The sequence below is a fragment of the Perognathus longimembris genome, chromosome 28 (genome assembly GCF_023159225.1).
Source record: "Perognathus longimembris pacificus isolate PPM17 chromosome 28, ASM2315922v1, whole genome shotgun sequence".
NCBI lineage: Eukaryota > Metazoa > Chordata > Mammalia > Rodentia > Heteromyidae > Perognathus > Perognathus longimembris.
The window spans coordinates 63,436,153-63,507,860 of NC_063188.1; the positions used below are offsets into that span (position 1 = coordinate 63,436,153).

The window sequence follows — 71,708 nt, forward strand, 5'->3', positions numbered from 1 at the left end:
TGTGTGTGTGTGTGTGTGTGTGTGTGTGTGTGCGCGCATGTGCACACACACGTGCACTTGTCCTGGGGCTTGAACTCAGGGCCTGGGCACTATCCCTGGGATGTTTTTGCACAATGCTAGTGCTCTACCATTTGAGCCATTGCTGTGCTTCTGGCTTTTGGATTGTTCATTGGAGATAAGAGTCTCATGGACTTTCCTGCCCCAGAATGGCTTCAAACCAGGATCCTCAAATTTCAGTCTGATTTGAGTAGATAAGATTACAGGTATAAGCCTCCTGTGTCTGGCTTGTTTGTCTTTCTTTAGGGATACTATTAAGGATGGCCAAGGTTGTGCTTATAGGAAGCTGCTCAATCCAGTACTATAGCCAGGTCATCATGGGATGGGGCTTGTAACTTCTGCTCTTGTCTTGACTTGCCTGTCTCTACTCCAATCACCTTGCAGCCACCCACGATAAGAGCTGAGGCCCTCCCAATTTCTCCCATGATGTCACTCCAAGTCATGATAGCACTAAGCTGGGACACAGGAGAGGGCAAAGTAAATGCTCACAACCTCTGTCCCCAGGCTCTAACCCACTGTCTGAGCAAAAAGATAGCCACAGTCAGAGTATATCTCCAGTAAGTCTTTATTGTTCTGCAGAGGGAGCCTGCTGTACCTTGTCCTCTACCACTCTTACTCTTCACAAAAGTGCCCTGGCTTGTGGCCTTCCAGACCCTGCTCCCATCCAGAGATTAACAAACACTCAGTAGAGAATATATGTGCACATGCATATATACGTGTGTATGTATATATGTGTCTATATGTACACTACAGATACACATACATATTTTGACTGTACAATATATATATATATAAATATATACGTACAAAGAACACAAGCTTAAAATTACAGTGTTGGCTGAGATCCCTCCCACCAGCTTATGCAGTGAACAGAAAAAAAATGTCTAAGTTAGCCATTGACTGGCAATGGCATTACAATCTGAACAAAGATGGCCAGTGAGTGAGCATGATGGATTAAATTTGGATCAAGGCCCAGGGGATTAATGTGGGCTCTTCCCTGTGGCTGGCCCAGAGGCCAGGTGTCTGCTCCAGGAAGAGGCTTTTATAGTAGCCCACTACCCTAGGCAAAAGGAATATACTTGTTTCCCTATACTACGTGCTGTGGTTTGGCCTGTGTGGTACAAGTCAGCTCAATTACCTGTAGGTGTAACAGTGAATAGATAAAGGCTATTGGTAACCACAGAGAGTGACAGTGGATGGCCTAAGCCAGAGGAAACTTGTTCATTGGTCTCCTGAGACTTGAGAGGAAGTTTCCCCATCCTCATGTCCCAGGCTGACCCAAATTGTCAAGACACCTACCAGGGCCCCCTAGGGTCTCTCTAAATCAGCCTCATAAAGAAAAGAAACTGGCATCATATTTACAGAAAGTAAACCACTCATGGTAGTTTGTGAATGCTCTATCCTTCGCTCCTGTACTATTTACTCCAGTCCCACTTTTGGCAAAACTAGTGCAGGACCAATGTTGGCCTCCAAAGGCAGAACCAGAGCCTCCTGCTCAGGCCCCAAAGGCCATAACCAGAAAACAGGATATTGACATCTTGCTGTGGCAGACAACTGGGACCATCCTGTTCTCTACCCCACTCCTCCTACAGGTGGGGGCCGTTGGTGCTGCAGGTGAGTTCCTCCAGCCTCCTGGCAGGGACAGGCAGCAGAGTTTTCACTACTACCAGGTTTCTTTTTTCGGAAAAGTAATATGCAGTTGGGAAGAAGATGACATGGAGGCAGGACACCTAACCTCCCTTCCCCTCTCCTGGATTTGCAGATAGTCTTAGAAAGTATAGGGACAGGTGGGTGGAGCCCCCTGGCCATGTCTCTGCCCCTGGGGGGGGGGGGGGCTACTCTGTCCTTGTTCCACTCGCTCCCTTGGTGCTAGGAGGCCAGGGCCATGGCAGCCTGCAGCTCACAGCTTTGTTTCAGGACCAGCTGCCTGCAGTGTGGGGAAGGAGTCCCGGATCTTTGCCACTTCCATGGCACACAGGTGCCCGAAGACTTTATTGTACCAGTCAGGAGAACGGCCCCTGTGGGTAGCAAAAGACAGGGCTGAGAAGGGGGCTTTTCCCTGTGGCCTTCACTGGGGGAAGGAAAAGGAGGTGATGAGGGAAAGGGGAAAAGAAAAACAAGAACAGGGCAGGGGAGGGACCAGGGCCAAGAAGGCTGGCCTCATCCAAGTCTGGTACCTGAGGTCTGCACGGCAGACATGTGTGAGGCGGGAGCGGCCCAGGCCACAAGGCTCCATGAGGTACTGGGAGGTGAGCATGAGGGCCCGCACTCCAGACTCTGGCACAGGCTGCTCAGGGTCCAGGGACTGGGAGACAAGCAGGCAGCCCCCTCGGGGCAGGTCAGAGCGCCACATCCTGTGTAAACAGAACACACAATGGCCCAAGTTCCTACTGCTGGTTCCCTCCCTACCTCTCCCATCCTCAGGCACACCAGAGTGGCAAGTGGGATACCTCACCTCAGCACCACAAAGTCGCGGCAGGGATGCGGTGCCATGCTGTCAGTGACATAGTGATACAGTTCTACCCCTGGCATCAGGGCCTCTAACACCTGGGCTCGTAGCAGATCTTCATCCCAAAGGGCACGCTCCCGGAGGACCCGATGGAGCACCACTGCTGGAGGAGCTGACACCTCTGTGGATGCTTTCCATATGCGTAGAGGGTGCCCATCGGGTGCCTGGAAGCCATTGGGCAAGGTGGGCACAGCTGTCAGAGCTAGAGAGTTCCAATTCCACCCCCTGCCCAGGCCTAAGCTTGTGGGGCCTGGGGTCCCCCTGGTCCATCAGAGGATGGGATAGGGCACCTGGCTCTCTGCTCACACTGGCAGACCCAAGCAGGGCCTACTCTGTGTCCCTGCCTTCCTTCCCAGATTCCTGCTCCTTGGCTTGTTCCAGAGAATCAAGAGGCATGGAACTCATTCCCAGCAGTCTATGGGGCCTGTGCTGACATGGGCACCGTGCATGCATTTTCTAGAAGCAATCAGGAAGAGAAGGCAGATTTGCCATCTAGCAGGAAGTGACACCTGCCACACAGCAAAAAAAATGATGACTATGGGACCTTTGGAAATGCCAGGCTCTGGACAAGGTCCCCTCTATTACAAGGAAGCTTTTGTTGTGACCATTTTACACGTGGAAACTTCAAGTTTGCAATCTTACTCAGAATGAGCATCTGGGAAACAGAGAGACACCCCTCCCCCCTGGAAGGCTCTGACACAGGGAAAACCCTGAATAGAGAAAGGACCTAGGACAGGCAGGCAGGTAAGGTGGCCTACAAAATGTCCAACTTGAGGACAGGCCAATCCTTAACTGTGGAAATATGAGGCATTCAGCCTGACTAGGTTACAAGGAGACATGTCCACTGGGAATGGAGCTTTAGGGAAAAGATTCTGGAAGGTGGCCAGTGCCAGAAATCATTGTTCTCATTTGGTCCTTGCTCAGCTAGATAACACCCTCTGAATATCAGGCCCAAACCCCTCCAGGCTGACTAGCAGCTCTGAATCCTGCCTTCTCCTAGCCATAGGGCAAATTTGAGGAGCATGGTACCCACCTTCCTGCAGGCCAGCTCTGTACGTTGGGGCCCTGGCACACTGGTCCAGCCCTTGAAGCGTTCAGCAGCATCCCGCAGCAGCTCCTGTACACTCTCCTCCATGAAGAGGCTCAGGCTCAGGCCAGCTGCCCGAGCTCGCCGGAGTTCAGTCAGGGCTGGACCTGGAGGGCTGAGCTCAGCAGCGCTGTATGAGCCACACAGTTGCACCACCATGTCCTGGGGCACCTGAAGACAAATACACACATAGCGAGAAGGGAGATATGGGGAGCAGAGAGGCCTTCAGGGTCTGGCTAGTCTGTGTGAAGGGTAGCAGAGAGGCCACTGCAATGAGTGGGTAAGAAACTCATGGAGGCAGATCTGGAAACAGAAACTTGAGCAGGACATGTCAAGTTTCTTAACTTGGGGTGCAACAGTCAGCCCTCACAGTTCTGATGGGTGATAAGTAGGAACTATAGCCTCAGCTGACTCACCTGAAAAAGTTTCTTGCAATCACTGATCATGTGTGATAGGCCCTGCGTGGCGGCCATGTTGTCACTCAGGTCTCTAGGACCTGGCCGGCCAACCAGACTACGTTTGCTCTTGATCCTGGAGGGAGAGGGTAAAAGTACAGGATGGTATTGGGGCACAAGACAAGATGGCTGCTGGACCATCTGCCAGCTCCCAGGAAGCCAGTTGACCAATGCTGCTCCTCAAACCACCTGTGTCCCTCTGGAAAAAGGCTTTGCTCCACGGTGGTCAAGCAGTGCCAGGCCCCTGAGTCCCTGAGGAGTCAGATAAGGACAGAAACAGCAGTGGTAGCCTCTAAAGGCTAAAATTTAGTGTGGCTGAAGCCTTCTAGCCTGGCTCTGACATGCTCGGCCTTTTTTACCTGGGTGAGGGGCTATCCTTCTTGGAGATGTTGAGGTGGAAGATGGAAGGTGCCAGGCACACTGCCAGGTTGCCAGCTGTCATCTGGTTTTCATCAGCAGAGGCAATGTCACTTAGGAAGTAGAGTAGGGTCTGTAGCACTTCCCGGTTCTCATCGGGGAGTAGCAAGGTGGCAGCTTGTGCTGCTGCCAACCATTGCTCCTTGGGGAGAACTGCAGGGAAGAAAAGACCACAGAGATTTCCTTACTTTCCCAGAGACAAGGCAGTGAGCCCCTGGCTTCTAAAAATGCACAAGTCCCGGAAGTCCTCAGAGGAGCCGCCAAGAGGGAAGACACAGGTAGGCTCTAGGAGATGTCTGCATGCTAAATCTAGCTCTGCTCCTAATGTGCAGTACAGCCTTATGTAAATCATTCCCTACCTTTCCTTGGGGCTTCAATCTACCCTTCAACAAAATGGGTTGGGGTAGTATCTTTCCAATGCACAGAGTATATATGAGGCAAGCGCTCTTGCCACTAGGCCATATCCCCAGCCCCACATTTCTTTTTTTTTTTTTTTTTGCCAGTCCTGGGCCTTAAACTCAGGGCCTGAGCATTGTCCCTGACTTCTTTTTGCTCAAGGCTAGCGCTCTACCACTTGAGACGCGGCGCCACCTCTGGCCGTTTTCTATATATGTGGTGCTGGGGAATAGAACCTAGGGCTTCCTGTATACGAGACGAGCTCTCTTACCACTGGGCCATATCCCCAGCCCTGCACAGAGTATATAGTCTCATGAATTCAAGGGGCTGGCCACCAGCTTTCTCTTCCTCAAGTCCCCAGAATCTGATAGGCTGAGAATGGGGCAGGTCAATGGAGAGAGGTGCAGGTGACTCACGCTGGTAGATCTGCAGGAAAGTAGTAGTGAGCTTGCTGGTGAAGATGGGCTCAGGGAGGTCCCGAAAATACTGCTTTAGCAGGTCAGCAACATCGTAGGCCGACTGGCCATCATAGCAGACATTGTCAGGAGAGGTCTCGTTCATTTGGCGCAGGCTCTGAATCCTGGACTTGACCCCAGACTTCCGGAAGATTCCCACCTAGCTCATTCAGAAGAGGGATTAGGTATCAGGAACATTGACTATCCTAAACACTGTGAACCCTGGCAGGCTTCCTGCAGGGCTGGGTAGGAGATAAATGGCAGACCAAAAAGTAAGGTGCTGTCATGAAAATAAGGAGAAAAAGGTGAACTTAGGCTAGGGTAGAGTCCTAGGCCACTGGGGACTTGAGAACCTCAGCCACAAAGAAGCTGCCATTTAGATGGGCAGAAGGTTCCTGCCATAAAGGGGTGGGGGAGCTTTGGCTCCATTCTAGCTGGGCCTTTCACATCTAGGAAATGTCTCTGTTGGACAGCTAAACCCAAGGGGAAGACAGAGCCATTCCCTCACTAGCCTTGGGCCTCCTTAACTCCCCACTTTCCCCAGAGTACTTTCTCTGCAGATATCCTGGGGAGAGCTCACCTGGTCCAGGCACTGACTGCGCAGGTAACGCATGGCTTGCTGAATGCTCTGTGGCAGTGGCTGGCCTGTGCGCTGCACATGGATAAGAAATGGCACCCCAAATACATGCTGTCCTCGGTAGTCTGGGGTTTTGTTCCTTTTCATGAACTTGGGCATTGACCTGTTTTTAGAGGTAATAAACAATCACGGAGAGGGAGAAGCATTTGGAGACAATCAGGACAGTGAAAAGTGGTGAGGGGATTAAGGAACAATCCATATCTGCAGAGTCAACATCCAGTAAGCACCTGCTTTGAGCCCAACCTGAGGGAGCCAGCGGGAGACACAGGGAGCTCTTGGTCAACTCAAGGATATAACTGCATCAACAGGATAGGCCAAGAACTTCTGGGAAGAGCCAGGAGGGAGAAGTGTGATTGGCAGGTCAGGGAAGGCTTCACAGAGCAAATGGGGGCTCTGCATGCTCTTGAAAGGACAGGAGGGCAATGTCCCAGAGGAGAAAGGGGGCAAAGGCATTCCAGGCATAGAGCACAGCATGAACACAACAGCAATGAGGTAGGAAAGAAGGCCTGCTGCATCTGAGGAAGGGCAACTAGTCTTATTAACTTTAAGAGATGGCGTTCTTTGAGAGTGGCACGCTAAAGAAGCTGGCTCAGAATAAGAAAATCATGACAGGAAGGAATCCAGACAATGGGAAAGCGTACAGCTATTTAACCACAGCAGGACAACCAAAGCTGCACTTCAGAAGGTTTCCATTCAAGGGCTGGTGATATGGCCTAGTGGCAAGAGTGCTTGCCTCATATACATGAGGCCCTGGGTTCAATTCCCCAGCACCACATATACAGAAAATGGCCAGAAGTGGCGCTGTGGCTCAAGTGGCAGAGTGCTATAGCCTTGAGCAAAAAGAAGCCAGGGACAGTGCTCAGGCCCTGAGTCCAAGCCCCAGGACTGGTTTAAAAAAAAAAAAAAGAAGGTTTCCATTCAGAGCAGCATGGAGGCAGGAATGGAGAAGGCCAGCTAGAAGACCTAGGACACCCCCCCCCCCATCTTCATATGGTCCCTGCAGCCTCCTGGCATAGCAATCACTTCATTAGCTTGTGGGCTCAGCCTGCCTCATCCCACCTCTGGGCTATGTTTACAAGGACCTTAGACTTGAGTTGGCAGCTCCCTCCTGCCCACCACAGCACAGAGCCACTCACCAGCTCCAACTCTGTTTGTGGGGCACAGTGTACTTTTCCATGAAAGCGGTGAGCCGCAGTAGTGAACCCTTGTGCAGAAGGTTGATCTGGCCTGCAAACTGCCGGTTGATCTCCAGTGACTCTGAGTTGAGGCTGGGCCGGTGGGAGTTCTGGAAGCTGTGCCAACGGAGCTTCCTGGTGGGGAAGGCCAGAAAAATAGGTTTGGTTTAACTATGGAAAAAGGCTATGTCCTGCCGGTCTCTTTTATCTCCCCAAAAGAAAGTAAATATGTGCCAGTGGCTTATGCCTGTAATCCCAGCTACTCACAAGGCCAGCCTAGACAGGAAAGTCAGTAAGACTAAAATCTCAATTAACTTGTAGCAAAAATGCTACAAGTGGAGGTATGGCTCAAGTGGTATACCACCAGCCTTGAGTGAAAAGGCTAAGTACCAACACTAGAAAAAGAAAAGAAACAGCTTAGGCACTGGTGGTTTATGCTTTTAATGATAGCTACTCAGGAGACTGAGATCTGAGGATTCTTGTTTGAACCCAGCCTGGGTAGCCAAGTCCATGAGGCTTGTATCTCTAATTAACCACCAAAAAGCCAGAACCAGGACTGTGGCTCAAGTAGTAGAGTGCTAGACTTGAGATGAAATGGTCAGGGACAGTGCCCAGGCCCTGAGTTCAAGCCCCAGGATAGGCATTAAGAAAAGGAAAGAAGGGAGGTGGCAACACTGCTGCAGGGATCCAAGGGTCAAAAATGCTTAGTCTCAGTTCCCAGGGGCCAAGAAGTCCTCAGGGAGGGTAGTGTTGAGCTCCAGTCCATTTAGTACCAAAAAGGCAATGCCAGTCATCTATCCACTTTAAGATTACTGCAAAAGAGCAAAGCTGAGGAACAAAGACCCTCTCTATCCAACCTCAATGCAAGCAAAAGGTCCAAAGAGAAGTGTCTAGTTTCTCAAGGCCACACAAAGTACGCTCAGTGCTACTGGACCTAACAATTAGTGCCAGTAATGAGACTTGAATTCAGAGCCTAGGCATAGTCCCTTAGCTCTTTCATTTAAGGCTGACTTTCTACTGCTTGAATCATAGCTCCATTTCCAGATTTTTGCTAGTTAATTGGAAATAAGAGTCTTACAGTCTTTCCTGCCTGGACTGGCTTTAAACTGTGATCCTCAGATCTCAGCCTCCTAAGTACTTACAATTACAGGCATGAGCTACTAGCACCCAGCTTAGCAATCTTAAGACCTAAGCCTTGGACTCTCTACTTCTCTCCTGTGATTAGTTGGCTGAAGTAGGCACTCAGTTCCCCCAAACCTGCCTCTAGGCCTGGTAAAGAAGAAATGGGAGTAGGGAGGAGGGAGAGAGTAAATGAGCAGGAGCCCTCTCCCCACTGCTCCCCAAACTCTCACCTGCATGGTCTGGTAAGTGAGGCTCCAACACCTGAATCCCGGCGTTCACGAGTCACTGGTGCCTGGAGTCCCACTGAGGCCCCTGCACCCTCGACTTCATTCATGGAGTTCCCACTACTGTCCAGTTCACTGGAGGAGGCAACAGTATCAGAAATGGAGTGTCCTTCCACAGACAGGCTGGAGGCAGAGGTGGGTTCCTCTGCTGAGCTGGCATCTTGCTTGCTGTCCTGGGCCTGGACTGGGACCTCAGCCTGTGCCTGTGCTAATGGTTCAACTTCACCTGGGGCCTGAACCAGGACTACTGGCTGGACTTCAGCCTGGACCTGGGTGGGAGGTTCTGCCTGGGGCACAGCCTCAGTTTGACCTTCCATCTCAGCTGTGACTATTTTTACTGAGGAAGTAGCCTCCTCTTCCTCCTCCTCTTCCTCTTCCTTATCTACAGGTCCCAGGTCTGGGTACATGGCCTGAGACCAGAGCTCTACCCGTTGCTGCAGTCCCCACACATGCTGGAGGATGTCGTCTAGGTGAGCATAACTCTCCCCATCCTCATCCTCTTCTTCAGCTTCAGCCCCAGCCAGCATAGGCTCAGTTGGGTACAGCTCTGGCAAGTTGTCATAGGTGCTTGCATGGCTGCCTGTGGAGCCGCAGGAGCCCCGTCGCCCTTCATAGCCCCAGCGCCTACCTGGCTGCCAGTCTGCCAGGCGATGTCCATCCTGGGGACACAGGCTCTCAATAGACAGAGAGCGAGGAAATGTGCCTGGTTTATGGTCCCCAGGCACATGCACCAAGTAGTTACCCCGATGAACCTGCTGAGGATGCCGGAACATTGCCACAGGCCAAGCCTCCCAACCCCTCCGAGTCTCACCATCTCTGCCCCTAGCTGGGGTGGTTGCCAGGGTCTTAGCCCTTGAAAATCCAGCTGAGAGTAAACCACGGCAGTTGCGGAAAGATGAACCTTTGGTGGTCTTCTCTGGGGTGCCTGGCCTGGGCTCAGGATCAGTTTGCTGACTGTCACCCTTTTCCTTCCGTCTCAGAGACTCAAGGTGCTTGAGGAAGCTACGGGAATGGTGCTTTTTGGCCTTGTCCTGGGGACCTTCCTGGCCCTGAATGGGACTGAGGAGGGTCTGGTCACTCGGGCTAGAGATATGGCCTAGCAAGGGCAAGTCTTCTGGCTCAGAGGAAAGGCTCACAGTGATGGCTGGCATGGAGGTGGCACTAAGCTCAGTGAGGACACTCTCACAGCTTGAGGTCCCCAACAGGCTGGGGCTTAGTGGAGCCAGCAGGGAACAGGAGCCCATGGGAGATCTATGCTGACTTTCTCTCTGGAAGGCCCAGTGGCTGCTGATGTTACAGTGCTCTTCATCTTCAGAATCTTCATTCTGGGGAGGTACCACAGAGTTGGTTCAGAGAAGCCCCATCTGCAGTCCTGGCTAGCTAGTACCCCCACTCTGCCATCAAATTGAAAGGCCTAGCTTTTTTGGCTTAGGAGTGATGGTTATCTTTGGGAGGGCTAGAGGAAGCCAAGGGTGTCAGATTAAGCTCAGAAGTATTTATGGTAACAGTCATCTAATTAATCTTCTTACTTATTCTCCACATAGGAAAAGTGATACTTACAAATGAGAAGCTACTTGCCCAAGGCTATACAATGACTTGCAGTTAGTGACAGTGTTTAGGCTATTGTCTTAGAATTACTGGGCAGAATAACTAGAGAGGAATCTAATTTTTTTTTTATTTTTCACCTACTTGGCAAGGTAAGGAAACTGGGGCCCAGATAAGAGAACAGGCTTGTCCCTCAGCCATCAGTGGCAGAGTTGGAATAATCCTGTGTCTCCTAATTGAAAGGCCAGCACTCTGGCAACACAGCTGTCCCACCTGACTGCAAGCCTCTTGTGGGGAAAGCCCCTAGAGAAAGGCAATATAACTTGTCTCCAGGAAACAATGGGGTCATGAGGTTTGCTTTCAAGACTATGTACAAATCAAGAGTCCTCATAGCTTCTCCCAGGAATGGCAGTCTCAAAAAGGCCTTTGGACACTACTCATCCAGCTCCCAGTTCATTGTAGGATGGGAAAAACAAGGCCCTGGGTGAGTGAAAGTAAGGAGAGTAGGGGAAGACATACTTACCAAGAACGAGGCTATTTAGATCCTTTCTGAGGTCATAAAGGCTACAATCTTCCTACCACATTTTTCTTTCTCTGCCCCATATTCAAGGAATTTTACCCAACTCTAAACTAAATAGTAGCCTCGAGGAAGACTATCACTATGTCAAATTATTGGTAAACTTAGAAAAAGGAGAGGAGGTGAAGTGAGTATAGGCAGTGTGAGGCAGGGGACAGGCTACTTGCTCTCACTCTCTCATGTCAATGAGGATTACCAACCCCCTAGAAGCCTCAAAGAGTCTGTTATATAAGGGTCTTCTACATCCCTAACTCTAGGCTAGAGTGAGGGACCACTCTTCACACTCAAGACTCGTAGAGCACTAGAGATTGATCCCAAGTGTTTTAGGCACTTGGTAGGCCATGTCCCTAGCCCCATTTTCCCTAAGACCTTACACCCTACCATTTGCCAAGATTCACCTGCTTGCATTGAAAATGAACCTCCAGCTTCATCGAGGCACAATTATTCAAGGTCATCAGCCTCCTGCAACAAAAAGAAATCATTCACCCATGTATCCCAGCCCCTAAAATCCTGGCATAGACTACCCAGACATTCTTCAAGATGCTATCCAGCACTTTACATAGCCAAGTCATTGAAGCTTCTCCCAAGTCCTACTGTCTGTGAAGGCTAAAGCACCAGAGTATGTCTTCTGCCTTTCACGAGGTTATAGACATGGAAATAATCAAAACAGAAATGGGATACATTCAAAGTAGGCAGAAGCACAGCAGACCCATGGAGAGGGGGATAAGGAGAACTTCCATAAACAGATGGGCCACAATCAGCACGAGCTTCCTGGAGGACAGAAGGGAGCATTAGAGGGTGACAGGAACAGAGACTCCTATCATATCCCAGCTTCTACAGGAGTCTGTGACAAGGTAGAGAAGATAGGGTCAGTAAATAAACCAGTACAAGAGAATAGGATCAAGGACTATGATTTCAACTCAAGTCCTGCACACTATCCCTAAGCTTTCTCGAAAGCTAAGCTGGCATTCTACCACTTGAACTACAACTCCATTTCCAGTTTTTTGGTTATTTTGTGGTGGTGGTTAATTAGAAATTAGAATCTTGTAGACTTTTCCTGTATGAGCTAGCTTTGAACCCAGATCCTCAGATCTCAGCTTTCTAAATAGCTAGGATTACAGCTATGAGACACTGGTGTGAAGCTAAGAGGTTACTTTAGATCCAACGAGAAAGCATGATTGGCCTCAGAGAAGAGAAGAACTGGTATGTGTGAAGAAAAACTGCATGCAGGGCATGTTTGGAACTGTTCTTTTCATATAGAGACCAGATGTGGGCTTTCTAGCTAGAGTGCTGGAGTAAGTGAGGGTATCACAGACACTGAAAACAGACAAATGAAACAGACTGAAGAAGATGAGCCTTATTAACAGTGTTCCTCTCCTCTGTCAGTTTGTAAGAGGAGTTGTTTGGTTATGCAAGAGAGTCCCAAACTGGGCTCTTGGCTACTCCCTAACCCTTACCTGCACAGGGCCTCCAGAGAGTCCTCCTCCAGAAAACTGTGGTCCTTCTTTACAGAGCTGATATCCAAAGGAAATGTACCTTCTGTGTAGCAGAGAAAAGTAAAGGTAAATTTTCTGGCAGGAAATCAGAAACTCAGCCCCAAACTGAGCACCAATGGCTTATTCTTGTAATCTTAGCTACTAAGGAGGCTATCTGAGGAACATGATTTGAAGCCAGCCCAGGCAGGAAAGACTGTGAGACTCTTATCTCCAATTAACTTGTAAAAAGCTGGAATGACACTGATGAAAGTGAACTATACAAGTCAGTGGAGATAGGAGAGACAGACTAGAGAGTGAGGGAAGGGAAGATATTGTATGAAAGGAAATGTACTCATTACCTGACTCTTGTAATGTAATCCTTCTGTACATCACCTTTATAATAACAATAAAGTAAATAATATTTTTTTAAGCCAGAAATGAGATGTGGTTCATGTGGAAGAGTGCCAGCCTTAAGCAAAAGGTTAAGGGACAGTGCCCAAGCCACAAGTTCAAGTCCCTGTACTGGTAGGAAAAAGAAGAAGAAACTCAGCCTCAAACTGGGCTGAGCTGATGTTTGTAGGGGAGCTATAGTAGAAGGGAAAAAATCCAGGAGTAAAGGAGGAATGTTAAGAGTTTGGACTTCAAGTGACTCCTCTACAAAGGTTTGGCACATAGCTGAGAGTACTGTTAGGTGTGTCCAGTGAAAGAAAGTTGGGGTACTGCACGCATGCCCTTGTAGAAACCAGGATGTAACTAACTTCCCGCTACCCTGTACTTCCGTCATGAAGCTCTGCCTCACTACAGACCCAAAGCCAAGATGTTGATCTCAGGTATTTTGCCTCAGTGGTGGAAAGCTGTCAAATACAAGGGGGACTTAGGAAGCTACAGTCTGGGAGTTGGGGGGAAAGCAGAGAGAAGCTAAGAGGGTTGAGCTGGACTGAAAACATCAGGCAGTAAAGACAAGTCCATGAGATATAGCCGGCCTGAGACCCTGGCTGCCTGCTAACTTAGGTTCTTTTCTGTCATTTGAATCTTGGATGTTTAGAAAGGGAGCTTCCACCCCAGCCCAAGGTGCAGTGGGGAGTAGAGAGGTAACAAGAGTTGAAAGGACAGCGTGTAACCAAACAGTATCTCCCTTCCCCCTGCTGTCCAGAGCAGTAAGGTCCTCTCCCTGGAACTTAGGGGAGAGAGAAAAGAAAGAGTAGGAAGAAAGAAAGTGAGAACCTGAAAAGTCCCATAAATCTTTGTCTTATTGGTAAAACAAGCCCATTCATTCATATACTCATTCAACTAATAGTCATATACTTCCTGCCAGACAGACAGTAGTGAACAAAAACGGTCCCTAACTTCAAGGAATTTATACTCTCATAGGAAACAAATAGTAAACCATGCAGGAAACCAGGATCAAAATCCTGGCAGGCTGCTTAGAGAAAGGTGGTCACTCAGCATAGGCCTTTCTGAAGAGGTGACTTCTGAGTCCTGAACTCTGATATGCTGGCCAAGCTTAGAAATGAGTGAGAGAGAGAATGAGAGAAAGAGGAGGAAGAAGAGCAGAGGATCCTGAGAAGAGAAGGAGTTAGAGGAGGAGAGAGACAAAATTGGCAGCAGAAGTAATACTAGTATCAAGGCTCCAAGGAAGGGAGGACTAGAGAAGAGGAAGAAAGAAGTCTGCAGCACAGTGAGCAAGGGTAAGCAGACATAAGTGGAAAGCAGATGGATCTGCAGTTTCATCAGGCAGGGTTCAGCACATGTGCTTGTTTCACTTAGAGGAGCGGAGGGCCCACATAGTCAAACCCCTCTTGCTGTGGTGGATAGATCAAAGTACACAAGAACAAAACCAAAAATCCAAGTGCCAGGGAGAAGGCTGGTACACTAGTCCAGGGAGTGGTCATGTTGGGTGACAATAGATGTGGCAATTGAAGTGGTAAGTGGAGCCAGCGAGGCATGGTTGCTCATCCTTGTAATCCTAGCTACTCAGGAGGCAGAAACATCAAGATCTAGGTTCAATGCCTGCCAAGGTAGGAATGTCTATGAGACTATTATCTCTAAGCATAAAAAAGCCAAAAGTGAAGCTATGGCTCAAGTGGCAGAGCATAAGCCTTGAGCAAAAAAGCTCAAGGACAGTGCCCAGGCCCTGAGTTCAAGCCCCAGAACTGAAAAAGAATTGGATTCATTCACCAATGAAGCTTGTTAAGATTGGTTGGGGGGGGGGGCTGGGAATATGGCCTAGTGGCAAGAGTGCTTGCCTCCTACACATGAAGCTCTAGGTTCGATTCCCCAGCACCACATATATGGAAACGGCCAGAAGGGGCACTGTGGCTCAGGTGGCAGAGTGCTAGCCTTGAGCAAAAAGAAGCCAGGGACGGTGCTCAGGCCCTGAGTCCAAGGCCCAGGACTGGCCAAAAAAAAAAAAAAGATTGGTTTGGGAAGAGGGGGGAGAGGTGATAACGGAGAGTGATAGAGGGAAGGAGGTGAGTCTGATTAAAGTACATTGTACATATGGATGTGTCAAAATGAAACTCTCATGTATAGCTAGCTATACCATGCTAATAAAATATGTTAAAAAAGAATTGAATGCATTCAAGACATTCTCTGTGCTTGGAGGAATGGCTCAAATAGTTGAATACATGCCTGGCAACTGGAAGGTCTTGGGTTCAATCTGCAGTCCTGTCCCCACTCCCCAAAATGACATTGTTGAGGAAGAAAAGGAGAAAGGACGGACAGAGAGTTAGGTATGGGGGCCAAAGGGAGAAAAGTATTAAGGACAACTTCTGAATGTAGATCTTGAGCAAGTGGGTACATGGTAGTGTTCTGAAAATAATTGGTGGTGCCAATGGATCTGTTTTAGACCTGTTAAATCTCACCTACATCTGCCAGATATCTGAACAGATAATGAATTGAAGAGATGACTGAGAGCTTGGGAATTTAGACTGGACTATCACATTTGAGAGTCATCAGTGTACAGATGAACTTGGATAAGAATCTCATGGGAAAGAAATGTTGAGAGAGTAGAAGGCCTACAGAGGAAGATGAGTCAGCTAAGGAGACAGAGTAGCAGCCAGAGAGGCAGCCTGCAGAGGGAGGGTTACACAAGCCCAAGGAAGGAGGGGGCTTGCACTGAATGCAACTGTCAAGTGAAATAAGATGATAACAGGAAACCAGACACCAGTGGCTCACATTTGTAATCCTAGCTACTCAGAAGGCTGAGATCTGAGAATCACAGTTTTACAACAGCCTGAGCAGGAAAGTTCATGAAACTCTCATCTCCAAGTAACCACCAAAAAGCCAGAAAGGAAGCTGTGGATCAAGTTGTACAGCATCAGCTTTGAGTGAAAAATTAATGAATAGTGACTAGGCTTGGGGTTCAAGCCCCAATACTGGGCATGTAAGCATGCACACACGCATACAAACACACACAGGACCGAGATGAACACGGAATTTGACTCCATGGAAGTCACTAAAGAGCGTGTTCATGTGAAGGAGAGGTGAAGCCCAGGGTCCAAGGGGTTGTATGAAGAAGAGAGGAATAGGAAATAGCAAATACAAAGAACTCTAACAAGAACAAAAGAACAAAGAGACAAGAGGCATAAAGGAAAACAGAAATGAGACCATCATTATGCTCAGAGAGGTGCCCTATCCCAGAGGTATCATTTCACATTGTAGCTCAGAAGTGGCACAGAGCAATGGCCCAGGCAAAACAAGGTCTTTTCTTTTCTCTTTCTTTCCTTCCTTCTTTCTTTCTTTCTTTCTTTCTTTCTTTCTTTCTTTTTCTTTTTCTTTCCTTTCCTTTATTTCTTCCTTCCTGGCTGCCTTTCTTTTCCTTCCTTCATCTCTTTCTCTCTTTCTTCTTTCTTTCTTTCTTCTTGTCAGATACCAGGACTTGAACTGGGTACCTGATGCTTTCGCTCATTGGCTAGCACTCTTATCAGCTGAGCCATGCCTCTACCCCCTAGCAAGGTCCTTTAAAGCATGGCCATCATCAAAGATTATAGAAACTGATGAGAGTAACCCAGCCATGATGATGATGTAGGAGAGAGGAATTTTTAAGTTCAGGAGTAAAGGCCCTGAGTAAATTTGAGCATGGTCAGGACACATAGCAGCTTCTCCCATGGCTGGAGAGGGAATGTGATTTGTTCACTTTACAGACAAAAAGATGCAAGAAGTTTTGGAATAAGAGAATGTATTCAACAGAGAGGCTGTACCTTCAAAAAGCTGAGCATACTGAGGAAATCCTATTGCTCGAAGCCAGTCACATGCTTTCTTGGCCTCTGCTTCTAAAACAGAATGAGAGAGAAAAACAGGGTTAGTAGAGCACTGGGTGGATGGATACTTCCTCACCTCCAGAAGGCAGCATGCCTAGTTCTGGTGATCCAGAGATGGCAAGACAGGATCTGGCACATTTAGGCCAGCTAGGACCCATTCTACTCCCGGAACCTTACTCTTTGTCCTGACCACAGTTTTTTCTTGAGCCTCATTCCCTATCCCAAACCATTCCTCCTGCTCCTTGCCCCAGGATAGAACCTAACACCAGCAACAACTTCCAGAATCATCTAGGATCAAGGAGGATCACTGCCATAAGAAGACACAACTGGGCTGGGATGTGGCTTAGTGGTGGAGTGCTTGTCTAGCATGCATGAAGCACTGAGTTCGATTCCTCAGTACCACATAAACAAAAAGCTAGAAGTGGCATTGTGGCTCAAAGTGGTAGTAGCAGTGAGCAAAAAGCAGCTCAGGGACTGTGCCTGGGCCCTGAGTTCAAGCCCCAGGACTGGCAAATAAAGAAGAAGATACAACTGCGGCCTCTACTCCCAGCCTTACTCAGGGAGTCACCTCTTCCCTAGCTCTGGGCAGAATATCAGGAGACATGAAATGTTCATCAGTATCCATTATTCTTTTTCTCATGATCATACTTTATAGCCTCCAGCCTAATCTTATTTAACATGCACACAATGGCCTACAAAGAATTATTCCCTTTCTCCATTGTAACAGCTATACAAACAGGCTCAGAAAGAAATTGACTCAAGCTAGGTGTGGTGGTACACACCTGTAATCCCAACACTCAGGGGACTGAAGTAAGAGGATTGGGAATTCAAGGCCAGCCCACAGTGAGACCCTATTGAAAGAGAAGGAAACAAAAGAGTGAAAGAACTCCCTGTTCATATGACAGCAGTTTCCCAAGTGCTATTCTTCCCAACCACTCAAATTCCAGTCCTCCTTCCACAGGGGCTTCCCAGGACAACCTCAGCTCTCCTCAGTTGCTCATTCTACTTGTGGTACAATCCAATGCTGAACACTGTACCAACACAGTCACTGGCCTATGGGAGTCTTGCAGGATAAGAGCTGGGTCAGCCTCCTTAGTCTGCTATGAGAGTGCCTGACACAGAACTGTGGCTATGGCCAGCCACAGTGGAAATGTGCAGCCAGACTGAAGCTAGAGAGGCCCTCCTGACCAACATAGTGGGCTGAATCCCAGCAGTGAAGCTGCCCAGGAAGCTATTGCTCCTATGTGGGTGGTGCTAAGGACTTCTGGGGCTGAACCCACAGATCCTGGCTTTGCCAGGCTGGCAGGGGAATGCTGCTGACTTCAGCAAAGCTTCTCTGGCCATGGAGTCCTGCTCACAACACTCTCTCCATTTCCTTAATTAGATGCAGCCCTACTAACCAGAACTCCAAGGAGACTGGTGTATGGGAGCAAAATGAGAATAGTTCTCTCTTTTCAGTGCTTGCACACAAGGAAATCTAGGAGATCCTGGTAGCCAGTACCAGTATCCCCAGAGGGGGTACTGGTGGTTCAGGCCTATAATCTTAGTTACTCACAAGGCTGAGATAGGAGGATCAAGGTTCAAAGCCAGCTCATACAGACAAATCCATGAGACTCTTATCTCCAATTAAGCAGCAGAAAGTGAGAGGTGAGCTGTGGCTCAAGTGGCAGAGTGCCTTTGTTGAGGGAAAAAAGCCAAGTGAGAGCATGAGGCCCTGAGCTCAAGCACAAGTACAGGTGTGCGCACGCGCGCGCGCACACACACACACACATACACACACACTGGATCTAAATATGCTGAGCAAGTAGACAACAGAGGGAAGGGGCAGTCAAAAATAGTAATCAGCTCCTCCAGAGTCACACATGGATGAAGACTAGAGGGAGGAAAAGAAAAGGTTCTGGCAATGCCTGGAGCTCTGACAGGGTTTGGAGACAAACATGGGTAGTACAGAGATGAACATCAGGGGCTGGGAATATGGCCTAGTGGTAAAGTCCTCGTCTCATACACATGAAGCCCTGGGTTCCATTCCTCAGCATCACATATGTAGAAAAAGCCAGAAGTGGCGCTGTGGCTCAAGTTGCCGAGTGCTAGCCTTGAGCAAAAAGAAGCCAGGGACATGGGGCTGGGGATATAGCCTAGCGGCAAGAGTGCCTGCCTCGGATACACGAGGCCCTAGGTTCGATTCCCCAGCACCACATATACAGAAAACGGCCAGAAGCGGCGCTGTGGCAGAGTGCTAGCCTTGAGCGGGAAGAAGCTCAGGCCCTGAGTCCAAGGCCCAGGACTGGCAAAAAAAAAAAAAAAAAAAGCCAGGGACAGTGCTCAGGCCCTGAGTTCAAGCCCTAGGACTGGCAACAAAAACAAAACAAAAAAAAAAGAGATGAACATCAGTACATTTCCATGAATGTAAGCGTCAGGATGAGTTTGATCATGACCATGACCTATGGGGGTGGTGTGGGATCATGCATATATATATATATATACATATATATATACATATATATATACATATATATATATATATATATGTCGGTGTCTGTATATGCCTCTCTCCCTCCTGCCCTCCTTTCTCCGTGGGCCTATGGCAAGGGAGGATTCATGTTTCCCCTAACAGCAGGACCTCTGGCAGAGCCATGTTAGCAGTACCTCAGCTTGTCTGGCAGGGGGCAATGCAGGCCTGGAAAAGGATCAATCCCCTTCTCCAGGCCATTTGGGAAACTTGAAACCAATAGGAAGGGGAAGGGACTGTAGGGCACTCTAGCAGAGGATTTGAAACATGTGGTGTTGCCACTAGGACAGCTGAGTTGGCTGCCACAAGCACTTCCCTGTACTGTATTGCTGCCACAGCACCAGAAGACACATCCTGGATCTCAGTGCTCCTCCTAACAGCTGGCTATGCTTTCTTGTCATTCAGATAAAAGGAAGCTGCTGAATGATGAACCAGATCAGAATTTCCAGAGGTGGGTTCAGAAGCAAATGGAGACTCCAAAAGGGTCACAAGTTTAGAAGCACAGGGAAATCTCAGTGTAGTCTTCAGTTCCTGGAGTCTGAATCGAGGCAGGGAAGCATTCCCAGCCTTCCTCCCTTCCTCAGCATGACAAAGGAGATCCCAATAATTAAATCCTAAAGCTCCCACATCTGCACCATAGCCTCAAGCCACAGAACCAAAGGAAAGTGACAACCTACTTGCTTGCTCTACTACTGCTAGGTAGTGGCTCTGACTGGTATTAGCTGGAAGGAGAACAGCTGAGTTTGTTCATTCATTATCTAGAGCCCTCTAGTACCTTGTTACTCAAAGTATGCTGTCAGACTAGCAGTGTCAGTATCACCTGGGCACTTGTTACAAATGAAGAATCCAGCCAGGTACCATGCTCATGCTTGTAATCCTAGCTCCTCAGAGGCTGAGATCTGAGGATCACAGTTCAAAGATAGTCCACAGAGGAAAGTCTATGAGACTCTTATTTCCAGTTAACCAGAAAAAATAGCCCTAAGTGGAGCTATGGCTCAAGTGATAAAGTTATGTTTGAGTAAAAAAAGCTCAGGGACAGCGGCCAGCACTTGAGTTCAAGCCCCAGGACACAGACACACACAGACACATAGACACAGACACATAGACACACACACACACACACACACACACACACACACACACACACACACACACACACTGCAAAATCCGGGACCTTTTACACCCTATACCTACTGATTCAATGTACACTTAACAGGACTTTTTTTCTTTTTTGCTGTTTCTGTTTTTTTTTCCTTTTTGTTCTTTTTGTTCATTTATCTGTCTTTGGGAGTATGGGGGGGTACAGAAATAAAGAGACAAAGAGTAAACAAATGCAGCAGTGGTACTCACTGGATGTTATGTTGAAAATGAACTATACAACTTGTGGGTGGGACTTGGAGGGAAAAACTGGGAGAGAGCAAGGGAAGGGGTGATATTGTATAAAAGAAATGTACTCTTTACCTGTCTTACATAATTGTAACCCCTCTGGACATCACATTTAAAATAACATTTTTTTTAAGTTTAAGACATGCTCATCTAAATCACATAGCTCCTAGATGCACATTAGATTCTAGCTCCTAGATGCACATTAAAACCAGCTAGATTTATTATTTTTTTAATGCCAATGCTCAAGATCTCCTTCCCAGATGGTCTGTGACAGGGATCTCCAATCTGTGTTTTCCAAAGCTATAGTATGAGGCATACTGAGGTCCAAGGGACTTTCCCAAGGTCATTCAGAGTTAAGTGTCATGAGGGAGACTACAAACCTGACTTTTTAATTCCATGCTCAGTATACAATTCCACTTCATTATGCTATGTGCTCTCTAGTCAAGCAAGGGGCTCAGACTTAAAAGAACCAACTCAACACTTTAAATTGATTTTTCTGCTCCTTCTGGAGCAGTGGAATTACAAGCCTGAGTTCAAATCCTGATGTCAGTCACCAGTTCTTTGAATATGGGCCAGTTGAACTCAATGCCTCCATTTCTTCTATAAAATTAGGGTTATGGCATCCATTTTTTTGCCAGTCCTGGGGCTTGAACTTAGGGCCTTGGGCGCTGTCCTTGAGTTTCAAATTTTTGCTCAAGGCTAACACTTTGCCACTTGAGCCACAGCGCCACTTCCAGCTTTTTCTACTTATGTGGTACTGAGGAATCGAACCCAGGGTTTCATGTGTTGGGAAATGGAGGAGAATGGAAAAGGAATAGGCCAGACTCAATCATCAACAGGGAAGGACTGTTCATTGAGGAACAGCACGAGTGTCTCCCAGAGGATTAGAGAGAGGTTATGCTGGGATTGGAGGTTATGCAAAAGGGTAAATTTGGGACCAGGCTTATAAGGAGTTTGAGCAAGGAAGCAGGTTGTTGAAAGCCCCACTAGGTCTAGGAAGTTGGTGGCTTTTCCTTGGGCTCACAAAGAACTGTTTATAACTGGGCCTAATTGAAATGCCCTGCCTGCATATCAAAGCAAGTTCACATATATCTAAGGTTTTATCTGGTGCCTGTATGAGCCTGGGAAAACTGGGTGGGGGGTCAATCCTTCACATTCTGTCTTTGAATACATAGAAATAATGGGCCTAGAGGGGAGAGACAAGTCCTTCATCACACATGCTAGGCAAGCACTCTACCACTAAGCCACATTCCTAGCCCAGCATCCAATTCTGGTAGCTACCAAGAGAATTAAATGAACAACTGGAGAAATGAAGTCTTTGGTACACAGTACCAAGCACTCATTTACAGTATTCTTTTTGGAATCAGAGGTGGATTCTAGTCCAAGAGAAAAACGTGTAACTGCCTAGTGACTCATGCTTGTAATTTTAACCATTCAGGAAGCTGAGGCCTGAGGATCGAGGTTTGAGGCTAGACAGGGCAAAAATGTCTGTGAGAATTTTATCTCCAATTAACTATCAAAAAGCTGAAGGTGGAGCTGTGGCTCAAGTGGTAGAGAACCCAACTTGAGAGAAAAAGCTAAAGGACAATGCCCAGAGACAGAAAGAAAGAAAGAAAGAAAGAAAGAAAGAAAGAAAGAAAGAAAGAAAGAAAGAAAGAAAGAAAGAAAGAAAGAAAGAAAGAAAGAAAGAAAGAAAGAAAGAAAGAAAGAAAGAAAGAAAGAAAGAAAGAAAGAAAGAAAGAAAGAAAGAAAGAAAGAAAGAAAGAGAAGAAAGGAAAATAGAGAGGAAGGAAGGAAAGAAAAAAAGAAGGGAGAGAAGAAAGAAAAATAGAGAGGAAGGAAGGAAAGAAAGAAAGAAAGAGGAAGGAAGGAAGGAAGGAAGAGAGGGAGAGAGGGAAATAGAAAGGAAACCAGATAAAGTGTCCCAGCTAGCATTCCCTTCTGGGTCGAGCAATGTCTGTACCCACATCTCTCTCAGAATTGGAGCCAAATACCTCAGAGAAGCAGAATTTTCAACAGGACTGCAATTGCTCCAAGACAAAAGCACTAAAGAGTTTTGAGCAGGGCTATAGACTGAATTCTCCAGCAGCTATCCCTAACAGGAATCTAGAGAATGTAAAAGGCTATTGCTGAACAGGATGTCAGGGACAGTGGCTCCAGACAGACAATATGCCATCTCATGAAGGGGTGAAGGCCCTGAGGCTCCCTCCCAGATGGAACCATCAGGGGCATATGTCTTAGTGATTAAGGTACTTTGCTTTCTTTCCTTTTTTCTCACGAACCCGTCCCAGCCTGCTAAGGCTGAGCCAGAAATGACCCCCACCGCCACCTACAGCAAAGTCAATTCACCTGAGGCTGGAGTCCAGTTGGCTCAGACTAAGGAATGGCTTCTATATCCAGCAGGGAGAATGACACCAGATGACACTAGGCAGGCTGAGGCTAGTGAGGTAGGAATGTCTGGCCGCTGGCCCTAACCTGTGTCCAGATGTGCAGATTCCAAGGCATGCCTGCCAGCAGTTTCAGCAGCTACCCTCTGAAAAGCAGTGCTCTAGCCAAAGCTGGGGTAATGTGCCAGGATAGGTAAGAACTAACAGCTGCCACAAACTGAGTCCCACAGAGATTGAAGCCCAGACTATTCTCCCTGGGGAGGAGCCCAGCTCATTGGAGCCCTAAGAATCAGCCAGGGTACTAGAAAGTTCCAGAAACAAATCAGGCGACAGAATCATACTCACAAATATCCTGCAAGGAAGGAGTGTCAAAAGGATTGCTGTTGGTTGCTGGTGGCACACATTGTAATCCTAGCTACTCAGGAGGCTGAGCTTTAAGGGCACAACTCCAGCCAGCTGGATCAGGAAAGGCTCTTGTCTCCAATTAACCACCAAAAAGAAGGAGGAGGAGTTAAAAAAAAAAAGGAAGGAGGAGGAAGAAGAAGAAACTGCTTCTGGAAGTGGAGGTGTGGATCAAGTAATAGAGTACTAGCCTTGGGCAGAAGGGATAGATAGCACTGAGCACAGAGTTGTTTTTCTAGGGAGAGGAGAGAATGAGGAAATGCAGGGCTTCTGTTCCTGACAAACTGCCTGTGGATGAAGGTAGGATTTACGTACCCAAGAAAGAGGCTGCAACATCTCCTATTGGGAAAAAACAATAATGACCAATGACCAGTTGGGAAAAGCTTCCAGTCAAGTCAGCTTCCCTGTTTGCTGCCTAAACCATGTTAGGCAACTTGCTTCTTTCTCTAAACTATGGTTTCCATGATTATACAGATGACTCTCCTCCCGCCCTTGATGGTGGCCATGGCTTTGCTGGTTTCAAAAGTGGAATATACAAGGTGGCATTAGAGAGGGTTATTAGTTAAGGCTAGTTGAACTTTGTCTAAGGTGTATTCAGCTCATGTGCTAATTATAAAGAGATGAGAGATTGATTGGGTAGGGATGTGTGACAATGTTGAAAGGGGTAACATGGATCAAGATACATTGTATTCCTAAACTGCTTTATTTAATGGGAAATCATTTGTCCAGCTACCTAACGATGATAATAATAAAAATAAATAAAGAGATGAGAAAAAATAGCTAGGAGGAAGAGAAAAGGTAATAAATAAGCAAGTAGATTACAGGAGATAAGGCCTTGCCCAGCCAATGTCACCAATCCCATTTTTCTAGGCTGGGCATCCCTCTCTTCACACCACTATTAGGCAACTTGAATCCTTAGGGTTTTGTGGTCACTCAGTGACCAGATCCCAGGTCCAGCCTACACTTTCCCAAGCAAAGTCGAGCTCAGGCCTATGTACCAGGTAAGACACTAGACCCGAAGCAAGAAGCCCAGGTAAAAGTGTCTTGTTGCACGCGCGTGTGCGTGTGTGTGTGTGTCTCCCAGTACTGGGGCTTGATCTCAGGGCCTGGGCACTGTCCCTTAGCTTTTTCACTCAAGTCTGTCTGTACTCTATTACTTAAGCCATATCTCCCTTTCTGGGTTTTTGGTGGTTAATTCAAAATAAGAGTCTCATGGATTTTTCTTCCCTGGCTGGCTTTGAACCACAATCTTTGTATCTCAGCCTCCTGAACAGATTACAATTACAGGCATGAGCCATTGGTGCCCAGCTAGTTACTGCTCCTAGGCATGATATTCCATTTCTCCCTCACCCTCAGCTTTGGCTGCACACTAGCTCCGCAGGAGCTTTGAAAAAACCCCACTCAGTTCTTGGCCCTACCTATTATAATTGAATTAGAATGTCTGGGGATAGGGTTAGGTTTCCTTTGTTTCTTGGTTTCTGAGCATTTTCCAGGTGATTAAAAAGTGCAGTCAAAAATAGAAAGCCAGTACCCTAACAGTCACAGTTAACTAAATAGCCTTGATAGAGGACCCTGGAGAGATTCTAGGCAGAAGCAGACTCAGGCTTGCTCTAATCACTAGACAGCAATAAACACCAAAGTGAATGCATATGATTGGGATAAGGAAAGAAGCTCTGTGGGATTTTGTGAAGGAATTTTTTCAAACCACTAGCTGACTAGCTCTGTGAGGCAACTTTCAACAAATACATTACAACTCTCTACCATACTCATTTAGTTTCCTATTTGCAAAGATGTCTTGTCTTGTGGCCCTCACCACCAGAGTTGGTCTTTCTCACTTCCAGTGAATGAACACACACACACACGCGCGCGCACACACACACACACACACACACACACACACACACACACACACACTGTCCTAAGGGGTAGAGAAAGACCAAAACTGGGCCACTAGTGGCTCATGCCTATAATCCTAACTACTCAGGAGGCTGAGATCTGAGGATAGCAGTTCAAAGCCAACCTGGGTAGAAAAGTCTCTGTTAGACTTTTATCTCCAATCAACCACTCAAAAAACTAAAAGTAGCACTGTGGCTCAAATGATAGAAGACTAGCCTGAAGCACAGAGGCTCAGGGACAATGTACAGGCCCTGAGTTCAAGCCCCATAAACAACAAAAAAAGGCAGTAGAGCACCAGCCTTGAGCAAAAAAACAGACCAAAGCCTGGCCCCTGAGTTCAAGCTCTACTACTGGCATGCACATGTGCGTGCACACATACACAAATGACCCAGGATGCCACTGTCTATGTGATAACCAGGGTAGGCTCTATGAGGCCAGTTGGAAGCCTAAGGTAGAGCTGGGAGGCAAGCAGAGGGTTGTCCCACTACTGTAAATCCATCTACAGATATTGGGAAATGCTAGTCCTCAAGAAAAGCCTCACAGATAATTTCTCTTAGTTGATCTAAGTACCATTTCCTTTGCCCACTACCCAGCCCTCGGGAGTACACCTTCACAAGCAGCCCTTTCCAGAAAAAGCCTATATCACAGAAACTTATTTCCCAGCTCCTCCCATCCCCCCATAAGGTAGGCTAGGCCAAAAAAAAGCCTGCCCACCCAGCCTTTCATCCAGGCATGGTGCTGCATCCCTCAAAGATGATGTTGCATTCCAACTTGCAGAAGAGTGCAAAAGCCCTGGCAGATATGCTGTGGCAGGTGACTGAGTTGTTTTGCCATCCTTGTCTAAGGGCCAGAGAGAAAGGTGCCTTAATAGATAGGATCCAGGACTACTGAGACTTCCCATCCTAACTGTGGCATGGACATTGTGTGGGGCTACAATATCCTACCCAATGGAAGATCTGGTATACTTACCACTTCTCTCTGCTCCTGCCACTCTTAGCTGGAATTGCCACTCCAGCTTGATTCTGGCAGGAGAGGTAGGCACAGGGAGAAAAGAGAAGCAAGATCAAAATAGCTCCCATCCCACATTCCAAACCTTGCCAGAGGGGCAACTGTGGCAAGGGCTGCTGTATTTCAGCCAGCCTAGCTTGGCAGTGTTAGATGCTGGCTGGCCTCTGGCTTGTTAGGTCGCAGGGCAGAACTTGGGGCCCCGCTGCACCTGTTCAGATGCCAGCCTCAGTCTCAGCCGGAACTACAGCTGGATGCCAAGCTCCTGGGTCTATATGAGCAACACTTTTGCTATCTCCCTGTTACAAATGAGACACCATCAAAGCAAACAGTCCAAGAGGGTCCTATGGGACTGGGTGATATTAAAAACTGAATTTTTTGCTGGCTGACAGCATGTCTACCCATGTGGCAGATATACCCTCTAACACAACTCTCTCCTAAACACTTCATGCCTACACCTGGCCACAGGAGCAAACTTGAAGTCTCTACACAAGAACTCTAGTCAGAGACAATTTGTCTCCAGGAGACATTTGGCAATTTCTGGAGACATTTTTGGTTATTGAGGCTGGGGAGGGAAGTGGGGGGGGGGTTCTGAAGTATGAGATTATGAAAATCAAGCTCAAGGTGGGTAGGAGTAATGAAGGCAACAATCAATGAAGAATCCTTCCTCATATGAGTCTCCCATAGAGAGGTGATAGTTCTTTTTTTTTTTTTTTTGCCAGTCCTGGGGCTTGGACTCAGGGCCTGAGCACTGTCCCTGGCTTCTTTTTGCTCAAGGCTAGCACTCTGCCACTTGAGCCACAGCGCCACTTCTGGCCATTTTCTGTATATGTGGTGCTGGGGAATTGAACCCAGGGCCTCATGTATATGAGGCAAGCACTCTTGCCACTAGGCCATATCCCCGTGATAGTTCTTTTTACAGTTGTTATGAATGGGACAATTACATAAGAATCTATCCCCCTGTAGCTCCCAGCCCCTCTCTGCTGCCATGGCCTGAGTCTTGAAGGCAACTGTAAAAGGGGGTGAGATGGGACGTTCCAAGGCCTATGAAGTTAAACTAGACTCCTTGCTCAGTTGTGCCGCTTGAGAATTGGGTCCAGAGCAGCAGCACATCCTGTGATCTCCTAGGCTAGCAATTAACACAGCAGGGCCAAAGTAGACAGCTGACATTCTTGCCCAGCTCAGGGCTTCCCTTGGATAGTGAAGGTCAAAGCTGCCACCTGCTCTGTTGCAGTTGTTCTCCATTAGCTTTGTTGCCCCGTAGGGCTCCTGCCCCAACCCAGTCCCAGGTGCTCTGACAAGGTCAGGGTGACAAAGAAACACTAGTTTAAATAAACCATATTCCACCACCTCGGGTCTCCAGTGTGCAGGGAAGGGATGCCAGTTAAACTGGGGCAGACGTTAGACCAGGAGTGACTGCTCTCCACTGTGGGATGGGTCCAGACATTTGGACTGAAATTCATCCTGTAGCAACTTGAGTATAACTGTAGACAGGCTGCTACTCCTACCTATGCCTCAATCTCCCAACTTTAAACAGCCATTCCCCAAGCCAGAGCCCAAGCTGAGGCATGTGACTGGCAATGTCGGGATCAGTAGAGGAAGCTTCCCTCACATTCCTTTCTGGGAGACTCACATGAGGGTTCTCCATGGGAAACCAAACCCAAACTCATCTTCCCTCCCTAACCAGCTTACAACACCACCACCTGGGCTTCAAGTTACCCTTGTCATCTTTCCTCACAGACATGTGTGTGTGTACTCACTAGCTTTAACAACTTTTCCATCAAATAGCTCAGGAGGTTTCCCATATCCCATTGTGCTCCTGAACCATTTGATTCTGCAACTTACTGGGGTCCTCACTGGTAGCCTGGGGCAGATCTCAAGCTGCTTTCCAATTTAACCTGCAAGTCACACATTGTAAACCCAGTCTGACTTGCAGCTTCAAATTCCTACTGATTGTTCACCATGTATGTCAAGCAACCCAATCCATATGGACTCCCCCACACTCTCACGCACTCCCTACACAACAGCAGTAGATCAATTCAGTGGCCTCAGCCATGTAGGACTGCCTCAGAAGCATATGAATCTGTCTCCCCAACCCTAACTGGGAGCTCCACTGCACTAGCTCCTGAGTTCCTCACTGCAGTGTGGTAAGGGCAACACATACACAAGAAATCCAGCCAGACACCAATGGCTCACACCTATAATCCTAGCTACTTCAGAGGCTGAGATCTAAGTCTCATGGTTCAAAGCCAGCCCTCACTGAAAAGTCTGTGAGACTCTTATTTCGAATTAACCACCAAACCCCCCAAAAGCTGGAAGCAGGGAGCTGTGACTCAAGTGGCAGAGTGCCACCTTGAGTGGAAAAAGCTAAGGGACAGCACCTAGGCCTGAATTCAAGTCTTAGTAGAGGGGGGGGGGACATCGTGTGCACATACCCATACACACACACACACACACACACACACACACACACACACACACACACACACATCGTGCTTCAAACTTACAGTGTTCAGGCCCTCCAGTGCCTCACATCATGCTATTACCACAGATTCAGGAGACACCAGAATCCAGCATCCATCTTCCACCCAGACCAGCTGTGGAGTGTGGCGGGGTAGTGGGAGGGAGGGTAAAGGGGGTGGGAGCACTCTTGCCCCAGGACAGAAACCAAAAAGCAAGGAATCAAGGACAAGATAGGGAAAAAAAGAACTCTGCCTGAGATTTGAAGCATTGTGACCTGAAGAAGTACCTTGCTTTGCCATCAAGCTCAAATATGGGCATTGAAGTTCATGTGGGAGATAAGGCAGGTACTATCTCCTGCTTCCCATTGCTTCCCATTGTTAGCCTGAAAAGTCTTGGTGCTCACATGTTTTGACCCTGTGCCACCACCTCTGTTCCCTCCCCTCTATTTGCCTACTTCCCTTTCCTTTTGCTAAAGCCAAATATAAACTCCCTGGCAGGAAATGCCTTGAAGGAGGCTAGCCCCACCCTGAGATGGAGAAAACTGTCTCTGACAGAAAGGAAATGGCCCCCGGAGAAGTGGTCTCCTCATGAAGCCAGCAGACACATCCCCTCCCCTGAACCCTGTAGCCAGCCAGAGGCTGAGATGCTAAACACATGGCAGGGGGCAGTAATGACAACATGTCTGCTAAGGCCATGGTAGAGCCAAGAGAAGGAGAAGCCTACATGTAATAGGCTAGCAACTTCTTAGCCTATTTCGCCTAGTTTTTAATCCTAGCTCAAATCTGTCTCAGCTGTGACTGACTGCTCATTAATGACAATATGTATGATAATACATGCAGTTAGTAATAACAATTACTAGCAGATTCCAACAGGTCTTGTGTCAGATCCTGAGCCAAGGATTTTACACATATTGGGCAAGTTACTTTATTTCTCTATGTAAAACAGGGATATAATAATGATACCAACAACAGGTTTTTTGTTTGTACTGGTCCTGGGGCTTGAACTCAGGGCCTAGGCACTGTCTTTGAGTTTTTTGCTCAAGGCTAACACTCTGCCACTTGAGCCACAATTCCACTTCCAGCCTTTCTGCTGTTAACTGGAGATTTAAAAAAAAAAAAAAAAAAAAAAAAGCTCACCCTGTTTTCACTGTCCAAGCTGGCTTGGGACCCTAATCCTCAGATCTCAGCCTCCTCAGCAGCTAGGATTATAGGAGTGAGCCTCTGGTGTCCAGCAAGAGGAGGTTTTTGTGAGAATAAAATGATATAATAATAGCCCAAACATACCAAGTCATCATTATATTCCAGGGATTTTTTTAATGGATTATATCATAGAATGTTCACAGCTACCACTGAGGTGAATGCTGTGTTTTACACATGAGGAAACTGAGCCCTACAGATACAGAGTAACTTGATTAAGGTTAGCAGCTAAGAAGTAGTAGGCCAAGATGCAAACCCATGCACTCTAGCTCCAAAGTATGACCAACCAATTTAAATTTGTCCTCATTAAATAAGGAGGAATTGCCTAGACCAGGGCCCAGCACACAGCAGTAAAACACACCAAAAACCACCTATGAGGTAAATTAATTTCCTGTCAGTGAAGAAAAGATAATCACATATGCCATTTAGCCCCTGCAACAACCCTATCCAAAGTTGGTAATGCTTATTGTGTAAACGGGGAAATAGAGACTATGAAGTACAGATGGGGCCTGTTTAAATGCCAGATCCCCCTCCTGCTGATGGCTTTCCAACTCCTTCACCGCTCCCATCTGAAGCCACTTCTCACTGGCTAGTACCCAAGAACCTACTTGGTACCAGATCTTATGCTGGGTACCAAAGTCTGACAACACAACAAAAGATGAGACCTTCTGGAGTACTTCGCCAAAAATGCTGCATGACCCATTCTTCTCAGGGAAAGCAGAGGCTAAGGTGGACTGTCCTTCGAAGCATCCCCTGGGTCTTGTTATGGAGACCAGATAACACAGCAGGAGCACCAAAGTAAGGGAGCTGACAGCTGGAACAGCCTAAGGAAGGAAGCTTGCAGCCCCCAAGGAGCCTGAGATGGGAACATTGCGGGGAGGGAAGAGATCTTCTGGACAACTCCTCCGCCCACATACATTCAATTCAAGCATGGGCTACAGAAGCTGGAGGGATAGCAAGTGTTCATCCATCCAGTCTCCTGCCTGCCCCTGCCCACCCACATCTTCTAAATAATGCAACCCGGTTGTCAAGATAGCACATTAAAATGTCTCTTCTTCCCTGATGCAACCCAGCATACTGCTCCCCACCCTTGCTGCTGGAAGGTACTAATCAGGCAGTTCTGGTGCCAATGCCAAAACCACTCCCAATTCCCTACTGCACACACTTCCCCCACCCCAATGAGGATCTACTTTGGAAGATTAACACCCACTCTTTCATGTTTGCCCTCCTCCCACCTGCTAACCTTGAAGGTGGGAGGGGTTGGAGTGGGTGAACAAAGGCCCAGAAGACCCAAACCTTTGCCCTTGCCTGTGGCCTGGGCATCTGGAGGGCATGGCCAGCTATTCAGGATATAGAAGGCAGAGTCAGACTACCTGGGTCCTGGCCTCCCATGCTATCACTCCTCAGCCATGTGACCTTGAGTATGTTCTTTCTTGACTCTCTTCTTAGTTCCTTTTGAAGCAAGCTAGGGAAGATGACAAGTATAACTGCTTTACTGTCATAGGGACAGTTAATATATGAAAGAATCAGAAGAGTTCACTATTATTATTGGTGCTATCCTCATTACTACAACCTGTCGCAATGCCCCAAATTCTACTAAAGATGGCCAGAGTACAAAGCCCTGAACCAGGCCTCTTCTTCTTAGTTCTAGAAGAATTTTTCTGGATGAAGTGGTATCTGAAATGACCTAGTGCCCAGAGGTGCCAAGTTGGAGCTCAGCAGATTCCCACCACAATAACAGTGGGAAATGGATTGGTAATTGCAGGACTGAATACTCAACAACCCTATGAGGTAGGCAGGTACATGTCTCCATTTCACAGCCAACAAAATGAAGACTCAGAGAAGTCAAGTCCCTCAGGCCATATATACCCAAGCTCCCAGCACATCCTGCACATTTCCAGATGAGATCCTATATAACTCTGGCCTTTTCCTTACATCCTTCCCTTTGTTTTTCCCACTGACAAGGGCCTGCTGAGGTGGGAGGGGCGACTGATACCAACCTCCTCCTGCAGAAGCTCCCCAGTCTTGCCCCAACCTGACCTCTTGACCTCAACCTGAAACAGAGCTGCAGACCATAGGTACTTGCCTCTCTCACACCTTAGGCTAGCCTTTGGCCAGTCCAGATAAAGGGCAGGAAATCCTAGGCCACCTCCCCTGGAGGTTGCTCTCTCTGCCATAAGAGGAGAGTTGCAGGCTGGACAGGTTCCTCTGTGGTGAGGAAACTGTGGGGTCAGCTCTAGCTGCCAGGACTCCAATCCTCCCTCACCAGACACTGTTGCCTTCCTTTCCCTGAACCTCAGCTAGGAATCACAAAAGCTCACACTCAGGATCACACCATCTACTTTATTAAGTTGCTTTGAAAAGTGTGGAACCATGCAAGTGTCCTGGAAATTAAAGAAATGAAGGGGATAGTTTCCATTCTTGGAGTCACTGCCATTGACTGCTGGGAGAAGGAGTGACTGAGTTGGTGTTTTTCTCCCTGTCTGATTCACTCATTTCCAGATGCAATACTCCCTAAAATATCCCCTTCCCTCCACCCCCATCAGCTCCAGAAACAAGACAAGAGACAAAACATCAGGGTATGATGGAAGCCCCCACATAAGACATGGTATTCAGTTCATCAAGGTAAGCAGCTAAGCTCACAACAGGCCTTATCCTCTGACAGGGAAGGAGGCACCAATAAGAAGGCCTTACTTTCCAAGTGCTCCCTGATGGTGGGAAATGGCAGGACTTAACAACAAACAAATCAGAGAGCTGATAAGGTGTATGAACTCACGATTCTGGGAATTGAAAATCTACCTGTTGGGCTCACCAGAAAAGGATTATGGAGACAACATTCTGAAAAGATAAAAAAATAAACAGAAGAGAGGAAGGGCCGTCTATTTCCTATCTTTGTGTACTATGCGGTCCAAAAGCAAAATGGAGGTATGAAGAGTGAACAAATGCAGCAGTGATACTCAGTGGAGACTATGTTGAAAATGAACTACACAACTTGTAGGTGGGGATGGGAAGGAAAAACTGGAGAAGTGCAAGGGAAGGGATAACATTGTCCAAAAATAAAAATACTCCTTACCTGATTTATGTAAGTATAACACCTGTGTACATTACCTTTGCAATAACAATGACAAATAAATAGAAAAGAAAATAAAAATAAATAAGAAAATAAAGGAGGTCTAGAAACAATAGCACACAGAAGGGGCAGTGATAAGGCTGGGGAGGGGGCTGTCCCAGGTCTAAGATGAACACTCAGAGGAGCTGAAGATTTTGGCCTAGAGAAGATATAGGGGGGTCTTAGTTCTGTCCTAAGGTCAGAGAGAGCACAGAGGATCTAGGTGATCCTGAGGGGCAGAACTTTGACCCAGGGTTAGCAGGCAAAAGGAGATAGAGATCAAATTTTCAGTCATCCTACAGATGAAAGCAGCAGCTGGAAACATCCCTCCCCCAACCATTGAAGGCAGATGAGCAGGACCAATCGAGTGCATGCTGCGATGTGGGGACATGGACTCCATCCTCAGGAGTCTTAGACCTGCTGTTCTCTAAAGGCCCTTTTCCCCTGAACTCTGTTGTATGCCTACCTCTAGGGGAATTGTGGGAACAAACAAATTGGTCTGGAGCTGACCAGTCCCTTCCTGATTCCCACAGAGTCCTGGGATCTAAGGAGCACCTTGGGCTGGTACTACCCAGAGAAAACAGGTCACTCATTAACTTGTGGCTGAATGGGTCATTGGTGGCCACCTGAGACAGAGGCAAACATGGGGAGGGGCTAGAAAGCAAACTTTACAAAAGCCCATGCCCAGGGACAAGGGGCCGAACAAGTTCCCCAGTCATCCTGAGTTGAGTCAGGCCACTTAGAATATTCAGTGACTGGGCCTGGCTAAATTTGAAGTCCTGTCTCCACTGCCTTGTGGAAGAGGAAAAGGGTTTGAGTAGAAGGCACACCTGAACCACTGGAAGAAAATCTGAAAAACACGGAGTCCAAGCCAACCTGTCCCAGCCAACCAGTCCCGCTTACTTTCTAGACATGGACATGGAGGCCCAGAGAAAATAAAGGTGTTATCCAAAGTCACTCACAGAAGGACAGAACCAGATGTCAACTTTCCTGACTCTGTAGTGGCCCATAGAGTTCACTAAATGTTTCCTTCTCTTCCCACTGAAACTGCAGAAAACTGCTTGTGGTCTGGAGCTTTCTAAATTGGGCCTGGCCCTTCCTAACTCCCACTGCTTGTCTAGATACAGGATCTCTGAGGAAAGCTTCATCCTCTGCTATGGTGGCCCTCAGACTCTCAGCTCTTCCTCCCCACCCTTTGCTCCCTAGCCTGGTATGAAGAGACCCAGATCCTTACTCTAATCCTTCATATTCACATTACTTCACCCCATCTCCAGTAACAGCAGACCCATATCGTGAGCATTTCTTGCTTTTTAGACTTGCTTTTTCAACATTTTGAGTTTTATTTTATACTTTTATTTATTTTTATTATTTTAAGTAGTTGTGCAAAGGGGTTTCAATTCACTATATTAGTTTATAAGTATAATGCATCTTGGTCAATGTCAGCTCTTTCTATTTTAAACTTTCTTTTTTAAAATATTGTTATTATAAAGCTGGTATACAGAGGGGCTAGAGTCAGGTAAGGAGTACATTTCTTTTTGGACAATATCATCCCTTCCCTCACTCTCTTAGACTTTCAAATTGAGAGTAGATACCGCCATCTGGTTCTAATACCTAAAAATCCCCTCAGCCCACTGACTATCCCAGTCTCCTTCCCTCCTCTGCTTTTTGTTTTTGCTGGTCCTGGGGCTTGAACTCAGGGCCTGGGTGTTGTCCCTAAGCTTCTTTTGCTCAAGGCTACTACTCTACCACTTGAGCCACAGCGCCACCTCTGGCTTTTTCTAAATAGTTTAGTGGATATAAGAGTCTCATGAACTATCTTGCTGGGCTGGCTTTGAATCTCGATCCTCAGATCTCAGCCTCCTGAGTAGCTAGGATTATAGGTATGACCAGCCAGTGCCAGGCTTTCCAGTCCCTTTTGACTTAACTTCCTGTGCTTCATTCACAATGCCACCCAGGTGAACTGGTATCCTTTAAGTAATGTGAATAAACACTTCTGTTTTCCCAAGCAAAGGACAGAGGTGTAGAATTTTAATTGGCCCCAGAATGTCCCCCTGGGGGGAACAGGTAGAGTTTGGGATAGGGTTCCTTTAAGGCCTGGGGTGGAGAGGGAGTTTAGTTAATGGTCATCCCCTAGAGGTGACTTTCCAACATGGTTATTATGTGGCTCAATTATTAACCAAGCAGTGGCAGGACCCCAGGCTTGTTGGAAAGGGGCCACTCCATTCCCAAGGACAGGCCAAGAACAGGAGGCTGCAGCCAGAAAGAGCATTCTTGGGGTCTTTCTGTCCCTCTGACAGGACAGGCTGTGGTAGGGTGGGTGGGGACAGAGGCCTGAGCTGAGGGCAGCTCTCCCTCAGCCCACATGAGGGTGGAGGAGGGCTGTCCCGGAAATTGAGGAAGTCAGCACACCCTTTGCTGGGTGGGAGGGAAAAGAGAGACAGTGAGGGGTTTTATCGTGAATGAGAGAGGAAGCTCCAAGCTGGGCCTTGGTGATTAGATGACAAGCTGGGAAAGACGCTCATCCTGAATGCATCCTGTTTTGCTCCAAACTGGCCTCAGGGGCCAGGGGTAGGGGAGGGGCCTGCGTAGAAAGCAGCCTCTCAGGAATTCTCCCAGGCCTGCTGAACTCCAGCTCCTGGGTGGCCGTGGAACTGGCTGTGGAACCCAGAGGCAAGTGGGAGAGTTCAAACTCTCATTTACCCTTAGAGAATCTAGGGAAGGGGAAGGCAAGGACTTTCCACCAGTAGCTTCCACAGATCAGTCTCAGGATCAGGAGCCCCAGGAATGGCTAAACATCTGCCACTACTCACTGCCACTAGCAGTGTGGCATCTGTAAAACGAAGGACAAGGACTCCATAATCCCTCTAGCCTGGACCTTTCCTGGGCCCCTGTTCCAAGGTTCAGCTCAAATATCACTGCCTCTGTCAGTCTCCTCCTGAGTCCAAAGCAATCAATCGCTCCCTGGTTCAAACTTCCAGGGTAAAACTTGAATAACTGGAAACAGGAACATTAGCTAGACAATTTTTTCTTGCAAGTTCTGGGGCTTGAACTCAGGGCCTGGGTGCGATCCCTGCACCTCTTTGTACTAAAGGCTAGCACTCTACCACTTGAGCCACAGAGCCACCTGCAGCTTTTTTTGAGTAGTTTATTGGAAGAGTCTCACAGACTTTACTGCCTGGGCTAGCTTCAAACCACAATCTCAGCCTCCTGAGTAGCTAGGATTACAGGTGTGAGCCACCAGCTCCCTGCCTGACTAGTTAATGATCTTAAAGGGACTGGATTCAGCGTGATGGCAGGGTGATTTTTAAAAATGTATTATTGTTCTTATTTTGTTTATGTGATACTGAGGAATTGAACCCAGAGCCTCACATATGCTAGGCAAGCACTCTACTACTCAGCCACTACATATGCTAGGCAAGCACTCTACTACTCAGCCACATTCTCAGTCCTGATGATTTTTTGAGTCCTTATCTTTTAGAAATGTATATTGAAAAAAAATTAGATGAAATAATATACTTGTCTTGGATTTGGATCAAAGTATAACAAATGAGGGAGTAAAATAAGTATTGGAGACTTTATTACGTTGACTCTCTTTTGAAATATGTGCAGAATTCTTCACAATATTTTTAACCCCTCACTGTTGTGATAGAATATCAGTGGGTCATGTATTACTCAGGGCTCTAATCCCCAAACTTGAAGGTGGGAGTTCTATGTCATCCATAAGACTTAGCAGCAAGTGTGTCCTTAATGACTAATCATTTGTAGAGCACTTGGTGGTGTTTACAAAGCCCTGAGTGGTGGATCCCCTTGTTCAGCCCAATGGAATCAAAAAGACAGACAGAAACTGAGAGGTTGAAGGAACAGCAGAGCCTGGATTGATTTAAACTTCCCGGTGTCCAGCCCAAATCCCCTGTCCTTTCTCCATGCCACCCTGGACTCCTAAAGAACTTAACATTCAGTTCTCAAATTCTTGTGTGTGGCAGAAAGTAAACAGGAGCAACAACTGTTGGGCATTTGAGCAGCTCACAAACAACCTTAGCACCAGGGCCCAGACTGAGGCATCTAGTCATTTCAATCTTATCTACTAGGCCCCATGTGTGTAAGCACACACATATACAAATTTAGATCCTAGTTCACACATGAATATAGAGTATTGGGATTGTTTTTTGGTGTTTTGTTTTGTTTTGTTTTGTTTTTGCCGGTCCTGGAGCTTGAACTCTGGGCCTGGGCTCCTTTTGCTCAAAGCTAGCGCTCTACCACATGAGCCATAGCTCCACTTCCAGAATTTTCTGTGATTAATTGGAAATAAGAGTATCACAGACTTTCCTGCCTGGGCTAGCTTAGAACCACGATCCTCAGGTCTCAGCCTCCTGAAGAGATAGGATGAGAGGTGTGAGCTACCAGCACCCAACATGAATACAGTTTTAATAAACACATCATACCAACAACTGCATACCCACCTCTCTGTTCAACCACCACGGTTGGCAGTGTAGTTCAGACTAGTTGTGACTCAGAGTCCCCTCCCAAAGCCATGGTATCTTTGACATTCTCATCCTTATTTTAGCTGCAGAGCAGCCTCTCTAAGGCCCAAGGCCATGATGCTTGATCCTACTCAAACTGGGAGCCCAAAGGAAAAAACTTTGCTTTGTTGTATTCAAACTAAAAGTAATACCTTTTTCCAACCAAAAATCCATTCTTATCTTTTTTTGCCAGTCCTGGGGCTTGAACTCAGGGCCTGAGCACTGTCCCTGGCTTCTTTTGGCTCAAGTCTAGCACTCTGCCACTTGAGCCACAGCACCACTTCTGGCCTTTTCTATATATGTGGTGCTGAGGAATTGAACCCAGGGCTTCATGTATATGAGGCAAGCACTCTTGCCACTAGGCCATATTCCCAGCCCCCCCCTTCTTATCTTGTCCCAAGAAGATGAGTGCAGAGCCTGCCATCCACTGAACCTACATTTTCTATGGCTGGAACCAGGAGTTTGCCAGAAACAAAAGAAATGCCCTGTTGGGACAGCACTTCAGCTGGGCAGTATATTTTTCCCTTTACACCCTCTAGGTTGGCTTTTGTGTCCCTGCTACTCTCCCTATACCTGGACCCAGGGATCTTCTGATCCCTCTCTAACCTGGAGTCTCAAAAATAGATATTTACAACTTTAAGAAGATAGGGCGAGTCAAAAAGATTGGGCCTTTTCTCACTACCTTCTGCTCTTATGCTTGAACTCAAGTGGATACTGAAGTTTAAAAAGGAAGGCCTGTCAGCCCCCTTGTGAGACTCACTGTTGTAAGAGGGAGTCAGAATATACTTCCAGCAGTGACTTTGGTGTGGTAAGAGGGAAAGAGAACGCAAGAGACCCGACTACCCAGTGTGGAGGGCTGGGAAGCCATATTACAGAGATGAAGGCAACAGAAACTCCAAATGTAAGGTCTAACACATGGATACAAGATTAGATATTAGAAATGAGGTCTATACCAGAATGGCCAGCTAGATAGGCAACTACAGGTTTGGTTGAAAGAGTGTTGTCCCCACCACGTCCACACAAATCATACCCTTCCCACCCCAGCCACCCAGAAACCCCGAGAACTTTCTTCTCCCACACCTTTGGGCTGTTTATCCTCCCATTTCCAGACAAGATCTGTTTCTCTTTTATTCCAGAAGGACATACAGATGGGGCTATAGATAGTGGAGGTGGAATCCACAACCCTTAGACAGGGTATGGAAGCTCGTGGTGTAGAAGGAGTCGGGGTTTGAAAATAGCCCTGCAGGTGATTCATTCTCCTATGGTGGCATCATCAGGTGCTCTGAGTGAGACCCAAACAAGCCAGAACTCCAGGATTTGGGGTGAGCCTAGACTCTAAGTCAACTTAACCTGACTCTGGAAGGAACCTCCCACCTTTTTCTACCAGCAGTCTGCTATCTCCCCTCAAGCAACACACATGTGCAATCTCAAGACTGTCCCCAAGCAGGTCAGAGACAACTCTTTTACCTGTCAGTTTAGAAGCCCCAGGCACTATGGAAGTCTTAGGGCAGAAGACTCCAAGCCTTTAACACTTCACTGTGTAAAAAAAACACTGTGGTTTTCAGAACTAGTGTGGCTAGTGTAAAAGTCACATGAACTGGTTGAACCCCATTTTCTTGAGCAGTAATTCAGTGTTCAACTGTAACATGTGTTAGGGGAGGAAACAGAGAGGCCTAGACTACCTAATTTGGAACTCTTCCAAAACTTCCACCAGCAGGCATTTTGGGGGGTTCTCAAATGCAAATTTATTTGGGGCTTTATGGGCAAAGGTTTCCCCTAAAAGAAGACTTAGTAAGAGGTTGACACTGGCAGCTAATTTGTTAGGAGAAACTCTAGGCAGGAGAGTTTGGAAAGGGAGGTAAGAGTCAGTACGTGAGTTTTATCCCTGAGAAAGCCATGTGGTCAGCAGACGAGGGCTTCCTGAAAATGGTTTCAAAAGTAAAACAGATGGAGAAACCACATGACCCAGCCACTTGGACACTGAGCCACACGCCCTGTCTCCTTCATATCGCCCCGCAGGAGCCGCAACTCACCTCAGCCAAGCCAGGATCAGCGGGTGGACACAGGCTTTCCACAGTCCTGTTTGTGGGAAGAGATCGAGGCCAGCACGATCAGGGATCCCCTAATTTCGGCAACTGTGAAGCCAACTATGAGGACCGCTAGAGGTGGCTCGCCTAGCTTCCTCCTCGTCTCTAGCCTACGCCGCCCAGCGGACCCGCTAGGGACATGGCAGGGCCAAAGTACGTCAGACAGGCTAAGCGGTATGAGGGAGCCCCGGCGTCCCAATCGGTCTGGGTGCCCCTGACGTCGCCTCAATTCTTACCTGGGGGACGTGTCCACACTTTTGGGTTCAAACCCCAACACAGCGGTGAGCGGTCGGCAGGGGAGCACAGGCCAGACTGCTCCGTCCCGGGCACTTGCCGGAGCCTGGGGTCGGACGGGGGTAATGGTGCCAGCCAGAGGAGCAGCTGTAGCAGCTGCCTAGCCTTTGTCAGCCCGGGGCCACTCACCGCGCAGGTGGGGAGGGCGCCGCGGCGAGTCTGGCTGCAAAGGCTCCCCACCCACCTCCCAAGACCTTCGACCAATGACAGCGCAGTTCGGCCCAGGCCTCCACAGAAAGCCTCCCAAATCAGAGTGGGCGGAGGATCTGCGGATCCTCCAATCGCTGCGCTGCTGCATTTCCCTCAGGTCACACCGCTGGGCGGGAGGAGGCTGGAGCCCAGAGCTAACTGAGGGAGCAAGAAGCAGCAAGTCAACCAGGAACACTGAGGGTGTTCTGAAACTCTGGCACCGCATGGGGACTTCACATACATATGCTATGTGCACGAGAGGAGTGAAGCGACTTGTCCAGAATAATTTGTAGTGAGTCCAAAAGTCAAATTTAGTATTTGAGCAGGAGTTGCTATCTCCTATTTTTATCTTTTTTATTTGGTGCCAGTCCTGATTTTTGAACTCAGGGCCCTCACCTTTTTGCTCAAGACTAGCTCTCCACTACTTGAGCCACACTTCCACTTCCGACTTTTTGATTCTTAATTGAAGATAACAACCTCAAGGACTTTCCTGACCAAGCTGGCTTTGAGCCTCAATCCTCAGATCTCAGCCTCCTGAGTAGTTAAGGTTACAGGCATGAGCCATCTGCCCCTACTTTATCACCTCCTTGTTTAGGCACCAAATTCTGCAGCCTTCCTAATACTCCCACTTCTCTACCTCTCCAAGTATAAGCTCTTCCTCCATGCAAAAATACATTGAAAACTTGGGGCACTAGCATTAATCTTGGCAGATAGTTTTCCAGGAGTTCACACAAACAGTACAGAAAGCCTGTTAAAAATCCAGTAAGAAATTAGAGGTTAGCATTTGATTTCTCTCTTGCTTGTCACAGAAAGGTTCCAACACAAATTCACATTTTTTGCCAGTCCTGGGGCTTGAACTCAGGCCCTGGGCACTGTCCCTGAACTTCTTTTGCTCAAGGCTAGCACTCTACCACTTGAGCCACAGTGCCACTTCTGGCTTTTCTGTATATCCCCTACTGAGGAATTGAACCCAGGGCTTCATGCATGCAAGGCAAGCACTTTACCACTAAGCCACATTCCCAGCCCCAAATTCACAATTTTGAATTCACTGCTGAACTTCACTCCTATTAGCAAGGTCTGAGAGTACCCGAAATCTCATGCGGTACAATCATTGCACTCCTCACACACATTTATAATTACAGAAACCAAGGGGAGGTGACTCCCTTCAGGCTACTCACAGACAATCCATGACCAGAACAAGGTGCTCACACTAGTCATTTCTCCATACCTAACATTTATTAGAATTGAAGACAAGGTTCTTTGAATATAAGTAATACATCCATGTCACATGATTGCTACAGAAGCCAACACAGGAGAAATAAAACCAAGTTTCCTCTAATGTATGCACTACATTCATGTTACATGATTGCTACAGAATCCACCGCAGACAAGAATAAAGATTTTTGTTTGGGGAGGGAGCAATTTTTTTCAATGTTACCAGAAGCAATAATAGGACCAAATCTAGCCTAGTCCCAGGAAACCTACTCCAATGGGCCCTCCAGTGTGCTAGGCCAAACTGAAACTCTCCCACCTTCTTTTCCTGTTGGCCCTTGTAAGAATCAGAGAAGCAATAATAAAGCAAGGTTTTCCCCCCAACCCCCAGCTTCTACCCTCTGTTTCCCTCAATGGTAGAGTTGAAGCTCTTATGCTCAAGGTGAGTCATCGTCCCCATGGGACCCAAACATGGATGAGACCTGCACACTACAACTCATTCCCACAAACAAAATCCAGGAATCCTTATGAAGGGTGGGAAGGGATATGACCTCCTTCCTGAGGCTCTCAGCTATATGGGAACAAAAGAAGCTAATTTCTCTGCCTAACTTCATGAGTTTCAGAAAGAGTGCTCAGCCTCTTCAGAAGGGCAAAGATGGCTAGGTCCCTTTAAGACCATCAGCTCCTACTTGCTGCTCTAGTGTAAGCCAGTTTTGCACAGAATAGATTTCAGTAATAGTACCTGGAATGAATGGGGAAATTGTGCCTCATTACAGGCTTCTATCAAAGTTGTCACCAGAGGGACTCTGGATATAACAGGAGCCTGCAGATTCTTGGCTTCCTTTTTTGCACAAGCCCCCTTTTTTCCTGCCTGTATGCCCTATGATGCCACCACTGGTACCTTAAATTCCAGCTCAGGCAGGCAGGGAATTGCCACCACCACAGCCCAGAATTGTCAGAGAAGAGAGTTTATAGTGGACTCTACAACCATAAGCCCCAACTTCAGTGAATGGATACAGTGTCTCAGGTTCCTCATCTGTGAGGAGTAGATAACAATCATAATACTGACCTTCCATGACTGCAGAGAAGATTCACTGTGCAAATAAACTGATCACAGTGGCTGGCTGGCACATAGTAATTGCTCCTAAATGCTTGATATGGAGATGAAGGCACTCAGCCACTCGGGAGAGGGGCCTGCTTTAGGAAGTAGGTTAGCTGGATGCTAGTCCTACCTCTACAACCTTCTGGCTGTCACCTGAGACAAGTCACTGGCACTCCAACCACCAGTTTCTTCATTTAAAAACCAGGAGTAAGCCAGGGACTGATGACTCACACCTGTAATCATAGCTACTCAGGAGGCTGAGATCTGAGGACCATGGTTCAAAGCAGACCAGGGCAGAAAAGTCTGTGAGACTTTCTCTAATTAACCAGCATAAAGCCACAAGTAGAGCTGTGAATCAAGTAAAAGAGTGCTAACCTGGAGCAAAAATGATCAGAGCAGGAGTTCAAGTCTCAATAGTGGCACACACACACACAAATGTAGGGACTGGGAATGTGGTTTAGTGGTAGAGTGCTTGCCAAGCATGCATGAAGCCCTGGGTTCAATTCCTTAGTAGCACACAAATAGGGAAAAAGCCCGAAGTGGCTCTGTAGTTCAAGTAGCAGAGTGTAGTCTTGAGCAAAAGCTTAGGGACAGTGCCCAGGCCCTGAGTTCAAGCCCCAGGACTGGCAAAAAAAAATGTAGGAGTAGTGCATGATACCCACTAACAAAGCGGAGATGACAGACATGAAAGTGTCCCATGAAGGCCAGTGGTTGGAGGTTAAGGGGGCACAGAAGGGGCTCTGGGGAAGAGCTGGCTATCAGGGCCCATCAGCCTCTCTTCAAGGATTAAGCAGAAATCAGCTCCACATCCAAAGCCTTCTTCGGAGACCTTAATGTCCCAGTAAATGACTACCCCTTAAAGCCTGGGAAGGGGACATCATCAAGGCAGGCAAACTCACGGTCCCATTCTGACATATCTCAGCAGGACTGATCAGGTAGGCACCAAAAAGTCCTTTGCCCTTCTCTTTCCACTCCAGTAAAAACATTGGGGCACACTACTAGAGTACGTAAGAAGGGGGACAGGAGGCTTGAGGGAGAACTGGAATATGATTTGACCTGCTCCACCCAACATGTGACCACAAATGCCCTTATGCACAGCTCTCCACACATCTACACACATTCCCACAGGCTTCCTCAAGACCCACAGGTAAAAAGCCTGCCCTGGTGGCCTGACACCCCCACCCAGCCTCATGAAAGGGGACTATTGATCAGACTCCCACAACACGGAGTAGTAATGGTTCATAAACAGTCACCAGGGGAGGCATGGCCAAGGCCTAGGCAAGGGGCCAGGGACTGGAAAAGGCCATAAGAGCAGAGGAGACTGAGGAGGGGAGGGATTGGTAAGGTGTGGCACTCACAGGCACCCACTGTTTCTGCCTGGCTAGAAGGCAGGGGGACAGAAAGCTGGATCCTAGGAGGAGCACAAAGACCCTCTTAGCCCACCTGACACCTAGAACAGCTCCATGCTGACCAAAAACCCCAGACAGGCAGGGAGGAAGGCTGAAGCACTGATCAAGACAAGGAGGGACTCAAGAGCTCCTGACCTCCTCTCTGTACCCTCTTCTGAGTGATGATGCAGGTTCTTTTCTCCTTGCTACTCATGTTTGCCAGTGTTGGGCAGCTGGCAAAAGTCCTGGGCATGAGCACAGGACACTGAAAGCAGAAAACCCAGTCTCAGCTCTTTCCCAGACCCCTCAAGAGCTGCCATCCCTCCACAGCAAATATCTGGCAAGGTGCCACTCTGACAGAAAGCCTGAGCATCATCACAGAAGATCCATAGATCATAGCAGTGTGGCTGGCCTAAGGTCATACTCAAGATGAGCCCTGGCCTGACTGCTTGGTGTCAAAAAGCCAGAGATTTGTTGCTGTGGTGAATTCAGTATATGGACACTCTGTTCCCTTAGGGAGCTGTGCCAGCTCCCAAAAAACTCAAACGTGGTGGTCTCTCTGGAAATGGCACTCTGTGACCCTGGCTGGCACAGTTACCTAGAGCAAGACAACACACACACACACACACACACACACACACACACACACACACAGAGGCATGCACACACATTGGCCACTGTGGCCCTGCAGAGGCAGTTAGTTCTCAGGGTGTGGACAGCACAAGAGCAATGCTCACTAGCTGCTGAGGCCTGCCAGGAGGACCCTGAGCCTCCCACCCTTCCTTCACCCAAATTCAGTGTGAGTCCTCCAGCTTGCTCCTCCCTGCGTAGTCTCCATTTCTTTGTCTAGAAAAACAGGCTAGTTCCTGTCTCCTAGGGTCCCTTCTTTACAGAACATACTCTAACAGTGTAAACTTCTCTGGGTGTTCCGATGTACTGGGACTTCCACAAAGGAAGGGTTAGTGTGGGGGCCTCTGAGGTGGGGGGACTTGGGGTTGAACAACAACAGGCAGAGAATGGAAAGGTGAAGAGTTGAAGGGTGGACAGTCCAGGTCAGTGCACAAGGCTGGGATGGGGGTCACCTCGTCCTTGGTCCATGGGCAGCCAAGGGCCTGAACAGACCTCAGGACCCTTCCACCTAGTCTGGGATCCTTCCCTGACTCCCTCAGGGCCACAGATCCCAAGATAAAACCGAGGAGGAGAAGGAAGAGGAGCACTGGCTCCCCACCACAGGCTCCCATCAGCTGCCATGGCCTGACATGCTGCAGCCAGATCTGATGTACAGCGAATTGGGGTGCTGCCACGGAGGGGTATGATGCTCATGGAGGATTCTCACCTCTGTGGCTGTGGGATTTGAGGGCTTGGCCTTCTCCATTGTGGCTCACTGAGAACCTCCCTGATAGGCATCCTTCCTCCTGCCTCTCAGAGTCCCAGGAGATCATCACAGAGGCACAGGACCCGAGTTTAGGCTTGGGCTCACTCAGCCAGGGGCTGTGGGCTCTACTTGGCCTCAGAGTCCCTAGTCCCCCTCAATGGGCTATTCCCCAAGCACAGCACCCCCTTCCCGAGTTCATGCCCCCTCCTCTCCACACACCCTCTCACCCAATTCCAGTTCTCACCTGACCCTCAGCCAGGGCTGGGGCTCTCCCAACACCAGCACTGGCCAGCCAGGCATCACTGGCACCCACACCCTGTTTGTGCCCAACACTGACACAGGACCCGCATGGGGAGAGGGGAGACAAGCCAAATGGTGGGGTTCTCTACTGACACAAATGGGGGGAGGGAAGGCAACGGTAGCCCAAGCAGGTCAGATCCCAGAGTGAGGGGAGAAATAGGCATGATGGGACCAACCTTATTTCTCTAGACCAACAGACACCCCAGTAAATGGCTTTCTGGGCTTCTCCTGGCCCTCACTAGCCACTGTTGCTCTGGCTTCTACCATGGAGGAGCTGTATAACTTGGTTGAGTGTCTTGCTCTCTCTAAACCTTATGGTTCTCCTCTGTATAATCAGTATCTCATGCTACTGTCAGCACTTCAAGTTCCATGACAAATGTTTGGCAAGGAACCCAACTCAAGTGGGTAGTTCCTCCCTGCAATTTAGGTAATGCCTGGAATTTTTCTGTCAGGCCTGGAGCTTGAACTCAAGGACTGGGCATTGTCCCCAAGCTTCCTTTGCTCAAGGCTAGTGTTCTACCACTTGAGGTACAGAGCCACTTCTGGCTTTTTCTGTTTATGTGGTACTGAGGACTTGAAACCAGGGCTTCGTGTATACTAGACAAGCACTCTACCACTAAGTCCTAATCCCAGGTCAATGCCTAGAATTTTTAACTACCCAAAGAGATATTTTTCAACTTAAAAAAGACAAAGTTGCACACACTTTTGGAGAACTCTGGGGGCCCATAAGGGTTTGGTATGGGGCTCTCAGGCAATTGGTGCAGAGTAAAAGGTGCTGCTGGAATTGTGCTTCTTAGGCTCAGAATGCCATAGGCACAGGCACTGACAAGTGCAGTTATGAACTTTTGAAGTGATGGGGAATGGAGGCAACTGTCATGTTAGTGAGGAGGATCTGATATGCCAAAAAGAAAGATGAATAGATGGATAGAATACTTAATGATGGAGGGAGAAACATTATCCAAGGATTATAGGGGGCAGGAAGACAGGCAGCATAGTGGGCTACCAGATGCCAGAGGCAGAGACAAAGAAAGTCTTAGAAGAAGCACCAAGTAAGTAACATCATGTTTACAAACACTTACTATGTGTTTGTAGCCAAATTGTTCTTTTTGAGTGGAATATGGCAGGAAGGTAGAGAGGACAGGGACACAGAATCAGATGACTGTTCAAGATTAAAGGACAGAGAATATGGGCAGAACAGAAGCTGTCAACGAAGTAGAAGAAAGCCATTTACTGTGGCTGGCTCATACCTATAATCCTGGGGGGGGGGGGGGGCGGGTGTTCAAAGCCAGCCTGAGAAGTTAAGTCCATGTGAGTCTTATCTCCAATTAACCAACAAAAAGCTAGAAGTGGAGCTCTGGCTCAAGTAATAGCTAAGGGACAGCACCCAGGCCTTGTGTTCAAACCCCCAGATTCTGTCTCTGTCTCTGTCTGTCTGTCTGCCTCTGTCTCTCTGTCTCTCTGTCTCTCTGTCTCTCTCTCTCTCTCTCACACACACACACACACAAACACACACGAAATAGAAGAAGCCACAGTGCAGAGTAGAATAGCGGAAGCGGAACAAGGGGACAGCCAGCTGGATTAGGACTTTCGACATACACGGATATAGGACAAATAGAGGAAAATGGGCTAAAATTTGAGGCAGGGGAAGTCAGCCCAGCAAAACCTCCCTGTGGGCTGTGCCGGACTGTGTTCACCTGGATTCCAGCGCTGCGATTCCCATCGACTGCCCTTTGCACTCCACAGCGTCCAGGTCCTAGGCTTTGGGAGCTGCCAGGCTGGCCCCCAACCGCGCACCTCGGCCATGTGTTGGCGGGCAGGGTGCTGCATCGTGTGGCGCCTGGCGGCTCCCGAGCCCTACAGGCAGATGAGTGAGTGCGCGCGGTCAGATGGATCGGACGGATCAGAGGGATCACAGTGATCAGAGTGCCAGCGCCTCGGGTGGTGGCAGGGGGACTGAGTGCAGCCAGAGAAGAGTGGGAGTGAAGGAGAAAAGGTGGGAGGGGCTGCCGGACGTGATTGTGGCTGCCCCGCCCCCTCTGTAACAACTAGAAAGTTCCACGCCCCCCACTTTGCACAAGTACAGCCCCTTTCCTAGCTACTTCTGTCTCAAGACGTAGACCACGTTGACCACGCCACTCTATCTCCTCCTCCCCCAACTCTCCTGAATTGGATTCACCTTTTGGCCTTTTGTACCCCAGACCTTAATTGAAGAGGTATCTGATCACAGCTTCCCCTTCTGCCTGAGGCCACACCCCAGTGCGACACAGTGGGGGGTGTTCTTAGACCTGGCTCAATTCCTCCACCTCCTATCTGCCCCAAATCTCACCAGCCAAGAAATACGGAAAAAGAACCTCAGTGACAGGCAGATGAAGAGAAAAGAACTCTTTTCTGTCCAGACTGGTTTTGAACCTCGATCCTCAGATTTCAGCCAGTCAGAAAATTGTGTGTGTGCATGTGTTTGTGTGCATGCACTTGAACAAAGGAGGGAGTAGGGCGTTGGAGGACAATGATTAACTCCTCACTGGGCTAGCCACCTTTAGTCCAACAAGGACGCCTTTAAATCCTTCTAATTGTAATCCTAGATCCTCAGAAAGCTGGGACCTAAGGATCACACTTTCAAGATAGCTCAGATGGGAAAGTTTGTGAGACTCTTATCTCCAGTTAATCTGCAAAAAGTTGGGGAAATTGAGGTATGGCTCAGGTGGTTGAGGCCCCACCTTGAATAAAAACACTAAGTGATCTCATGAGGCCCTGAGTTCAAGCCCCAGTGCCCAAAGGCACGCAGGCAAGCAGGAAAGAAGGAAGAAAAGAAATAAACTGGGCTGGGGATATAGCCTAGTGGCCAGAGTGCCTGCCTCGGATACACGAGGCCCTAGGTTCGATTCCCCAGCACCACATATACAGAAAACGGCCAGAAGCGGCGCTGTGGCTCAAGTGGCAGAGTGCTAGCCTTGAGCGGGAAGAAGCCAGGGACAGTGCTCAGGCCCTGAGTCCAAGGCCCAGGACTGGCCAAAAAAAAAAAAAAAAAGAAATAAACTTGTATCAACAATGTCCTTGAGTGGAAGCATTTCTTGTAGACTGCCTTATGTTACACAAGGAAAAACTGAGAAGTGAAGATCCAACTGACTTGGCCATCTTCTAAGCAGGGACAATTTTCTCCATGTGACAGGACTCTTGAGTAGGGCTGAGCATGGTGTCTGGTATGGAGAATAGACTGCATTAAGAGAGCTTTATTGTTAAAAGTGGGCACTGGTGGCTCACAACTCTAATCCTAGCTACTCAGGAGGCTGAGATCTGAAAATCATGGTTCCAAGCCAGCTAGCATGTCCAGGAAAGTTCATGAGACTCATACCTCCAATTAAACACCAAAAAAGCTGGAAGTGGAACTGTGGCTCAAGTCGTAGAGCCACCAGCCTTAAGCACAAAACGGGCAGTGCCAAGGCCCTAAAAACCAAGCCCTGAGATGGCACAAAAAAGAAAGAAGGGTGCTGGTAGCTCTGGTCTGTAATCTCAGTTACTCAGGAAAGCTGCCTGGGCAGAAAAGTCTGCGATACTATTATCTCCAATAAACTACTCAATGAAAAGCCAGAAGTGGTGATGTGGCTCAAGTGGTAGAGCACTAGCCTTGAGCAGAACAAGCTTGAGGACAGTGCCCAGGTCTTTGCCCCAGGACTGGCGAAAGAAAGGAAGGAAGGAAGGAAGAAAAAAAAGGAAGGAAGGAGGGAAGGAAGGAAGGAAGGAAGGGAGGAAGGGAGGAAGGAAGGAAGGAAGGAAGGAAGGAAGGAAGGAAGGAAGGAAGGAAGGAAGGAAGGAAGGAAGGAGGGAAGGAAGGAAGGAAAAAAGGTTTACTTTTATTCTCTCAGATGTCAGCTCAGGGAAATCTACAGCAAAAAAAGTCTTGAAGGGGGGACTTCCTCACTGTATATAAGCAAGCCCATCCCCATCCTTCCCAGCCCCCTCATGGCAAGTGAATTGTGTTACCTGATTTGGAGATGGTAGGAGGGCCTGGCTAAGGCAGAAAGTTGCCAGCTCTCAGGTCAGATCATTTCTACTTCCACTTCTCTTGATACCCAAGATTCTGACACTGACTCTGTAAGAATCGCTGTATAACCTGGGCCATGACTCTTCTCTGAGTCTCAGTTTCTTCATGTGTAAAATGAGGATAATAATCCCATGACACAATGGGAATAACAAACACTACTTGTAAGCACTTTTGCCTATACTTCTTATTATTTACAAAGTCTGTTTTATATTCATATTCTTCTCCCTAGGACCTGCAGGTACATAATAGTTCCCTTCCTTCCTTCCTTCCTTCTTTCCTTCCTTCCTTCCTTCCTTCCTTCCTTCCTCCCTCCTTCCCTCACCCCTCCCTCCCTTCCTTTTTTTCTGTCTCTCTCTATTTGTTTGTTTGTTTGTTTGTTGCCAGTCCTGGGCCTTGGACTCAGGGCCTGAGCACTGTCCCTGGCTTCCTTTTGCTCAAGGCTAGCACTCTGCCACTTGAGCCACAGCGCCACTTCTGGCCGTTTTCCATATATGTGGTACTGGGGAATTGAACCTGGGCTTCATGTATACGAGGTAGGCTCTCTTGCCACTAGGCCATATTCCCAGCCCTCTATTTATTTTTATGTCAATCCTGGGGCTTGAACTCACAACCTGGCCACTGTTCCTTAGATTTTCACTCCAGGCTTGAGCTCCACTTCTGGCTTTTTGCTGGTTAATTGCAGATAATACTCCCATGGACTTTTCTGGCTAGGCAGGCTTTGAACTAGAAACTAAGCCTCCTGAGTAGCTAGATTACTGGCATGAACCACCAAAACTAGGCTCACATAATCAGTGTTAACAAAACATATGTTGATTGACTAGATGAGTGTGTTCTTCATGGAGGGATATGAGTACTTTTCAAAGTTTTACCATGCGTTCATATGAGAACCAAGGCAGAAATCTGATTCCGCTTCTCCCTCCACTAGGACATTCTACATTATGAAATTCATTTTGTCATCCCCCTAGATGACCACAAATCAGCGGGGAACCCACTAATTCCTCCTCTCTCCCATTCTTTCTGGCAAACCAACAACCACTACTGTGGACAAGAGCAGCCAGGACAGCCAACCACTGGGCTGCCTTTCTGTACCTAGCTTGATGTTGATTTTTTTTTCTTCTTTTTGGTTGGATGAGAGTATGGGACACAGCCCCTGGGCGGCAGTAGTTTAGAAGGAAGGGCGGGAACAACCATTTCCTACTCTACTAAAGCATCTCCCACCCTTCCCTGTTCCTCCCCCACTTCCTGAGATCTGCTGCTACAGTCTTAGCCAGAATGGTAAAAGGCAAGACCTTCCAAGATTCATTCAAAATATAGAACCTTGGAGCTGACAGGTCCATTGCTGTAATGCCTGCCTTTCTTACGGGACTGGTTTACCTAACCTCTGACAACTTTAGTTCCTGCCTGCACAGGACTGACAGTTTAACATCTAGCTGACAATATTACTGTGGGAGGGAATGTAAGAAAAGACTTCGCTATTGGTGTCATTGTTGTAGAGACAGGGTCTCCTTATGGAGCTCTGACTGGCCTCAAACTCAGCATCCTCCTGTCTCAGCCTCCCAAGTAGTTAGAATTACAGGTACGTGTCACCATGTCCAGAAGAAAAGATTTAATAAATGCTAAAGTGTATTTATTGATCCTGAGCTACATTGGCATCATCTTCCAAATGCTCATGCATGCTCATGCTGGTACTGGGGCTTGAACTCGAAGCCAGTGCACTCTCCCTTAGCTCTTTCACTCAAGGACAACAGTCTACCACTGGAGACACACCTGTACTTCTAGCTTTTGGGGGGTTAATTTGAGATAAGACTCTCTCAGACTTTCTTCCTTGGCTGGCATCAAAGAGCAATCCTTAGATTTCAGCTTCCTAAGTAAGTAGGATTGCAGGCATGAGTCACCAATGCCCAGCTCAAATCTTTTTGAAATATTATTTCATACCACAGATTATTATTATATATTATCTCCACTCCCATTTTATAGAGGGAGAAACTAAGGATGACAAAAGTAATGGAACTTGCTGAGTTGGCACAGCTCTAAATGGTAATAGCAGACTTTGAATCTCTATTTGGGGTCTCTACTTTGACTCTCATTTTCACCCAGGTCACAGTTATGGGTTATGTTCTATCTTCCTTGAGATCCCTCTTCTTGTGATCTAACTTTTGCATTTAAGTAGCCTTGAGGTTTTTTGAGAAGAATGTGCTAAAACCCTGGGGCACTGAAGATGCAACCTGAAACTTTGACTTCAAGTGGGGAATGTCTTTGAAGTCCCTTCTCTTATCTTAAACATCTACTTCAGTTGGCTAGTTAACTCCAGTATGTATCTCCCATTGTTTTTCTATACAAATGGTTTTGGTTTTCTTAAACCTTTGAGGAGATCTGACACTCTAGGAAAACAGCCCCATAGGTTCTGTGAATTCCTAAGCATCCAGACCACTGCCAGGTACTTTATAGGTTCCAGACACCTGGCTTAGGAAAGGTCTTCAAGTCACTGACTGATGCATTTGCTCCTGAAGTCAATATTCTTTTTTTTTTTTTTTTTTTTTTTGGCCAGTCCTGGGGCTTGGACTCAGGGCCTGAGCACTGTCCCTGGCTTCTTTTTGCTCAAGGATAGCACTCTGCCACTTGAGCCACAGCGCCACTTCTGGCCATTTTCTGTATATGTGGTGCTGGGGAATTGAACCCAGGGCCTCATGTATACGAGGCAAGCACTCTTGCCACTAGGCCATATCCCCAGCCCCCTGAAGTCAATATTCTAAGCACTTTCTACATATGATTTCACCATCCACTCTGTGGAGAAATCAAATTATACCTCATCACTTCCATTTTCAAATAAGAAAACTACAGCACAGAGATGATGAGTGATTTGTCCCAGATCACATAGTTGAGCCCTTCAACTCTGGCTATTAACCAGTTAATATCCTTCCTGACATATTACATGAAAACTTCCTTTACCTTCTACCTCCACCAATTCCTGCCAGGCTAGTGGATTTGATCTTAAGGAGAAGTGACTTTATTCCAATTAGGTAGGTAGCTCTTTGGAGGCAGAGATACTGAGTCTCTTCCCCCATCTCACCCTTTCTCCTATCAGTGATAAGCTCAGAGCTGGACAACACACAGGACTATTCCTCTCCATATTTGGCTAATAGCTACAAAATCAGCATTTGACACAGGAGTTCTCTGCCACCATCCATGACATATATTCAACTTCAGAAATGGCACCAATTGCCTATAAGAACAAGGACATATTTCTAAGGTCAGCACTCAAAGCACTGCCCCACCTCTCATAGCTACTCCAGCTATCATTGCCCTAGATGCTCATTCTGTACCCTCTACTTATATCACAAACACCCAGTACTCCCAATGTTCCTGGCACTATTTTAAATAAGCCTTTGCACACTTTACCTCATGAACTCTTTTTAGAAACTCTGTAGAGCTAAGTGAATACTAGCTAATTTGAAGGGTGGGATCTGGGGATGCCACAGCTTGAAGCTAGCCTGGGCAGGAAAGTCCATAAAACGTTTCTCTCCAATAATCTAGCAAAAAAAAAGAAAAGAAAAGAAAAGAAAAAAAGCTGAAAATGGAGATGTGGCACATGTGGTAGAACACTAGCCTTGAGTAAAGAAGCCAAGGACAGCACCCAGGTCCTGAGTTCAAGCCCAAGTACCAGCTTCTTTTTAGAAGCCCTATAAGTACTATTGTTATCCCATTATACAGATGCAGACATTGAGGTATAAAGATTGCAGTATTCTCCCTATTTTCTGCACTAGGTAGCATCCTGCATACCCTTTGAGTTAAGTAGCAGAAAACATTTCTCACATTGGTTGACGAGGAGGTGGCACAGAATTGCTCCTTATAGACTAGCAAATATTTGAATAAGCAGTGAGTGAGAGACTGGGCAGAGGAGACCAGAAGGGCCTTTGACCAAATCAAAATGGTGATTGAGAGATTTGAGATTTATCTTCTCCCAATGTTTACTGGAATGGAGGAACATAAAAGCGAATAACTAGAGATGTTGTCTCCCCCTGTCCACCCCTAACCGCAGCCCCATGCCATCCATGTCAAACTTGGTGCCCTATCCCCAAAGCCATTCCAGCTGATGGCATGTCACTAAGCCAGGAAAGTCTGTAGCTCAAGGCTATGCTGGAAAACAGAGCTCTGTTTCTCTTCTCCCCGCTCCAAGGCCCCCTGGCTGCCTCTGCAATTCAGTTCATATGGAAAAAATCGAAGGGCTTCCATGTCACCCCGGGGAGTCGGGGTTTGTTGCTTTTGGTCTGAAATACTATGCTTGTGTGAACTCACTCTGTCCTTCCCTCACTGGCCAAAAGCACTTGGAGCAAAAATGAAGGGGAGAGTTATAGCACAACTCTGGTCTCAAACCCTAGTCCATTCTGTACCTGTGTTACCTTTGGCAAGTTAGTGGTTTTCCGATAAGATCTCACTTACAATATGGAAATAATGCTGGGTGCCAGTGGCTCACACCTGTAATCCTAGTTACAAAGGAGGCTGAGATCTGAAGATTTTTGTTTGAAGCCAGCCTAGAAAGGAAAAATGAGTTTCTATCTCCAATGAACCAGCAAAAAGCTGGAGCTGTGGTTCAAATGGTAGAGTACTAGCTTTGAACACAAAAGCTCAAGGATAGTACCCAATCCTTAAATTCAAGCCCCAGGAGACAGACAGACAGACAGACACACACACACACACACACACACACACACACACACACACACAATATTTTCTGCCTGCTAATGTTGAGATACTGGGTGTGAGAACACTTTAAGTGGATAATGAACAGACACAGATGGAGTCACACAGGAAGCTCTCCTTCCAGCAATGGGATGGGCTGCATTTCTAATCACAACCTGTCTTTCCCTCACTGTGTAGTCTATGGCCCAACTGTAGACCTACAAGAGCCTGATATAGGACTCAACGAAATGGAGGAAATAGTAGATTTTTGTAGCCAAGACTTGGGAAGTTTTTGGAGGGGCAGTAGATTGTCTGGATACCAGTTTGATTTGGTCAGCACCAGAGAAGGGAACCCTAAGAACTGTCACTATTAAGCAAACTTGGAGAGGAACTCCAGCTTGAACACTTACGTGGCATTCCATCACTACTCTTTGCCTCAGTTATTAAACAGAGACAATGAGGCTGGGGTATAGCTCAGTGGGACAGAGAGTGTGCCTTATGCATGCAAGGCCCTGGCTTCTACCCCCAGCAATGCAAACAAACAAATCCACTAGGTGAAGGTGGTGGCTCTTGCCTCTAATCCTAGCAACTCAGGAGTCTAAGATCTAGAGGATCAAGGTTCAGAGATAGCTCAGGAAAAAAATGTATGTGAGATTTCATTTCTAGTTGATCAATAAAAAGCTAGGTGGGAGGCATTGCTCAAACAGCAAAACACCAGCTCTAAACCAGTAAGCTAAATGAACACAAGGCCTTGAGAATATAGCAAAGTAAATTCATACATAAATAATCTACTCCTCTGAACTTCCATGTAGATCTGAGGCAGGACAGATTAGGGAAAATTAGGCATGGTAAACAGCTGCCAGGAATTCAAAAAAACTTAAGCTTGAAGCAAATACAGGAAATACTTATTCATCCATCCATTTCCCATAAGATTAAGGGATCAAAGTCATTTTAGGGGAAAATGAGGCAGGATAAATTAGGGAAAATGAGGCCTGGTGAAGGCAACTCAGAAACAAGGTATTAAGAAACATAGAAGCACATACTATCTGTGCTTCTAGGAGAGACAACAGGATGCATTCCTTACCCCCAAAATTAGCATCTGTTTGGTGGCAGGATGCATCCCTTCCTGACAGAGATGCCCCCCCACCCCAATTAAAGGGTTGCCCTCAAACATAAACAACTAGTATGGTAAAAAAAAAAAAGAAGGGGCTAGGAACTTAGAGTATATAACAGTATCAACAGTGGTTGAGAGTAAAGATGAATACCTACCTTTGTATAACTTTAAGTCAGACCATCTGCCTTTATCAAATACATACCCTTGATGTTAGACAGTTGTGTGTCTCTTTCCCTTTGAGAGCCCCCACACTCTGTTAGGGTGCCCCTGCCTTTCTGCTTGTCTGTTTGTCTGCTTTTTGTCTGTCTATGTGTCTGCTTGCTTCCTACTCAACAAACCTCTGCCAAGTTTTCTTACCATTATGACTTGTCCAGAAATTCTTATTCTGTGATTGAAGTCAAGGCTCTAAGTGAAGAGTCCCTACTTTTACAGCAAAACTTCACAAACCTTCACCTGAATCCAGTGACAGGTTAAATGAAAAAGTACCAGTCACATGCTTGTGAGTAGGAAATGCCCTTTTACCCATCACCTCCCAGTTGCATTGCATTTTTCCTAGCCCTGTACCATGGAGATTGCTCAGTTCTAATTCTCACTAGTTATTTCTACCTTTATTCTCGAAGCAGTGATAGTGTCCCCCCCACCCCCCGAGTTGTCCCAACTCCTTGGACTTAGTCCATACCACTTTACCTCAGTCAGAACTTACAGATGTTCCTTCTCTGCACATCTAGAACATAGCAGCAACACTTGTGAACACTGGTCCTGTAGTCGAGCTCACAGTTCTCCACCCTGAACACCAGAGCAACTGACCTGCTTTGGAGTGAAAGGAATGGCTGGCATCTTAAGGGTCAGTAATCCACCTCCTTCACCCCACTTTTCTTGGGACTAGCCAGGAGGGCCTTGTTTATTTATATCCATCCCCAGGTATGTTCCTCTAGGATTCGAGGCCAGGGATGAGGACATTGAGTGGTCAGACTGGAACTGGTGCTGTCAGAGAACAGCTGGTCCAACTCTCATAGTACACATAGAGTTCCTGAGGCTCTGGAGAGAAGAAAGCAACTCAGGGTCCTGCACACTGACTTGGCTAAGCATCCTGCTCCCCCAGCCCCCCACCCCCCACCCCAGAGTGGCCTAAGATATCTGATCTGTGGAAATCATTCCCAAGAAGTCCCTACAGTTCCCAGAGGTGCAGGAGGTGGGGGTAATGTGGTATCCATGTAACTCAAGTTTAAGTCCTAGTAAGAAAAGTTGTCAACTCACAAGTTCTTAAACAGAATATCCAGGACAAATAGGGACACACGCAGTCACATAAGTTATGGAAAGGGCAGAGAGCCAGGCCTCTCCTTTCCACCCCCAACTTCCCCTACAACAATGGCTTGGAAATCAGGCTGTCCTCTGGAGCCCTAGAAGAGATGGAATCTTGTAAAAAGTGTCAACTCAGGTCAAGAGCCCAATCGGAAGGTGCAGATCAGCTGTATCCCATAGACTTTGAAACTTCAGGAAGTCTGTCATCAAAGGATAGGGCTTTCTCTTGAATTCTTGAGAGATTCAATGGGATGTGAGTTTCCTTTGAGGCTAGTCACACGTAGACACCTACTTTCCCATCTTCTCATTCTTCTCTTTTCTACACCAAGTCTGAGATGTTTGCTTTGTGTTCCATTTTAACCAAGGAGGCGGACCCATTTATGGGCCCCACCATGCCTGATGCTATCACCTATACCTTACTGGGCTTTATTTAGACTTGCTGTGCAGCCTTGGGCATATTACTTGCCCTTTCTGGGTGATAATCATCTAAGCACGAGAAAGATTAGATGGACTAGACCAGTAGCCAGGGAAAAAGCTCAGGTAGACCTCAAGGCCTACCATGATGGTGCTGCCAGAGGGAAGAAGGGAAGGCAGAGCCAGGAAGCTCCAGGTCTCTGTGCCTCACTCTTTGCATTCTATGCTGTTTACATCTGACTTATGTCGTAGAGTTTTAATAGGAGTGGATTTTGATGGCAGTAGAAATAATCTGGGTGTAAGGAAGTTTTTAAAAGCCAATGGAATGCCAGGTGCCAGTGGCTCATGTCTATAATCCTAGCTACTCGGGAGGTTGAGATCTGAGGATCCCGGTTCAAAGGTAGCCTGGACAGGAAAGCCTTGGAGATTTTATCTCTAATTAGCCACCAAAAAGCCAGTAAAGCTATGGCTGAAGTGACAGAGCACCAGCCTTGAGTGGAAAATGTAAAGGATAGTACTCAGGCTCTGAGTTTAAGCCCCTTTACACCCACAAAAAGCCGATGGGCGTGTGTGTGTGTGTGTGTGTGTGTGTGTTTGTGTGTGTGTTCTCTTGGTCATGGGGTTTGAACTCCGAGCCTGGGCACTGTCCCTGAGCTCTTTTGGCTGAAGGCTAGTGTTCTACCACCTTGAACCACTTTTCTGGTAGTTAATTGGAGATAAGTGCCTCACAGACTTTCCTGCCCAGGCTACCTTTGAACCATGATTGTCAGATATCAGCCCCCTGAGTAGTTAGGATTACAAGTGTGAGCCACCAGCAAAAGGCCTTCTCATTTTCTTTTGTTGTTGTTTTTCTTTGTTTTGTTTTTGAGACAGTGTCTCAATTATGTAGCCCAGGATTGTGGCCTAGTTTTTCTCCATTCTCCTGCCTTACCCTCTTGAGTCCTAGAATTAGAGTTATGTGACATCGCATGGGACTTTTGATATGTTCTTCTTATACCTGGGCTTCAATTACCTGTTCAGTGGTCATTACATGACATACTATGAATAAGATGCCTGGAAATAGCACCCAGCATGTAACAATGATAATAAAAATAACAGCTACTGTTTTTTAGTACTACCAATGTTCCATGCATTGTTCAAAGGCTATGCCTGAGGTCAGTTTATTTGATTTCAAACTTTCCCAGAAAACACTTGGATGATTTATTTTTGGCATGCTGGTATCAGGGCTTGAAATCATAGCCTTACACTCTTGCTGACCTGTTTTGCTCAAGTCTGATGCTCTACCACTTGAGCCATACCACCACTTCCAGCTTTTTCTTTTTCATGTATGGGGCTTTGAACCACAATCTCAGATCTCAGCTTCAGTTATGCTCATTTGACAAAGATACTGTGGCTCTCACTAAGAAATTTCACAACTAGTCCAAGATCACACAACTGAGAACTTCAATCATGATTTGAATACAGGCAATTTGGGCAATCTAAGACACCTGTTCTGACAGTCAAGGCAAGCTATTCAGTTCCCTTGGATCTCTGAGCCCATAGTCCTGGCCACTTCTCCAAATAGTAGGCAGTCTGAAAGTGCTGAGTTTGCTATGCATGTAGGGGCTGGCTCCTGAGCTGAGAGAGAGAACCAGGATGCACATCTGCTGGAAAATTTGAAGGTGGCTGTGTACTGCCTATGAGCTAGGACTGTAGAGGATCACTCCTTGTCAGCTCATCCTCATTCTGTTACTTCAAACCTTTATTCTCCTGGCTGAGCCTCCCTTCTTCCCCTTGTATCCCCTTTCTGCCTCCTCACACCCATAACTTTCTCTTCCTCTCCTGGCTCAGCAAGGCTCATAATAACTTGCTAAACCTCAACCCTGGTATTTTTTCCCGTATTTTCACTTTCTAGCGTGATTTTGCAGCTGGTCCCAACTTCTTCTGATTGATCTTCCCTTCTCTCTGGCAGGCCACATTCTTCTCTCCTTGGGCCCCACCTCCCTCCCCCAGGCTACTTCCCTTCTCCACCCATAGGCACCTTGTAGAGGCTTGCCCCCTTCTTCCCTTACTGGACTTTCAGAACTACTCACCCTCTGGACAAGTCCTTTTCCTCTTCTGGATCTCACTTTCCCCATATGTTAACAGTTAAAGTGATGGAGATTGAACTAAACCGTATCTGAGGAGCTTTCTAGTTCTAATTATTACCACATTTTCTTCTCCCTTCTCCCCTTTGGTGCTAGTACTGGAGCTTGGACTCAGGCAGGGCCTTGAGCTCTTGCTCAGCTTTCTCACTCAAGGCTGGCACTCTACCACTTAAGGCACAGCTCCCACTTTCATGTTTTTGCTGGTTAATTGGAGTCTCACAAACTTTTCTGCCTCTATGGGCTTCAAACTGTGATCCTCAGATCTCAACTTCCTGAGTAGCTAGGATTGCTGGTGGCATGAACCACCAGCACCCAACCAACAACTTGGAAAATTGCATCTTCCTGGACACAACTATATTTCCTTTAAATATATGTACATTGGTGTGGGGGAGTAAGGAACTGTGAAAATATTCATTGGAGCCAGAATCTGAGGACCTACGAGTAAAAGGAGGTAGAAAGTCAAAACAAGACTTGCAGAATTTTCAAAGGAGCACAAATAAAGGGGACAAGGCTAGGCCAATGCCCACATGCTTGATGAATAGCATTTTTGCAAGCAAAGTGACTTTAGAAAAATGGTCTTCTCAGCTATGTTTGGCTTCAAAGAAAGATCTAGGAGTTATGTGTTCAGAGTAAAAAAAAAAAAAAAAGAGAACATCACTAGATATGTACTATGACCCTGGGACCCTGGATATTTAGTTCCACATCTTCCCATCACCACCTTCCTGTTCTGCACAGGTCACCAGAACTTGAGGCATTAGCGACAGAGTCCCAGATGGGCGAAAGTTTTTGTTTTAAAGATGTTTACATTCACCTGTCAGAGACAACATAAGGATAAATAGGGTGCCCACTAAATAAATAAAATGGAATTGGCCTTTACAACATCGCTGTGAGATAACAGTATAGGAAGTGTTGTCCCATTACAGGTCAAAGGAACAGAATTCCCTCAAGATGATCTGATGTGGAATGGAAGCCCTGTATAGTTTACACCCTAGAGTCACTGTTCTGTCCAATCTTGAATTTGTAATTGCTTTATTAGTTTGGTTTCTGGAAAACTAAATGAATAAACACACACACACTTACCAATAACATAACAGTGGCTAATTCTGGAAACTGAAATAATGAGGAATAGAGGACTTTGGCTCTCTGCTATCCAGATACATAGGCTGAAATTGTGATTCTGAGCACGTATTTTATTTTTAATCCATATGTGAAAGGAAATAGCTCAAACACAAGGCCAGAACATGATCCATGCTAGAAAACAGATATGCTGGGAATTTGAAAGAGGGAGGGGTAATATATGAGCTAGACTTTGAAGAATGGCAAAAGCCTTAATAGACTGAGATGTGGGGGATTGATTTCCAGAATCCCAGAGACTGTAAAAGTCAGCCATTTCTACTCGACAGCTGTTGCTGACTTCTGAGACAACAGGTTTGCCTAGAAGGAATTCTTCCTGAACAATCAGATCTCTATAGTAGGGAGGATTTCCTGTTTTCTCTCCTTTCCTCATTTTTATATTGTGAAGTACCTGGGCCAGAGCCCAGAACTTGGGAAACACTACTTTTACCCATAAGTCCCTCACCTGGACTGTGATCTTTGTTTTTTTCTGGGTATAGCCAGTCCAGCCAGTTCATCCAGATGTGAGCAGAATGCTCCACAGGGACCAACAGAAGGGTCAGGCATCTCCTCCCCCAAATACTTGTCACCATTTTCAAACAGGGTCAGGATGTCCTGACAAAAGAATCTGATGATCACATCGATCATATTTTTTGGAAAATTAAGACCAAAGTTATCTTCAATGAAGGAACAGAAAAAGTAAAAGAACAGCAAAAGCTTGAAGGACTTTCATTTTATGTATTTATTTATTTGTGCTGGTAATGCAGCTTGAACTCAGGGCCTCAGGCTACTTTGCTCAAGGCTGGTACCCCTTGAGCCACAATTCCATTTCTGTTTTTTTGGTAGTTAATTGGAGATAAGAGTTTCACATAATTTCCTGCCCTGGCTGGCTTTGAACAGCAATCCTCAGCTCTCAGTCTTCTGAGTACATAGGATTATAGGCATCAAGTTACTGGTGCTCCGCTATGGCCTTCATTTTATTTTATTTTATTATTGTAAAGGTGATGCACAGAGGGATTACAGTTTGGCTTTCATTTTAATGGCCAGAAAAGTGGGGCCCACAGATTTAGAAAAGACATATCCAAAGTCACAGATTCTGCTAACAGCCATGTCTGAATACCCTTCCTGATAGTACATAAGCCCCAGTGACAAATGATCCTTGCTCTGAACAGGCAGACAGGAGAAGGAAAACACATCTGGTCTTTGGAAACCTGAAATGTACAAAGTCCATCTGATCCTTCCATTACTCTACCCAAAGTTTGCCTCTGGCCTGCTCACTCCCTCCCTTCAGTGGGGGTGGGGCTCAGGAGTCATGATTTGACATCTGCCCTCTCCATCCTAGAGGCCCCAAGGCTGCTTGCTCATTCCTGAGGCTTCAACTCCTGTTTTCTTAATCTCAAGTTAGACTTCTGTTCAGGAGAAGCACTTTCCACTAGCCTGGGCTGGTCATCAGTGGTAATTTTATTATCATTTAGTAACTATTATTTTTATATTACCTAGGAGCTTAAAAAGTACTCTTTCTTAGGTATGACAACCCAGGATGTCAACTTGGACTACTATTTTAAAACTGAGAGATAAGGCTGGGAATGTGGCCTAGTGGTAGAGTGCTTGCCTCACATACATGAAGCCCTGGGTTTGATTCCTCAGTACCACATATATAGAAAAAGCCAGAAATGGTTCTGTGGCCTAATGGTAGAATGCTTGCCTTGAGCAAAAAGAAGCCAGGGACGTGATAAGGCTCTGAGTTTAAGCCCCAGGACTGGCAAAACAAAACCAAAAACTGAGAGATATACTGGGTTTGGTGGTTCATCCCTGTAACTGAGTACTCAGGAGTTGAGGCTGGAGGATTGTGAGTTTGAGGCCAAGCTGGGCTACACAGAAAGATCCATGTCAGAAAGAGAAGGAGGGAAGAAGGGAGGGAGAGAGGGAGGGAGGGAGGAAGGAAGGCAAAAGCAAGCCCCAGAAAAACTGATGTTCAGAGAAATGATCATACAACTAACAAGTGAGAAAGTCAGAATTCAGACTCAAAAAGTCTGATTTCCCTAGAAATACTGTGTGTGTGTGTGTGTGTGTGTGTGTGTGTGTGTGTGTGTGTGTGTGTGTGTGTATGCTGGCTCTGGGGCTTGAACTCAGGACCTAGGCACTGTCCTTTAGTTTCTTCACTTAAGGCTGGTGCTCTACTACAGTTCTACTTCTGGCTTTTTGGTGGTTAATTGAGGACAAGCATCTCATGGACTTCCCCGCTTGGGCTGGCTTTGAGCTGTGATTCTCCGATCTTGGCTTCCTGAGGAGCCAATGGCACCTGTCTGCATTGGTCTTTTTAACAGTAGTGGTAGAGAAATAAGATGGCGCCCACCTCCTAGTGACAGAGATCTGAAAAGACAAAGCCAGGCAAATTCCAATCAGCTCATTAAGGGGGATAAAACAGTTATCCTAGGAAATATTTGGGGAGAAGAAAAACATTTTCCTGCTTCTACTGGGTTTCTGAAAACAAGAAGCTTGTACTTCATAAAGCTTGATTGTTTCTCATTTTTATGTTCCATAATGAATTTATGTCTGTTTTTATTTTCAGTTTTAAAGGAAGGTTCTGAATGTGAGCCTACTTTGGCGATTTTCAGCACAGAAAGAAGGTTTGGGCTGTTTCTTGGGGCCGTGGGTTAAACAGAACAGGACATTTGGGGAGGGGGCAGATGTGCTAATAATAGCAGTTACATCAAAGTGTGACAGTTTCAAGTGGCTGCTGGGGTGGAGAGAAGGGCTGAGAGTTCTGAGATAAATGGTTCTTCCCTCCTCAAAAGTCTCTTTTTGGTCTTTTTCTTTTTCCAAACCTTGAAGTGTTTTGTGTTTTGTTTTTAATGAGAGAGGTTGTTCCCTTCCCCTGTGGAATGTGTTCCTTGAAATATCCTGCTCCAGAGACAAATGGATGAAGGGTTGGAAGTCTTTGTCCTCAGGAGCCTTGCTTCCCATGTTTTCATTTTTCTTCTTAAAATGCTAACCAAATCACCTCTTCCTGTTTCTGGGTTTAGGATGTGAAAGGTCACACAGCAGTGACCTCTAGCAAACAGGTCATTGAGGGGCCCCAGAACGCTGCCCCTTGGCTGCCCTGCTACAAGGTGAGGACTGTTTCAATGCAATTCAGTCCAATAGAAAGAAGCAGAGGTTGAGAACTGATGTGCAGTTTCTGCCTCATGTGTTCTTCCTTGCCTTTGCTCTTTCCCCAGACAGACCTTTTTACAAGCTAGGAGGCTGATATTCAGCCATTGATTACTTCCTGCCCTGTGGGGTAGAAGTTTGAGGAGGTGGGGGGGCAGGGGCTCATCTGGACAGTGAGAAATGACATTAAGAGCCAGGGTATCACTGTGGGGAAGGATAGACTGGGGAAAGGACATGATAGATGAGTTGGGACTTTAGTTCTACATGCATTGTATTACCAAATCTTCAGTGAGGGCATTGGCCTGTGTCAACTCTAAGGTCCCTTCCACCTCAGACTCTGGGAAACTCTAAATGTCAGCAGTCAATAGGAAAGAAAGACCATATCACTCTCATGAAATTTCAAGGAGTAAACATAGGATCAAATATCAAGGGAGGAAATTGTCATAAGGCTGATTTGGGTTTAATAAAAAGAAGAACTGGAAGCAAAAAAAGAACAACTTCACTGAGCGTCACCCTACATGCCATAATTCCAATATTTGTGAGAATGAGACAAGAGAATTGTAAGTTTAAGGAGAGCTTGTTCTGTAGGCAAGGCCTTCAGAGAGAGAAAAAGGAAGAGGGGAACCAATTAGCAATTAAATGCTAGACTCAAGGAATGATCACAAGCATTTACTTTAAGAAGACAGAATCCAGACTCCAAATGAATTCTTTATGAGACCTCCAGAATGTAAAATAGGTTTGGTTGAACAAAGCTGGCATGAGTTATCCCTTGCTTTTTTTTTCAAAACCCATGTCCCTGGAATCTCTAGGGAATCGCTGGGCTTCTTAATACTTGGTTTGAAAAGTACTGGTTAATTTGGTTCTTCCGTACCCTTCTTGCCTTGAGATACAGGGAGCCTCAGAGTTTTAAGGGCTCGGTGGATATGTTTCGTTTTTTATGGATCTGCACCATTGGCTGCAACTACAGGTACTTCAAGGCCTTGTCTTGAGACACTTGATCATCTGGAACTAGTAGAACCCTGTGTCAATCTGTAATAGCTACTTCAGAGTTCAAATGATAGGGAAGAAAGTTTTCTGAGAGGAATAACTCACCAGTCCAATTACCAGAAGTTCTTTGCTATGCCATCAAAAATAAAAGACAGTCCCTGCAGATCCATTGTTGATGTGAAGCCTCGTGCTCACTTCTGGGAATACAAGGGACAATCGAATGTAGCAGCTGCTGTACAAGAGCTCATGGTTTATAGAAGAGAACAGAAAGAAAAGCTTATACAAGACAGCAGGATGTGTTATGATAGTGGACGCAGACAAGATGGAAAGGCAAGGGAGTCCAGGGGATGGTGAAAAAAGCCAAGAAATGGGTCTAACCAACGCAGTTCCAGGAGACAGGAAAAAAATGGGAATTTTTTAGATGTCCAGGGATTAATGAGTTTTCCCCTCAGGCTCCAAAATGTGGGAATGTGATGAGAGATGAAACAGTAAAGATTGTTTAAGGTGTGGATAACCTTGAATGCCAATGTAAAGAAATTGAACTTGGGAGGAAGATGGTGCCGCCACAGTAGGGAGGTACCCTGACTTGCTCCAACTGAATAGCAAGCTGGGAACTCCAGCACCCAACACCCTATCAAGAATACAGCAAAACCAGCAGCCAGAAGCAATGGAGAAATGCAGGAAAACAAAAATGAGTAAAAAAGAAGAGCTGAAAACCTACAGGGAGCCAGAGAATCTACAGGGCACCCTCCCCCCACCAGCCGACCCTGGCCCGAACAGGGCCAGGCTGGGAAAGGGAAACCGGCGATTAGCAGACCGACTGCCGGGAGTGCAGAGTCCAGACAGCGGGACTCCATGGACACTAGGGAGAGTGCAGACCAAGACATATGGCCACGGCGGCAACAGGAAGTTTGGGCCCACACCGGAAACGGACAGACGTAAGTGGCTGGGGAACCCAGTGGTGCAGAAGGAGAGAGCCGGGGACGCCACCACGACCTTTCGCCACACCCGAAGGACCAACGGCGGCGCGGGACACACACACAATCCAGGACCACTGAGTCCCCCATTACCCCTCCCCCAACGGGAGATCAGCTATCAGAGTCCCAAACCCTACAAAGAAGCTAGATCTCCCTCCCTCTCCCTCCCCACCCTGAGGGAACAAAGAACTCCCAAATCAGGCTGGAAGCTCCCATCAGGCGCTGGGAAGTCACAGGAGTTTAGCAGGGGAAGGGCGGAGCAGCCCCAAGGCCGCCCAAGATCCTGAACTGGCCAAATCGGCCCTGCCCCCTTCCCAAGAGGGGCCGGAGCATGGCCGGCAGTGCAAGCCCCACCCGAGGCACCTGGACCTCGAGCGCGGACTTTTACAACTAAAATCACAGGCGCTGGTGGGAAATACCAGCACAGCAGGGACACCTGGACCTGATGACGCGCCCCCCTCCCAGCGGAGGCGTAGTCTGAGGGCCCTAACCCACGCCTGGACAGTTGATCCCACTGGGGCCTCACACATACCGCCCCCCCACAGTGGACTCGTGGGAGGGCGCAAGCACAACCCAACAACCTGGGCCTCGCTCTGGTAGGCGTACCCCGCTCAGGTGGATGGGGCCGCAGCGGCAGCGCACAGGTGGGCGGGGCCCCTGCGACAGCGCCCGCTCTGGTAGGTGCGCCTACACAGGAGGGCAGAGCTGTCCATCGGCCTGTGCCCACTCAGTTTGGGACATTCCACACAAGTGGGTGGGCCGCCCCTCAACAACACCCACCCCGGAGCAGTCCACACAGGAAGGCGAACTGCCTGAGAGGAGAACTCCTCTGACCAAGATACAGAGTGGAAAAAAGAACCAAAGAAGAGATAAGCCTCCATGCCACGCTGAATCAGCGACCAGCAAACCCCCACCAGGGGCACGCTAGGGTCAGCACAGCACAGCGCCAGGACACTGTAACGCAGAGAAAGACACAGAACCTACTGGCCCCCAAGAGCAGGGAGAGTGACCACCTCAGCAACAACCGAGAAGGTCATGCTCACCCATTGGGAAGCAAGGTTCAAAGCCAAACCCAAAACCAGAGCCAGGACACCAGGACACAAGGCTCCCAGCGGCGGACCAGTGGGAAACAACACAAAACCAAACCAGAGAAGCCACCCACAGATCCCCAGATACGCAAATCACAAAGAAATATAACACAGTTCATCAAAGAGCAAGCCAACTGGACAGCTCCAAAAAGCAGCATGACTGAAGAGGAGATGGAGAATAAAAAAAGCAAATGAGGCCATGTTAACAGAAATAAGGGAAATCGTCAGAATTGAAATCAGAAAACAATTCCAGGAGTTTAGAGGGGAAGTCTTGAAGGACATCCAGGAAGCCAAGAAAGAAATGGAAGCAAAAATGGATACAATGCAAGCCTCCTTTAAAGAAGACCTTAACATCCTGAGAAATGAAATGCATGAAAAAATAGATTTAAAATAAAACTCTTATTATTATTTTTTTTTTTTTGCCAGTCCTGGGCCTTGGACTCAGGGCCTGAGCACTGTCCCTGGCTTCTTTTTGCTCAAGGCTAGTACTCTGCCACTTGAGCCACAGAACCACTATTGGCTGTTTTCTACATATGTGGTGCTGGGGAATCGAACCCAGGGCTTCATGTATACGAGGCAAGCACTCTTGCCACTAGGCCATATTCCCAACCCTAAAATACAACTCTTTAAAGGAAGAAATTTCCACGATCACAGCTGATCTGACAACCATAAATAGCTCTCTGACATCCATAAACTCCGTAATTGAATCCACAGCACAAAGAATCAACCATATGGAATCCAGAATCTCTCCCCTGGACGATGAAGCAGTCGACAACAACCACAAAATTACCACACTCCAAGAAACGGTGAAGCTTCAGGGAAGACTAATCCAGGAACTAATGGACAAAGACAAGAGAAATAATCTGCACATAATTGGAATAGAAGAAGGAGCCGAATACCAGAGCAGAGGGCTTCATCATATTTTCAATAAAGTTATTGCAGAAAACTTCCCCAATCTCACAAGGGACCCCATCAAGCTAACCAAAGCCTATAGGACACCTGGCAGGCCAGACCCCAGAAAAGCCACCCCAAGGCACATAATATTCAAGACTTCAGATCTCAAGAATAAAGAGCAAATTCTGAATGCAGCCAAAGTGAAGAAAGAAATTTTCTACAATGGGAAGAGGATTTGAATAACAGCAGACCTCTCCACACAAACCTACCAAGCGCGAAGTGAGTGGAAGAACACCATCCAAGTTCTACAGGCTAACAATATGCAACCTCGGATCAAATATCCAGCAAAACTGGAGTTTACATTAGAAGGGAAAACCAGATCTTTCCATACCAAAGAGGATCTAAAGGAGTATGTGAATAAAAAACCAGCCCTACAGCGAATTCTAAGACGGGAAACCCACGTAACAGAGATCGTACAAGAGACACAGACAGAAACAGAAAGAAACTACAATAGCCAAAGCCCAACAGAAAGAACAGCTCACTAAAGACAAGGGAAAAAAAAAAGAGGAAAAAACAGCCCAACAAGAAAATGGAAGGAGAAAAAACACTCTTATCCTTGATCTCTTTGAATATAAATGGTTTAAACTCTCCGATAAAGGGGAGCAGACTGGCAGAATGGATTCACAAACAAAAAGTTGACATCTGTTGTCTACAAGAGACACACCTTACAGCAAGGGACAAAAACAGGCTCCGAATGAAACGATGGAGGAAGATCTTCCAAGCAAATGCACCTACCAAAATGGCAGGTGTAGCCATCCTGATCTCAGACAAGCTGGACTTTTCATTAAAATCAACTCAAAAAGACAAAGAAGGACACTACATTTTAGTAAAAGGAAAAATCCAGAATCAAGACATCACGGTGATAAATGTATACTCACCAAACAAAAGAGACCCTACATATGTCAAGCAAATTCTCACAGAATCACAGAACAAGATAGACGCAAACACAATCATAGTGGGTGACTTTAATACCCCACTCTCTCCAAGAGACAGATCCAACACCCAGAGGATCAGCAAGGGAGCTGAGGATCTAAGTAACACCATATCCCAAATGGATCTGACAGACCTATACAGAATCTTCCACCCTACAGAGACCCAATACACCTTCTTCTCAGTAGTTCATGGATCATACTCCAAAATAGACCATGTCATAGCCCACAAAAAGAACCTCAGCAAATACAAAGGTATTGACGTCATCCCATGTATTATATCTGATCACAGTGGATTAAAGGTAACCCTCAATAACAACGGTTACCACAGAGTCTATACACATTCTTGGAGGCTAAACCCCACACTGTTATCCAACACTTGGGCCACAGACCAAATTAAAGATGAAATCAACGAATTCATAAGCCACAATGACAATGAAAATACATCACAAAGAAACCTATGGGACACAGCTAAGGCAGTACTGAGGGGCAAGATCATTGCCCTCAGCACTCACATTAAAAGAATGGAAGCAGAGCAGGTGAATAACCTCACGATGAAACTAAAACAACTGGAGAAACAAGAAATGATCAAACTTAAAATGACTAGGAGGAGAGAGATCACAAAGATTAAAGAAGAGATAAATCTGATTGAAAATAGAAAGACCATTCAACAAATAAATAAGACTAAAAGCTGGTTCTTTGAGAAAATAAATAACATTGACAGACCCTCGCAAGACTTAAAAAAAAAGAAGAGAAGAGACTCATATATGTAAAATCAGGGACTCCACCGGAAAAATTACAACAAGTACACACAATATTCAAACAATCATAAGGAGCTATTTCCAGAACCTCTATTCAGTAAAAAACAATAATTTTACAGAAATGGATCAATTCTTAGAGAAGTATAAACTACCCAAACTGAACCAAGAAGAAATAAATCAACTAAATAAACCAATAACTTACAGTGAGATACAGGAGGTAATCAAGAAGCTCCCTACTAAGAAAAGCCCAGGCCCAGATGGATTCACCAATGAATTCTACAAAACCTTTAGTGAGGAGCTAGTACCAATACTCCTCAAACTCTTCCGCAAAATAGAAACAGAGGGAGAAATCCCAAACTCATTCTATGAAGCTAATATCATACTCATTCCCAAACCAGGCAAAGAACCAACAATAATAGAGAAGTACAGACCAATATCACTAATAAACACAGACGCAAAGATCCTCAATAAAATATTAGCTAACAGGATCCAGAAACTGATCAAGAAAATTATACATCATGACCAAGTAGGCTTCATCCCACAGTCACAAGGATGGTTCAACATCCGTAAATCAATCAATGTAATTCACCACATAAAAAGAACTAAAATCAAGAATCACATTGTTATCTCAGTCGATGCCCAAAAAGCCTTTGACAAAATACAACATCCATACTTATTAAAAGCTCTGGAGAGAACAGGAATAGATGGAACATTCCTCAAAACAGTAAAAGCCATATACAACAGACCAAATGCTAATATCATATTAAATGGGGAGAAACTTAAATCATTCCCCCTAAATTCAGGAACAAGACAAGGATGCCCACTCTCCCCACTTCTTTTCAACATAGTGCTGGAATCCCTAGCCATAGCAATAAGGCAAGAGGAGGACATCAAAGGGATCCACATCGGCAAGGAAGAAATCAAGTTATCCCTATTCGCAGATGACATGATCTTATATCTGAACAACCCAAAAAACTCAGTCCCCAAACTCCTACACATAATAAACCATTTTGGCAAAGTAGCAGGATACAAAATCACTTCACAAAAGTCAGCAGCTTTCCTGTACACCAGCAATAGACAAACAGAAAAGGAAATTATGGAAACAATTCCATTTACAGTAGCCAAAAAAAGAATAAAGTACCTAGGGATCAACTTAACCAAGGACGTGACGGACCTATTTAATGAAAACTATAAAAATCTAATAAGGGAAATCAAAGAAGACACAAGGAGATGGAAAGACCTCCCATGCTCATGGATAGGCAAAATAAATATAGTGAAAATGGCCGTATTGCCCAAATTGTTATACAAATTCAATGCAATCCCTATCAAAATCCCAGCCACATTCTTCACTGAAATAGAGAAACCAATCCATAAATTCATATGGAACAGCAAAAGACCTGGAATAGCCAAAACAATTCTAGGCAAAAAAAAAGTAGTACAGGAGGTATCACAATACCAGACTTCAAGCGCTACTACAGGGCCATCATAACAAAAACAGCCTGGTATTGGTATACAAACAGATCGGAAGACCAATGGATTAGAATTGAAGATCCAGAAATAAAACCGCACTCTTACAGCCAGCTGATATTCAACAAAGGAGCTAAAGACATACAATGGAATAAACATAGCCTCTTCAACTACTGGTGCTGGGAGAACTGGGCAGCCATATGCAGAAAACTCAAAGTAGACCCAAGCCTATCACCATGCACCAAGATCAAATCAAAATGGATCAAGGACCTCAATATCAGACCTAAAACCCTGAAACTACTGAAGGACAGAATAGGAAAGATGCTAGAACTTATAGGCACAGGAAGGAACTTCCTGAATAGAGTCCCAGGGGCACAACAAATAGGGGAGAGACTCGACAAATGGGACTACTACAAATTAAAAAGTTTCTGCACAGCTAAGGACATAGCCACCAAAACAGAAAGACAGCCAGCCATATGGGAAAGGATATTTACCAGCACAGCAACAGACAAAGGCCTAATATCTGTCATTTACAGAGAACTCAAAAAACTAAGCCCCTCCAAGCCCAATAAACCAATTAGGAAATGGGCAAAGGAGCTAAAGAGAGACTTCACAGGAGAAGAAATAAAAATGGCAAAGAAACATATGAAGAAATGTTCAACATCCCTGGTAGTAAAGGAAATGCAAATACAAACAACCCTGAGATACCACCTCACCCCAGTTTGAATGGCCTATACTCTGAACTCAGGCAACAACAAATGCTGGAGGGGGTGCAGGCAAAGAGGGACCCTTCTCCATTGTTGGTGGGAGTGCAAATTAGTACAACTACTTTGGAGAACAATATGGAGGTTTTTCAAAAAGCTCAATATAGACCTACCCTAAGACCCAGCCATACCACTCCTAGACTTCTATCCTAAACAGGAAGCCCCAAGATATCAAAAAGACATTTGTACTTCCATGTTTATTGCGGCGCAGTTCACAATAGCCAAAATATGGAAACAACCCAGATGCCCCTCCACAGATGAATGGATCCAAAAAATATGGTACCTATACACAATGGAATACTACATAGCGATTAGGAATGGTGAAATATTGTTTTTCGCAGGGAAATGGTCCGAACTCGAACAAATAATGTTGAGCGAGACAAGCCTAGAACACAGAAAACAAAGGGGCATGATCTCCCTGATATATGACTGTTAAGAAAGGGAGACGGAGAGACAGTAGAGACCAAGTCTGTGAAACCAAAAACTGCTTGTCAAATAGTATTTCCCACAGTATTGGTGCAGCGACCCAACAGTATGTAACTAGAACCAAACAATTACTCAACA

At 46.7% G+C, this 71,708-nt stretch overlaps 1 protein-coding gene across 2 annotated transcripts; it reads right to left on the reverse strand.

The window, feature by feature from the left end:
* Window positions 1-604: 604 nt before the first annotated feature.
* On the reverse strand, window positions 605-47,171 carry Stard8 (StAR related lipid transfer domain containing 8). Of its 2 annotated transcripts, none has more exons than XM_048335832.1 (14): window positions 46,968-47,171; window positions 16,394-16,465; window positions 12,174-12,255; window positions 11,115-11,178; window positions 8,541-9,919; window positions 7,150-7,323; window positions 5,957-6,116; window positions 5,338-5,536; window positions 4,468-4,678; window positions 4,070-4,184; window positions 3,600-3,824; window positions 2,513-2,730; window positions 2,235-2,411; window positions 605-2,075 (listed from the first exon to the last, which is right to left on the reverse strand). In XM_048335832.1, the coding sequence occupies exons 1-14, from the start codon at window positions 47,098-47,100 to the stop codon at window positions 1,958-1,960; spliced, it is 3,327 nt and encodes a 1,108-aa protein (XP_048191789.1). In that variant the 5' UTR covers window positions 47,101-47,171; the 3' UTR covers window positions 605-1,957. The 2 variants fall into 2 exon arrangements, with proteins under 2 accessions (XP_048191789.1, XP_048191790.1); XM_048335833.1 differs by lacking the exon at window positions 46,968-47,171 and adding an exon at window positions 39,650-39,884.
* Window positions 47,172-71,708: the final 24,537 nt, after the last annotated feature.

Excerpts from the sequence above, each read along its gene's own strand:
- Stard8 (XM_048335832.1), bottom strand. The coding sequence starts at position 47,100 with ATGCAGCACCCTGCCCGCCAACACATGGCCGAGGTGCGCGGTTGGGGG. Across the intron at positions 7,324-8,540 it reads TCACTTACCAGACCATGCAG|GAAGCTCCGTTGGCACAGCT; the intron begins GTGAGAGTTTGG and ends CTTCCCCACCAG. Across the intron at positions 4,185-4,467 it reads AAGGATAGCCCCTCACCCAG|GATCAAGAGCAAACGTAGTC; the intron begins GTAAAAAAGGCC and ends CTCTCCCTCCAG.